Genomic DNA, 72089 nt, shown 5'->3' with positions numbered 1-72089 from the left:
TTTTATTCTCGTCTTTGCCAGAACTCAGCCACTCTGGGCACAGGCTCAGCTGCTCATCATAGCCATAGTAGGGGGCTTTAGAGTGGTCAAAGCTGCTGAAGGGGATGCCAAGGTTGCTCACTGCTGGCTTTTCCCGACTGGGCTGGGTGACCCGGTCCAAACCTTGGGAATGACCTTGGCCGGGCAGGTGGTGAATGCCTGTAATCCCAGCACTTTGGGAGGCTGAGGTGGAAGCACCACTTAATTCAGGGGTTTGAGACTAGTCTGGGCAACACTGCGAGACCCCATCTCTATTTAAAACAAAACAAAACAAAACAATGCCCGAAACTGGCCTGCAGACCTGTCACTATAGTGCAGGGCCCTAAAATATACTGCTTGGTGACGAGATAGTGCTGTGTTGATACTTAGTTCTTCTGCCTTCTCTGTTTGCAAATGCAATAAATTGGGCTACAAATATAGCTTCTGTTGGACTGCATTCAATATTATTTAGTAATTTGAACAATCTCTACCTACACTTTATTGACTCAAGTCTAGACAGGGAGATTCCATGAGGAGGGAGAGTTTTGCTGCGTTTCCCATTAAGGAAAGGAAAGAGACTAACCATTAACTAAGCATGCATCATGTATTCATCACAATCACCTTTAGAGGTTGGTGTTTCTCATCCAAACATCTTATAGTTATTGAGGATCAGGAGGCTCAGAAAAAGTAAGCAAGTATGTAAATTGCCCAAGGTTCCAGGGGTAGAGGTGGAGTGGCCCTAAAACCAAGTGCTCATCTCCAAGTCAGCAGCTTCTAAACATCCATTCACTCTATACCTGAATACCATACTAATAAGCATGTTACATTAAATCCATTCACTTTGCAAACTGAAATACTTTTTAAGGGAAATTTTACATTAGTACCATAAGTGGAAATCCAGTATCGATGGTCATAAATAGAAAGTGACTATAAAAACCTCCACGGGCAAAATACTTGTCCTCCAGCTCATCCTGAGGCTGTTTCTACTCCAGTGTGATTTTTAAAATTTTTTTTAGATAAAGGGTCTTGCCCTGTCCCCCAGGCTGGACTGCAGTGGCATGATCATAGCTCACTGCATCCTTGAACTTCAGGGCTCAAGCGATCTCACCTCAGCCTCCCAAAGTGCCAGGACTACAGGTATGAGCCACTGTGTCCAGCCCCCATGTGATATTTAAATGACTTTTCTTTCTGTCTCTGGTGGTCAACTCCCATTTCTGCCTCTGCCCTGATCCTTTTAAGAACTGAAGGCTGTTTGTCAAGTAAGTTTGTAGGACAGACTCTGCAATTTTAGACTGAGGCCCTCCCTGCCCCACTTCCAGGAATGTAATACTCATCCTCTTGCATACAGCTGATAAGCATGCATGCTTTGGGAAGCTCTGAAACAGGATGTTTCCTGTCCCTCCCTTCTTTTATTTTTATTTTTATTTTGTTGTTTTAGAGACAGTATGTTATTCGGTCCCGATCATAGCTCGTTGTAACCTTGAACTCCCAGGCTCAAGGGATTCCCCACAACCTTAGTCTCCCCAGTAGCTAGGATTACAGGTGTGCACCACACCTGGCTATTTTAAAAAATTTTTTGTGGAGACGGAGTCTCCTTATATTGCTCAGGTGGTCTTGAACTCCTGGACTCAAGTGATCCTCCAGTCTCAGCCTCCCAAAGTGTTGAGATTACAAGAGTGAGCCACCACCTCATACCCCTGTCCCTCGCTTCTAAGAAAAAATACTAAACCCAAATATCGCTGAGGTCTCAAAATACAAATAGTTCAGTTTTTAGATATATGAATTGCCCTAGTCACTCAGTAATGACTTTGGAAAAACACACAGGCTAATGTATCCTTTTCAGCAGATAACATTTCTAAGACTGTCCACAGGGACACATTTATTTTTAGAGTCCTGTGGCTAGCACACTAGCCTAGGGCATGATTGATCTCTTCATTTCTGCTCTCTTTAGGGTTGAAGGCAGTTACTGCAGTTGAATCAACTGTGTCATGAACCAGACTAGTAGCCACCAACACAAATGTTTTAGTAGTGCCTTGGGCTTTTATTTTGTAGGCACAGTCATCATTTCTCTTTGGTTCCATTCAGAATCTGAAGGGAAAACTCTTTGTAGCCATGATGAATTTTTTGGGGAACATAAATTGTTAAATGTTGATTCTCTGACTGAAAATCTTTTTAGGTGGTGATGTTTTCACTGCTGGATATAGCTGTTCCTATTTAGACATGCAATCTCTAATTCTTGGTCTAAGTGCTGGTGCCCTTATTAAAGAGTTGTTCGGGCCAGACGCAGTGGCTCATGCCTGTAATCCCAGTACTTTGGGAGGCTGAGGCGGGTGGATCACCTGAGGTCAGGAGTTGGAGACAAGCCTGGTCAACATGGTGAAACCCTGTCTCTACTAAAAATAAAAAAATTAGCCTGGCGTGGTGGCGGGTGCCCATAGACCCGGCTACTCGGGAGTCTGAGGCAGGAGAATCCCTTGAACCTGGGAGGCGGAGGTGGCAGTGAGCCAAGATTGTGCCACTGCACTCCAGCCTGGGTGACGGGGCAAGACTGTCTCAAAAAAAAAAAAAAAAGAAAAGAATTGTTCAATTGCATTTCATGGGAACCTGCAATTCATGGCAGCCAAGTTTCCAAATCGTTCGTTCTTTGCATAGCATCATTTCTTTTTTCTTTCTTATGTGGGATCTTGTTAGCATTAAATAAAATGATTTTTTTCAAGTGAAAGGACAGTCAAGAAGAGAGGAGAACAAGACCCTAATTCTGGCAGGAGCAGGACTTGAATTATTGGGCTAAGCATAAGGAAGGAATTCTTTCAGAGACAGAGAAGCATTAAACGCCAGTTGTAAGCAGTAAATTTTATCATTGAGGTGATGCCAATATCTTAATCACTGTAAACAGTCTATCATCCAAGTCTAAGGCTCCTTGGATGTTTTTTTGCCACAGTTGGTTGCTCTTCGCAGAATTTACACATTTTGAGGGCATTTTCTTTTAACCAGCTTGGGAGGTAGGGGCTGGGGGAGTTGCTGATGAGAAAAACAAAGACATGAGCCAAAAACAAATGTGCAAATAAGTGCAATGGGAATGATTGGATAGACTCACCTCTCAAGAAGAGAGAGGAGAAACTATTGAGAAGTGTTTCTGGTAGACATGCTCAAATGGCACAGGAGGTACTTGACTTTTTTTTTTTTTGAAACAAGTCTTGCTCTGTCACCCAGGCTAAAGTGCAGTGATGCGATCTCAGTTCATTGTAACCTCCACTTCTCAGGTTCGAATGATCCTCCTATCTCAACCTCCCAAGTAGCTGGGACTACAGGTGCATACCACCATGTCCAGCTGATTTTTGTAGAGATGGGATCTCCCTATGTTGCCCAGGCTAATCTCGAACTCCTGGGCTCAAGTGATCTGCCCACTTCAGCTTCCCAAAGTGCTGGGATTACAGGCGTGAGCCACTGTGCCTGGCATGCCCAGTGAGATTTTTAATTGTCCCTGGCTCTCTAGGTGTTGGTCATTTGTACCTCACGTACCACGCTCAACCTGTTCATTACCATAAGTCTTCATGACACCACCTGTTTTCTGCCTAGGTGGATCACAAAAAAGTGTTAGGGCCTTTTTATAGTTCGAAGTCAAGTCTTGTTGCTCAGATCATACTTTCCTATTCACCCCCTCTCTTCTCTGCTCCCTCAAAAGTAGTAACAATAAAACCTATAGGTACTTTTCATTTTCCTCCACTGAAACATTGAGCTCATTCAGGTCTCCAAGTCTGCTCCCAGATTCAGCTCCAGGACCCCAGTGAGGCCTCTAAAAGCCCATCTAATTCAGTTTTTATACAAGGGATATTTTTCTCCAGCGTGTCCAAGGTGAGGATGTCCAATTCTTTAACTTTCAATAGAAAATATTAAGTCAGATAAAATCACAAACTTTAACACAATTATCACTTGCAAGGGCTCACAAATCTTCCTTGTTCAATTCTGAAGAGCTAAATAAAAATGCCTTCAATACATAAGGAGCACTGAACCTATAAATAGGATCCATTCCCAAGTACACATTGGTTGTTTAGAATGCTAAACATGTTTTTGTTTAAACAAAGATTTACTGAGAGCCTAATGTGTGCTAGTCCCTTTTTCCATCAAAACAATAGAATGAGTATTATTTGGGTTCCGGGGCCAGCTCATTAAAGCGTTTTTACCTAATGTGAAATTAAACTATACCACAAATTGTGCAGGTCTTTTTTTTTTTTTTTTGAGGCAAGGTCTCGCTCTATTACCCAGTCTGTAATGCAGTGGTGCTAGCACAGTTAACTGCAGCATCAACCTCCAGGGCTCAAGTGGTCCTCCTACCTCAGCCTCCAGAGTAGCTGGGAATACAGGTGTGGGCTTCTATCACACTACCACCAACCCCCATGACAACACTGCCCCCCACCCCCCAGTGGTAAGTAATATCTTTGAGTCTTGGAAACAGCAGACCATGTGATAAGAAAGGAAGGAGAAGAAGGAGAAAGAATAGAACTTTCTCTCCCTGTTGTGGCAACTGACTAGCCCTAGCACCAATGATTAGTAAATACTTATTTGGGTCTAGGTGCTATTCTAAATGCCTTACATAAGCAGCTGTTTAAACATATTAAGCATATGTTTTGGTTTGTGTTGTCATTCATCTTCCTTCTGTACCCCTTCTCTACTCTTTGAGAGCCTCTCTCTAAGGTGCAGGTACAGCTGTGGACCTGGGCACTCCCTCTGCCTCTTGCCCTGGCCAGTTCTACCCACCAAAATGTTCCATGCTCTCAATGTCCTATTCTCCAACCTCTACTCATCAAAATCCCCATTTTCTCAGTGTAGCTAATCTCAGGTGCTAGGGAGAAACTTTCCAGAGATTGATTGATTGATTGACTGATTTGGAGATGGAGTCTCACTCTGTTGCCCAGGCTGGAGTGCAATGGTGCGTTCTCGGCTCACTGCAACCTCTGCCTCCTGGATTCAAGTGATTCTCTTTCCTCAGCCTCCAGAGTAGCTGGGATTACAGGCACCCGTCACCATGCCTGGCTAATTTTTTTGTATTTTTTTTAGTAGAGACGGGGTTTCATCATGTTGGTCAGGCTGGTCTTGAGCTCCTGACCTCAGGTGATCCATCTGCCTTGGCCTTCCAAAGTGCTGAGATTACAGGTGTGAGGCACTGTGCCCATTAGTTTTAAAGTGGATACCTCAGAAATCAAATGCATTTCTTTTTTTTCCTCTTTTTTTTTGAGACACGGTCTCACTCTGCATAGTACAGTGACACAATCACAGCTCACTATAGCCTTGAACTCCTAAGCTCAAGCAATACTCTTGCCTCAGCCTCCCAAGTAGCTGGGGCTACAAGCATGTGCCACGATGTCCAGCTAAATTTTATTTTTAAAATTTTTTGTAGAGACAGGATCTCACTATGTTGCCCATGTTGATATTGAACTCCTGACCTCAAGCAATCCTCCCACATCAGCCTCCCACAGTATTGGGATTATAGGCAAGAGCCACCGTGCCCAGCATCAAATGCATTTCTGGTGGCATTCAGGCAGATGGATCTGGCAGTGAAGGGCTGGCAAGGGGGTCCTGGTTACTGGGTAGAAGTGTTGGTCCTTCTTAAGAGTCAGTCCTGGTCAGGTGTGGTGATGTGCACCTGTAATTCCAGCTACTCAGGAGGCTGAGGCGGGAGGATTGCTTGAGCCTGGGAGGTCCAGGCTGCAGTGAGCTATGATTGCACGACTGCATTCCAGCCTGGGTGACAGAGCAAAACCTTGTCTGTAAAAAAAAAGTCAGTCCTTGGAGGCCACACCTCAGAGCCATTTCTATTTTTATAGCCTCTTCCCTTCGCCACTTCTGAACATAAAGGAAGCACAGGGGGAAAGTACCAGCAAAGGTAAATTAGCACTCTCACCTTCTCTTAAATTCTGTAGAACACAGCAAGGCAGGGGCAGTGAAGACAGTTGTGAAGGAGATGGAGTCATCTTTGTGACCAGTTTCCTATTCTTGTTGCTAATTGCTAACAACTGTATCTGCTGACTACTGACTGACCCATATGAAAATTAATTCGTACTTACCCAACTTCAGGTGACCTATCGTAAAGAAAGTCTTTTTTTTTTTTTTTTTTTTTTTTTTGACAGGGTCTCACTGTGTCACCCAGGCTGGAGTACAATGGTGTGATGTCGGCTCACTGCAACATCTGCCTCCCAGGTTCAAGTGATTCTCTTGCCTCAACCTCCTGTGTAGCTGGGACTATAGGCATGTGCTACCATGCCCAGCTAATTTTTGATTTTTAGTAGATATGGGGTTTCACCATGTTGGCTAGGCTGGTCTCAAACTCCTGGCCTCAAGTGATGCACCGGCCTCAGCCTCCCAAAGTGCTAGGATTACAGGCACGAGCCACCATGCCCAGCCAGAAAAGAAAGTCTTAAAATTAATTTCAACAAATCCTTAGCCCCTGATGGTATTTTTTTATATCAGCTTTTAATGACGACAATGGACTAAAGCTTTCAAAGGCAGGAACTGCTGGTTTATCTTCATCTTTTGAGGATAACTTTCTGATGTAAGAATTAATTATTTCACAAATCTTTGTTTGTCAGTCTTAACTTCTACACAGGTCAAGACTCTATTTGTCTTTTCCAAATTAATAATGCAGATGCCAAAAGAAATGACATCTTTTCAACTCAATTTTCATTTTTATTACAGCAAAACTGCTTTATATATTTAAGAGATGAATTTTTAAAATTATAGTTATACTGAAAGAAAAAAATGAGTGCAAGAATACTTATTAGGTGCTCCCTTACAAGTAAAAGGGATATTTATGCCTCTTATTTATTTTAATGTTTTTTCTAATGTACTTACTATGAAATTATATACAATGAGATATAAGTGTATAATAGAATTGCCATGTGAATCACAAAGTTTGCTTCCAGAGGTTCTTTTTATTAACCAGTTCATTAAACCAAGCCTATTGCCTGCACAGATCATGCTAACACTTATTTACCATTTGTGGCTCTTGTCACATTATGATCAATCATTTCTGTTGTTATTTATGTACTTTTTCTCTGTCCTGTTAGACTATGGGCTACCTGAGGAAATTTCTGTTATGTTCACCACATTCTATATCCCCAGAGTGTTTATACCCCTGGCATAAAATAGACCTCATAAATATAATAATCATATGTTGAGTAAACAAATGATACCGCTAAGCACCTGTGATAAGTTCATTGCGATAGCTGAACAATGAATTTGGCAAGGTTTCTAGGCAGTTAAGGATTAAGGAAAACCATATTGGTCTATGTAACTTTTCTTCTAACTAAAAAAGCATGCACGTAGAGACAGTTTTTCTTGAACTAAACTCAAAGACATTGAGTAACAAAAATGACCACATGTGTGGTTTTGCAGGACAACCAAATGGCTATTCAAATGAATTATTTTATAGACCCTCTGTAAAAGTTTATATTACATTTAACTAATAAGAATGTTGTCGTAGATAACAAATTATATGGCCCAGGTGCATTGATAGCAGTTAACCAAGACCATTTAGTGTTTAATTGCTTAAGCTTTGAGTCAGAAAGATCTAGGTTTGCATCCTGGCTGCACCATTTAGAAGCTGTGTGATCTTGGCAATTTACTCACTCCCCCTCTGAGCCTGTTTCCATGTCTGTCAACTGTGATACTAATCCCTAATCATAAATGTACGAATTAATGAGATAATTTGTGTTATCCTCCTAACAATAAGTAAATGCTCAAGTATTATTCACCAGCAATATTGAAGCAAAACTAGAGGGATTTGAAAGAATCAATAATAGCCATGATGATAAATCAGTTTTTTCCCAATCTCAAGACCTTAAGTAAGCATTATGCAAGTGGCATCTCTCAGTCAATTCTTAACTAAATGTTTCTGATCAGTATGGGAAATGGAGAAATGTTATGTTGATAGCTAAGGGGAGAGTATGTTTTAGATACCAGGTAGTAGGGAGCAAATTTGTTCTACTAGGAAAGAAAAACATCCAGACTTATCTTTTTATCCAAACAGTATTTTCATTCAATTAATCAGAAGTACAGACAGCAAGAGTGCTTGGGGATATAGTCAGACTCTTTTACCAAAACTTAAACAGGCCAGGAGTGGTGGCTCACGTTTGTAATCCCAGCACTTTGGGAGGCCAATGTGGGTGGTTCACAAGGTCAGGAGTTCGAGACCATCCTGGCTAACATGGTGAAACCTCGTCTCTACTAAAAATACAAAAAATTAGCCAGGCATGGTGGCGGGTGCCTGTAGTCCCAGCTACTTGGGGGGCTGAGGCAGGAGAATGGCGTGAACCCAGGAGGTGGAGCTTGCAGTGAGCTGAGATCAGGCCACTGTACTCCAGCCTGAGTGAGAGACTCCATCTCAACAACAACAACAAAAAAAGACTCCATCTCAGAAAAAAAAAAGCTTAAATAAGTACTTGATTGAGGTTCCAAGTGCCACCTAACAAGAAAGAGCAGCAGAAAACTACGTCATCTTGATAGACTGCCAGATGAGTCAAGTAAAAAAAATGCACCTCCCAAGGTGGTGAATAAATTGAGATACCTTTTAGATCTGCTTAAGGGCTCTGTTAAAATGTTGCAAACTTGGCTAGACACGGTGGCTCACGCCTGTAATCCCAGCACTTTGGGAGGCTGAGGTGGGTGAATCACCTGAAGTTAGGAGTTCGAGACCAGTCTGACCAACATGGTGAAACCTTGTCTCTACTAAAAACACAAAATTAGCTGGGCGTGGTGGTGCATGCCTGTAATCCCAGCTATTTGGGAGGCTGAGGCAGGAGAATCACTTGAACCCTGGAGGTGGAGGTTGCAGTGAGCTGAGATTGCTCCATTGCACTCCAGCCTGGGCAACAAGAGCAAAACTCCATCTCAAAAAAAAAAAAAAGGCCGGGTGTGCGTGGTGGCTCACGCCTATAATCTCAGCACTTTGGGAGGCTGAGGTGGGCAGATCACCTGAGGTCAGGAGTTCAAGACCAACCTGGCCAACATGGTGAAACCCCATCTCTACTAAAAATGCAAAATTATCCAGGCATGGTGGCGCGCACCTATAGACCTAGCTACTCAAGAGGCTGAGGCAGGAGAATCGCCTGAACCTGGGAGGCAGAGGTTACAGTGAGCTGAGTTCGTGCCACTGTACTCCAGCCTGGGCAACAGGAGCGAAACTGTCTCAGGAAAAAAAAAATGTTGCAAACTACCTACAGAGTACAACTCTTCAAGTTTGGGAGTAATGACCAGCAAGACATTTGTCAGCAACTCCTCAATAGGTCTGATTGTATCTTAGGACAACTTTTGATATAAGAAACCAGAGAGGCTTGGACAGTGGCTTACACCTGTAATCCTAGCACTGTGGGAGGAGACAGGAGGATCATTTGAACTCAGAAGTTTGAGACCAGCCTGTGTAGCATAGTGAAATCTCATCTCTACTAAGAGAAAAAAAAAATAACCAGATGTGGTGGTGCTTGCCGGTAGTCCCAGCTACTTGGGAGGCTGAGGTAGGAGGGTCACTTGAGCCTGGGAAGTCAAGGGCTGCAGTAAGCTGTGACAGTATCACTGCACAAGAAAAAAAAAAAAAAAGGCAGAGAATGATGGCTTACACCTATAATCCTGTAGTCCCAACACTCTGGGAGCCCGAGGTGGAGGCATCACTTGAGCCCAGGAATTCAAGACCAGCCTGGGCAACACAGCAAGAACTTGTTTCAATTAATCAATCAATAAATAGTGCTATGTTACCAGACTGTCTATGAAGTATTTTATAGATTGTCTTATTAAATCTATACAATAGTTTCATGAGGGAGTCATTATTATTTTCAAAATGCAGATGAGGAAAATAAAGTTCACAGTGATGAATTAACTTGTTTCAAACGATTTGGCTGGTTTGGGGATAATAGGTATTTAAATCCTGTTATATCTAATTCCAAAGCCCTGCATACTGTTCACCATATTCTACAGTCTTTCCACTAGAGAAAATAATAATAATAGTGCTTCCCACATATGAGCCACTTTTAGATATCTTGAACTAGTACTTAGTAGCTGTGCAACCTTGGGCAAACAGTTTAACCTCAGCTTCCTCATCTCTAAAGTGGGAATGATAACAATAGCAGCTACCTCAAGGGTTGTGAAACTTAAATGAGGCATATATGTAACATTTGGAACTGTGCCTGGCACATGGTAAGAGCTCAATAAATGTTTGCTATTTTGATCTAATTCAGTGTTTTAAAAATAGATTAACAAAATAGCTTTTGGTAGTCTCAATTGCTAATCGTAATTTGGTCTGGAAAATTCTTCTGAAATTGTATCTATTTGTTTTCAAAGATATGAAACAATAGTGGCTGACCAGGCCTGCCCTCATCTCCATTCCCAAAAGGTTGACAAGACTGGCATCAGCCATTCTACTGAAGTGTCATAGAGGGGGAAACTTCTCGATAAAGTCTGAGTATGATAGAAAATCCTCAGAGCTCAGGAGGTTTATCAGACGTTGAAGAGGGCGTCTTTCTTCATGGAATCTTTTTTTTTTTTTTTTTTGGACAATGCATAAGAAGGACAGAAGATTGGGCACTTTGGATGGAGAGAATGTTATCAGATAAGGGGCCAAGTGAAGGCTGCTGTCAAATGCATACCTTACTTATTGGTCACCAGTTTTGCAATTCTGACTCTCAGTAGTTGCTCAGAGATCCTTTCCCACTGGCCCCTGTGACATAGGGAATCCATAAATGTTGGGAACTTGTGTTTCTGGGGCAATATTTTTTATGAACTGGGGCAGAAAACAGATTATTAAAGCTGGGCACCCCTTTACCACTTGGGACCCTGCATTTTATCCCTAGAAAAAAATGTTAAAGCAAAGTATGCTAGTGCACCGTTCTAGCCGTGATGACCTCGTACACACACACACACACACACACACACACACACTCTCACTCCACATACACAGACAATAGCAATAGCCCAAGCCTCAGGGAATAGAGCTCTTAGCCATTTAACTAGAAATGGGAAGCATATCAAGTTCCAATAGCAGGAAGACAGCCACCAAAAAACCCCAAAAGACACCCAACAGAATAAATATCCAGGCCTTCTTCTTCCCTTCTCCTTAGATGTATTGTAGCAGAGACCTTCTGGAGTCAATTATATTGTCCCACTCTCAGAATAATTCTTTTTTTTTTTGAGACTGATCGCCCAGTCTGGAGGGCAGTGGCACGATCTATCATCCAGTCTGGAGGGCAGTGGCATGATCTTGGCTCACTGCAAACTCTGCCTCCTGGGTTCAAGTGATTCTTCTGCCTCAGCCTCCCAAGTAGCTGGGATTACAGATGCCTGCCACTATGCCTGGCTAATTTTTGTATTTTTAGTGGAGATGGGGTTTCACCATGTTGGCCAGGCTGGTCTCAAACTCCGGACCTCAAATGATCCTCCCTCCTCGGCCTCCCGAAGTGCTGGGATTACAGGCGTGAGGCACTGTGCCCGGCCTCTCAGAATAATTCGAATGAGGGTGGGATGAGGGGCAGGTCTCAGACCCATCAGAAAAGGAATAGCCTATCACAGTAGACCATTAGTGGAGGGGAGAATTTCAGAAAGTTGGAATCTTTTGGCAAATCTAAAGTAACATTTCATTTTCATGGAGGGCTAGTTCTCATTCCATTCCTTCTGCAGATCCAGACGTCACAGGCAGGAGGACAGGAAGACAGGATCAAAAACATCAGCCAATAGTAAAGGAACCATTTATTATTACACAACCTCATTGAATTTATTTTTACTTATTTTTTTCTTTTTTAAAAATTCTTTTTCTTTTTCTTGTTTTTAAAAATACACGGGGTCTCATCATGTTGCCCAGGCTGGTCTTGGACTCCTGAGCTCAGGCAATCCTCCTGCCTCGACCTCCCAAAGTGCTGGGATTACATCACTCCCTGGGGCATGTGCTCATCGGCACTTTTGAAGACTGTTAGCCACAAAGCCAGGCTATATAGTGGGAAAAGCAGTGAGGACATGGTGAAGGCATTATCAACTGTGTTAAAACCCAAGCTGAGGAGCACACACATCATTTCTACTAATGCTCTGTTGGCAAGAGCTTAGTAATACAGCCACAGCTCAATGTTCAGAAGACTGGGGACTGTATTGCAGGAAGGCAGCCATGTGCCCAGGAAGGAGAAGAGAATGAATTCTGGTGGGTAAATAATAGTCTCTGCCAAGGGATATTCTCCTTCCTGGACTGATCGGACTTTATCCCTAGGGCAGAAGGAATGACGTATCTGCCTGGGGAGTTTGGGGGGGGAAATGGGCAAGAAAGCCCAGTCCCTTCTTGGATTCCCCCCTGTTCCCTTTTCTTCAAACTTGCCTTGTCGAGGTCTGCATTCTGCTTTGCTGTAGGGGAGGGAGAGGCATGTGCCTGCCCAGGAGGGCTTTGTTAGTTAGAGGTGAAGTCCACTGCAGATACAAAGCCAAGTTCTCCAACCTTTCTTATCTGTAAGAAAGGTGATATTTTGATTTCCATATGTCTGTCCCCTGAATCTCTTCTCCAATTGGTTTCAAACTCAGGCAGGAAAAATAGGCTTTATTTACCAGTTCCCTGGAACCCAACAAGTAGATAGGATCCTTTATCTTCCTTGCTCATGAATGTATCCTACACTCATTGTAAAATTGTGTCTGAACCAGGTGAGGTGGCTCACGCCAACAATCCCAGCATTTTGAGAAGCTGACGTCTGAGGGTTGCTTGAGGCTGGGAGTCTGAGACTAGCCTGGGCAACATGGCAAAATCCATCTCTACAAAAAATTTAAGATATTAGCCAGGTTTGGTGGCTCAAGTCTGTATTCCCAGCTACTTGGGAGGCTGAGGTGGAAGGATCGCTTGATCCTAGGGGTCCAGGATGCAGTGAGCCCTGATCATGCCATTGCACTGAAGCCTAGGTGACAGAGTGAGACTCTGCTCAAAAAAAGAAAAACAAGGCTGGGTGCAGTGGCTCACACCTGTCATCCCAGCACTTTGGGAGGCTGAGGTGGGTGGATCACCTGAGGTCCAAGACCAGCCTGGCCAACATGGTGAAACCCCATCTCTACTAAAAATACAAAAATTAGCTGGGCATGGTGGCAGGTGCCTGTAATCCCAGCTACTCGGGAGGCTGAGACAGGAGAAATGTTCGAACCCGGGAGGTGGAGGTTGCAGTGAGCCGAGATTGTGCCACTGCACTCCAGCCTGGGTGACAGTGAGGCTTGGTATCAAAAAAAAAAGAAAAAAGAAAAACAAATTGTGTCCGAGCTAAGCTATAAATTATTATTATTATTTGAGATGGGGTCTGACTATGTTGCCGTGGCTGCTCTTTTAACTCTTGGGCTTAAGGGATCCTCATGCCTCAGCCTCCTGAGAAGCTGGCACTATAGGTACATGCCACCTAAATAATTTTTGATATGTGAACCAAGTTTTAACTTGTAGATATGAAGAATTCTGCTTTGTATATAATTATAAACCTAAATGGGTATTGCTTTCCCACAAAAATTATAGTTTCTGTTATTGGTGATTCTGAGGAAATTTGTTAACTATCTCAGAAGTTTCAAAATGTCCTAAGAGCAAACAATATCAAAAAAGAACACCTGAAGAGATAAAATAATAATTTTAATGATAATAAAATACCACTGAAGTTGGAAAAACTTCCTTCTGTTTGTCTGTTTTTGAAACAAAGTCTTGCTCTGTAGCCTAGGCTGGAGTGCAGTGGTGCGATCTCGGCTCACTGCAACCTCCACAAGCGATTCTCCTGCCTCAGCCTCCCGAATAGCTGGGATTACAGGGGCCCACCACCACACCTGGCTAATTTTTTGTATTTTTAGTAGAGACGAGGTTTCACCATGTTGGCCAGGCTGGTCTTGAGCTCCCAACCTCAGGTGATCCGTCTGTCTCGGCCTCCCAAAGTGCTGGGATTACAGGCGTGAGCCACCGCGCCCGACCCTCTTATTTTCTTCTTAATTTACACCTTTTCCATGAATAGCTCTCCTTTCTGCATGCACAGTAAAGATTTCTGAATCTGTGCTTGCCCCACAAGTAATTTTCCTGAACCATACAGTCAAATCTCTAACTGCTGGACAATCTACAGCTAGTGAAAATGTGGCATGTCCAGAACACAACTCATTTTATACACTCTTTCTCCCAAATTGGAAGATTTTATATATTCATAGATATTCATATGGAAGATTATATATTTATATAAAAATGTTTTTCCAGTATCTCTTGAAAAATTGGAAAATGTGAGAATACTGTCCCCATGTAACAACAACTGAGGTTGGTAGCTGCCCCTCCTTTATTTATTTATTTATTTATTATTGTTTAGAGCCATGGTCTTGCTCTCTCAGGCTAGAGTACAGTGGTGAGATCATACCTGGGATTACAGGTGTCCACCACTGTGCCCTGCCCAGCTTCCCCCTTTAAACAAAGCCTATGGTCTCTTGTTATTCATAATTCTTATTGCTCCCCACTGTCTTACGCTTGGCTGACTTCACACGATATGTTTCTGGAATGGCCCCTATAGGTATATGCATCTGTAATCACCGATATAGGCCATACTAGACCATCTGTTGAATTAATAAATTAATTAAAGTACAAATAGCATCACTCTTTTCTGTGAAATCTGGAATTTGGCTAGGCACGGTGGCTCATGCCTGTAATCCCAACACTTTGGGAGGCCAAGGCGGGCAGATCACCTGAGGTCAGGAGTTCGAGGACTAGCCTGGCCAATATGGTGAAACCCCATCTCTACTAAAAATACAAAATTAGCTAGACACGGTGGTGGGTGCTTGTTTTCCAGCTACTGGGGAGGCTGAGGCAGGAGAATCACTTGAACTCAAGAGGCAGAGGTTGCAGTGAGCTGAGATCTCGCCACTGCACTCCACCCTGGGCGACAGAGTGAGACTCTGTATCAAAGAAAACAAAGAAGAAAACTGGAATTACCTGATGTCATTGAACCCTGGATCCGACAGTTACTAAACTGATTGCAACTTTGTGTAAGTTACTCAACCTCTCTGTACCTCAGTTGCCTCATCTATAAAATAGTGAGAACAATACAGTAGTCTCCCTTTATCTGTGATTTCAGTTACTTGTGGTCGACCGCAGTCTGAAAATATTAAATAGAAAATTCCTGGCCGGGTGGGGTGGCTTATGCCTGTAATCCCAGCACTTTGGGAGGCTGAGGTGGGCAGATCACGAGGTCAGGAGCTTGAGACCAGCCTGACCAATGTGGTGAAACCCCGTCTCTACTAAAAATACAAAATTAGCCAGGTGTAGTTGGCGCGTGCCTGTAATCCCAGCTACTCAGGAGGCTGAGGCAGGAGAATCACTTGAACCCGGGAGGCTGAGGTTGCAGTGAGCCAAGATTGCACCTGGGCAACAGGGCAAGACTCAGTCTTAAAAAAAAGAAAAAAGAGAAAAGAAAATTCCAGAAAGAAACAACTCATAAATTTTAAACTGTGCATCATTCTGAATAGGATGATGAAATCTCATGCTTCCCCACCCTATCCCATCCAAGATGTAAATCATCCCTTTGTCCAGCATATCCACACAGTGGAGTCTGCCCTCCCCACTAGGCTGTAGCTTATCTGTAGTTGATTGTTGCGGTATTGCAGTGCTTTTTTTTTCTAGTATCACTATTTGACTTAAATTTGGCCCCAAAGTGCGAGAATAGTGATGCAATTCAGATATGCCAAAGGGAAGTTGTAACATGAAAAGGTAAAAGTTTTCAAATTAATGAGTAAAAGAATCGTAGGTTAAAAAAATGTTTGTTACGGTAAGAATGAATCTAAACGTGAAATTCCGAAGAAGGAAAAAAGAATTTGTGCTTGTTTTGCTGTCGCACCTCAAACTACAAAAGTTTATTACAGTGCGTAACTGCTTAGTTAAGATGGAGAAGGCATTAAATGTATGGGTTGAAGACATGAACAGAAAACATGTTGTGCCAGAAAGCTTTGAGGCTGTATAAAGACTTCAGCATGGGATCTCCTGAAACAGGTGACATTTAGCCATTTACTGTAAGTAATACATGGTGTTTTTTTTTTTTGTTTTAAGACAGTCTTGCTCTGTCGCCCAGGCTGGAGTGCAGTGGCACTATCTCGGCTTACTGCAACCTCCGCCTCCTGGGTTCAAGCAATTCTGCTGCCTTAGACTCCTGAGTAGCTGGGATTATAGGCACGCACCACCACACCTGGCTAATTTTAGTATTTTTAGTTGAGATGGGGTTTCATCGTGTTGGTCAGGCTCATCTCGAACTCCTGACCTTGTGATCCACCAGCCTTGGTCTCCCAAAGTGCTGGGATTACAGGTGTGAGCCACCGCACCTGGCCGTTAGTTATCGTTGTTAATCCCTTACTCTAACGTATAAATTAAACTTTATCACAGGTATGTACACATAGGAAAAAACATAGTATATATAGGGTTCGGTACTATTCATTGGTTTTAGGCATTCACTGAAGGTCTTGGAAGATTTCCTCCGCAGACAAGGGGGGACTACTGTAGTAGTTACTTCACAGGGTTGTTATGAGAGTTAAATGAGATAAAGCATACAGGCAATTTAGAACAATGCTCAACACATAGTTAATGGTAGCATTTGCTGCCTCAACTCCTACTGTTTCAGTTACTCTCTCCTGGATTTTTGTAACATATTTTTCAAAAATGTTGCTAAAATATTTTTTATTTATTTATTTTATTTTAAGTTTTTCTTTCTTTTTTTTTTTTTTGACAGGGTCTCATTCTGCTGCCCAGGCTGGAGTGCAATGGCTCACTCACAGCTCACTGCAGCCTCGACCTCCTAGGCTCAGGTGATCCTCCCACCTCAGCCTCCCGAGTAGCTAGGACCACAGGCATGCACTACCATGCCCAACTAGTTTTTGTGTTTTTAGTACAGATGAGGTTTCACGATATTGCCCAGGCAGGTCTTGAACTCCTAGGCTCAAGCGATCTGCCCACCTCAGTCTCCCAAAGCGCTGGGATTACAGGCATGAGCCACTGCTCCCAGCCCTAAAAAATTTTTTCATATGATTTTAGAATAGGTTTAATCTGGCTCATGACCTGTATACATATTACCACCCTGATTGTGGGAAACTATGTATCGTATTTTTTTTCATTACTAAAAAGTGGTATTTCTTTTTTTTTTTTTCCTTTTTGTGTGTGTGAGTTTTTTTTCTTTTTTTTTTTTTTTAAGACGGAGTCTTACTCTGCCTCCCAGGCTGGAGTGTAGCGGCACAATCTCCACTGACTGCAACCTCCGCCTCCCAGGTTCAACTGATTCTGCTGCCTCAGCCTCCCAAGTAGCTGGGACCACAGATGTGCACCACCACACCCGGCTAATTTTTGTATTTTTGGTAGAGGCAGGGTTTCACCATGTTGGCCAGGCTGGTCTCAAACTCCTGACCTCAGGTGATCCACCTGCCTCAGCCTCCCAAACTGCTGGGATTACAGGCGTGAGCCATCCCGTGTGGCCTAGAAGTGATATTTCTAATAGAGGTTCAGTTTTAACTCCTGAAGGTAGTGAGAATGAATAGGCCCAAATGAAACTGACAAACATTTGATACCAATACATGTAATGATGGCTTTGCTAGAGTTTTTCTGTATGTGAAATACATGCCCAGCCAAAGGTAGAAGTCATCATTTGACTAGTGTTGTATTCTGCAATGTATTTTCCACATAGCCTTGAACAATCAGTCCAAAACTTCTTTCATACAGCTATTCTCTTGCCAGAAATCCTATCCTGTCACAAAGCAAGTTCTTACTTCCCTGTCAAGATTTGTTTTCACTGTCACTTCTGTGAAGTTGGCTCTGCTGTCCTCTTCTCTATTGTTACACTTACATTGAGTGGTAACAGTTTGTTTACTTGTCTGTTTATATTGCAGTGATTTCCTTGAATTCTGGGACTCCCTCTTATGCTTTTAACTGGAGAGGATGGAGTCACAGGCTCAGGGTCTGATTTGATGCTAAGCTGCCTGTATTCTGATTCTAACTCTGCCACTAGTGGCTAATATGGTGTGGAGACAGGTGCTGGATCTCTTTGAGTCTCAACTACTTCATCTATGATACAAAGATAATAATAGTATATCATAGGTTGTTGTGAGGATTCTATGAGTTAGTATTTGAAAAACTCTCTAGAATAGTGTCTGGCACAGAGAAGTGGTGTCAGTGGTTATTACTGTTGCCATTGACTTGATTTTTCTTTATTTCCAGATTTTATTTCTAGTTTCCTCTAATTGCTCAAATTTACTTAGCATTACGATTAATGACAAAACTAATTTTACTGCTTTTTGCTCCTTCTAGCTTCAAGAACTAATCTCTTGAAATATAAGAGAATCACAATTTGATCCTGCAGAGATGGAATATTGAGAAATGAAGTATTGAACTTCTGTTATTGGCGAAAGGCGCATAGCTACCTTCCACTTTCTTTTAACTTATTCTATAATTCTTCCCATTCCCTGATAAGTCCCCCCTTGATCAATAAATTGATTCCCTTTTATTTCTGTACTTCACTCCCATTATCTTCTATTCCAATTATAATGTGTATAATATGTGTTTGTATTTAATTAGTAAAGATGTTCATCTCACCCCATTATATCATGATGTACTTGATGCCAACATGGCTTATAACTCATAATGTTAACCTTGATCATTTAGTTAAGGTAGTGTTTGCCAGGTTTCTTCACTATAAAGTTAATATTTTTCCATTTCCATACTATTTTCTTTGAAAGTGAGTCATTGTAATTCCATACCACAACCAAGAGGACAGGATTAATCTCCATCCCCTAGAGAGGAGTGTCTACATATATTCTTTAGAATCTTTTTTTTTTTTTTTTTTGAGATGGAGTCTTGCTCTGTCACCCAGGCTGGAGTGCAATGGCGCAATCTCAGCTCACTGCAACCTCCACCTCCCGGGTTCAAGCGATTCTCCATGCCTCAGCCTCCTGAGCAGCTAGGATTACAGGTGCCTGCCACAGTGCCCAGCTAATTTTTGTATTTTTAGTAGAGACGGGGTTTCATCATGTTGGCCAGGCTGGTTTCGAACTCCTGACCTCAGGTGATCCGCCTGCGTTGGCCTCCCAGGTTGCTGGGATTACAGGCGTGAACCACTGTGCCAAGCCTAGAATTCTTCTATAAGATAAATTTCTCCCTTTATCACTTAAGTATTTATTCAATAATACTTTTATCATTATGGACTCATGGATATTTATTTTACTCTCTGAATTATAATCCAATACTATCACTATTTTTTTTTGTTTGTTTTTTGTTTTTTGTTTTTTGCTGAAATTGTTCCAGCTTTGGCCATTGGGGAGCTCTTTCAAATTGCCTCTAGTGTCCTTTTGACCTCTCTCCTACTTTTATAATTTTCTTCTTCTTATTTTTCTTTTTTTTAGCACTATAAGATGTTCCAGACTCATCTTGCATTTTCCCTCCTTTAATTGGAAATGGTATTTAGAAACCAAGATTTGTGAACTGGTCATGCTTGTTGTTACTGTGGTGTCACTATGTGTTAGGCTGTTCTTGTATTGCTATAAAGAAACACCTGGCCAGGTGCCATGGCTCATGCCTGTAATCCCAGCACTTTGGGAGGCCGAGGCAGGTGGATCATGAGGTCAAGAGATTGAGATCATCCTGGCCAACATGGTGAAACCCTGTCTCTACTAAAAATACAAAAATACAAAAATTAGCCAGCCATGGTGGTGCGCGCCTGTAGTCCTAGCTACTCGGGAGGCTGAGGCAGGAGAATTGCTTGAATCCCAGAGGCGGAGGTTGCAGTGAGCTGAGGTCGTGCCACTGCACTACAGCCTGGTGACAGAGCAAGACTCCATCTCAAAAAAAAAAAAAAAAAAAGAAAGAAAGAAAAAGAAACACTTGGGGCTGGGTAATTTATAAAGAAAAGAGGTTTAATTGCCACATGGCTCTGCAGCCTGTACAGGAAGCATAACGTTGGCAGAGTGGAGTGGGGGAGGTACCACACTTTACAACAACCAGATCTCCTGAGAACTCATTCCTCACTCACTGTGGTGAGGACAGCCTCAAGCCATGAAGGGTTCTGTCCCATGATCCAAACATCTCCCGCCAGGCCCCGCCTCCAACATTGGGAATTATATTTCAACATGAGATTTGAGCAGGGACAGATATCCAAACTATATCACACTGCTTCTAGGCTTCCTCAGTGGGCAAAGCTAGGAAATATATTAGCCTATGTATATGTACATCTTTATTGTCCATCTATTTATCATCCATCTATCTATCCATAAGCATGAATTCATTCTTACTTCTATCTCTGGCCCTAATCCAGCACCCCATGGTTCATTCTAGCCTTCTCTCCTTGCTTATTTGTGACTTTTTCCCGGTAGCAAGAGACCTGGCTCCCATTATCTACAATTATTTAGTTATTTGCCAAATCCTAGTGTTAGGAGTTGAATTGTGTTATCCTAAAATTCGTATGTTGAAGTCCTAAACCCCAGTACCTCATAATGTGACCTTACTTGGAGATAGCATCTTTACAGAGATAATCAAGTTAAAATGAGGTCATTGGGGGGGGTTCTAATCTGACTGATGTCCTTATACAAAAGGGAAATTCAAACAGACACACACATAGAGGGAGGCACAGGGAGAGGACAGCTATTTACAAGCCAGCGAGAGAGATCTGGAACAGATCCTTCCCCCACAGCCCTCAGAAGGGACCAACTCTGCTAACAACTTGATTTGGGATTTCCATCCTCCAGGACTATGAGAAAATACATCGTATTGCTTAAGCCACCCAGTTTGTTATGGTAGCCCTAGCAAATGAATACAGATTTCCTAGTATACAGGGAAATTAGTTTCCAAATTGCTAATGCTTATTATCTATCTCTTTGATAAATTTATCAACAATAGTGCAATGTTTATGTGTAGCTCTTTTTGCCTTTGGCCTTATAGTGTCCAGTCAAACTACTGTTTTTGAAAGTCAACTCCTTTTTTACTCACCCCCTCAGTGAGATTATATGTTCATAATTCAGTTAGATTAATTTGTCACAGTCTGCATTTCATCCGAGGGTCCCCCAACATCTGGTTGATTTTCTGAAAAATTTAATATAGCAAATGGATTTTCCTCAATGTATATAGTCATATATCCACTACCTATAGAATATAGAACAATTCCATTATCTTTAAAAAATCCCCTCTACAACCCCTTTGGAGTCAACTCTGCACCTCTCCCCCAACCCCTGGCAATCACTGATGTTTTCTATTTTCATAGTTTTGCCTTTTACATATGCTGTAGAAATGGAATTGTAATATATAGAGTTTTGAATCTGACTTCTTTCACTTAGCAAAAATGCACATGAGTTTCATCCATGTTGTTGAGTGAATTGATGCAGGACAGGTGAGCCCCAGAATTGAGGCTTAGCCCTGGAGGGTTCTTGGCTTTGCCCAGGAAAGAATTCAAGGGTGAGTGGCAGTGTTAAATAGCAGCTTTTATTGAAGTGGCAGGGTACAGCAGCAGCAAAGGTACTCCTCCTGCCAGAGCAGAGTTACCCTATAGGCAGTGTGCCCAGAATAGCAGCTCAGAGGCACTTCTGCAGTCCTATTTATACCCACTTTAAATTATATGTAAATTAAGAGGTGGTTATGCAGAAGTTTCTAGAATGAGGGTAGTAACTTCCAGATCATTGCCATGGAAAGGAGTGGTAACTTTCAGGTGTTGCCATGGCAATGGTAAACTGACAAGCACACTGGTGAGCATGTCTTATGGAGAGGCACTTCCACCCTAGACCTGTTTTAGCTAGTCCTCAATTTGATCCTGATGTCCAAACCCCACCTCTGGAGCCAAGTCCTGCCTCCTACCTCAGAATCATTAGCTCCTTTCTTTTTATTTCCATCATGTAAATGTGCCAGTGTTTGTTTATCCACTCACCTGCAGAGAGAGAGATCTTGGCTGTTTCCTGGTTTTGCCAGTTAGAAATAAAGTTATATACGTGTGTGTGTTTGTGTGTGTATATAAGTTTTCAATTCACTTGGGTAACTACTCAGTAGAAAGATTACTGTGTCATATAGTAAAAGTATATTAAACTTTATTTCATTTATTATTAAAATTTTTTTGTTGTTCTTTTTTTTTTTTTTTTTTGAGATGGAGTCTCACTCTGTCACCCAGGCTGGAGTGCAATGGCATGATCTCAGCTCAGTGCAACTTCCACCTCCCAGGTTCAAGTGGTTCTCTTGCCTCTCAGCCTCCTGAGTAGCTGGGATTACAGGTGCGGGTCACCACGCCAGGCTAATTTTCTCTTTTTAGTAGAGATGGGGTTTTGTCATGTTGGCCAAGCTGGTCTGGAACTCCTGACCTCAGGTGATCCACCTGCCTCAGCCTCCCAAAGTGCTGGGATTACAGGCGTGAGCCACTGTGCCTGCCAGCCTATTTTTAAATTTTTTTGAGACAGGGTCACTCTCTGTCAGCCAGGCTGTAGAACAGCGGCACGAATGCTCACTGCAGCCTTGACCCCCCAACATACACCCCTCCACTCCCCCCCGGCTCAAGTGAACATCCCACCTCAGTCTCCTGAGTAGCTGGGACTACAGGCATGCACCACCATGCCTGGCTAATTTTTAAATTTTTTGTAGAGACAAGATGTTGCTGTGTTGCCCAGGCTGGTCTGAAACTTCTGAGCTCAAGCAAAACTCCCACCTCAGCCTCCCACAGTGCTAGGATTACAGGCATGAGCCACTGAAGAAACTGCCAAACAGTCTTCTGAAGTGATTGGACCATTTTGCATTCCCGCCAGCAGAGTTAAGAGTTCCTGTTGTTTTATGTCTTTGTCAGCATTTTGTACTATTATATTTTTTAAAATTTGAGCAAATCTAATAGATGTGTAAGGGTATCTTGTTGTGGCTTTATTTGGCAACCACTACATTTTAAAGATTCAATATTGTCATATTACATTCAATGTTCTGCTACATAATACTCCATGCTGTGCATATACGACATTTCACTCTCAATTGTCCCAGTAATGGGCACTCTGATCGTCTCCAAATTATACTGTGTAATTTGTTTTCTTTATTCATTATGATCTAAAATATATCAACATTTCTTTACTTTCTTTTTACCAGCAAGTTGTTTCATGGATGAGGGAAAATAATATCCAAACAAATACCCAAATAATATTCAAATGAAAACCCAAACAATGTCCAAACCATATCCAAAATCTTCTTGTGCAGATTAGATTGTCAAATTTGTCCAATATAGACTCTGTGATAAATGTAGAATTGATGTAATAGACTTCAAAAAAGGATTATTTACATAAAGTATTGTGACTTCCTGTTCGTTTTCAATAACCTCTTTATTTCCTTTCTCCATCCTTCCCTTCCTTTCTCCCTTGCATCCTTCCTTTCATTTCATTCTTTCAAGCAAATAAATATTTACTGAAAGCCGTTCACTGCCAGTCACTGTTTAAACCAAGGGTATGTAAAAAACAATAACACTGCCCTGCAGCAGTTAACAGTCTAGTGCGGTGTGTGTTGTGGGAGAAGGAAACGTGGGCCCATGAATGAATGAATGAATGAATGAATGAATGAATGAATGAATGAATGAATACATATCTACATAAATACCCACATACAAGTGTTGTCCACAAACAGAGAAGGGTTGCAGCCAGCTTTGTCTTGATGAGTCAGAGAACTTTCTCTGACTTGATTAGACTTATATTTTAGAGCAATAACTTTGGTAGATTGAAGTGGAATAAGAGATTAGTATTAGGGAGACCAACTGTGAGGCTATTGCAAATGGTTTAGGTAAGAACTATTGAAGGCCCGCACCAAACAATGGCATATTTTCTTTTTTTTTTTTTGAGATGGAGTTTCGCTGTTGTTGCCCAGGCTGGAGTGCAATGGCACGATCTTGGCTCACTGCAACCTCCGCCTCCCAGGTTCAAACGATTCTCCTGCCTCAGCTTCCCGAGTAGCTGGGATTACAGGCATGTACCACCACGCCCGGTTAATATTGTATTTTTAGTAGAGACAGGGTTTCTCCACGTTGGTCAAGCTGGTCTTGAATTCCCAACCACAGGTGATCCACGTGCCTCGGCCTCCCAAAGTGCTGGGATTACAGGCGTGAGCCACCGCGCCCAGCCTAACAATGGCATATTTTCTACCTAAGTGGTCTATGTGTGAGAAACAAAATAAAATAAAATCCAGGGCCGGGCGCGGTGGCTCACGCTTGTAATCCCAGCACTTTGGGAGGCCGAGGCGGGTGGATCATGAGGTCAGGAGATCGAGACCACGGTGAAACCCCGTCTCTACTAAAAATACAAAAAAATTTAGCCGGGCGTGGTGGCGGGCGCCTGTAGTCCCAGCTACTCGGAGAGGCTGAGGCAGGAGAATGGCGTGAACCCGGGAGGCGGAGCTTGCAGTGAGCCGAGATTGCGCCACTGCACTCCAGCTGGGCGACAGAGCGAGACTCCGTCTCAAAAAAAAAAAAAAAAAAAAAAAACCAGGAATGTAGAACATTATTTGGCATATAAAAAAACAAAAAAACCAAAAAACCCTGACCATAATAAAAGGTCAACATACACTGCAATAATCCTGTCCAGGAAAAAAAAGAATTAAAATTTAAAAATAATGAATAAAAGGGCAACATAAGGGATCCTTGGGCGATATAGCTGATCTGTGTCTTCTTGGTGACAGATACACAAACCCACAAATGGTAATATTGTATAGAACTAAATCCATAAACACACAAATGGATCCAAGTGAGACTGGGAAAATCTGAATAAGATCAGGGATTGTTACCATTATGGTAAACTGGGGAAAGTTTTCATGGATCTCTCTGTGTTATTTCTCAAAACTTCATGTGAATCTATAATCATTTCAATAAAAAATTCAGTTAAGTAATGACAGGAAAATAAAAATATTGTTAAACAAGGCAGGCATAGTGGCTCATGCCTGTAATCCCAGCATTTTGGGAGGCTGAGGTGGGAGGACTGCTTGAGCACAGGAGTTGGAGACCAGCCTGGGCAACATAGTGAGATCCCCAAAATAAAAAAATTAGCCAGGCACGGTGGTGTACATCTATAGTCCCAGCTATGTGGGAGGCTGAAGTGGGAGGATTACTTGAGCCAGGGAGGTCAAGCTGTAGTTGTACCACTGCACTCCAGCCTGGGTGACAGAGTGAGACCTTGTCTCAAAAAAAAAAAAAAAAAAAAAAGCCAGGCACAATGGCTCAATCCTGTAATCCTAGCACTTTGGGAGGCCAAGGAGGGCAGATCACCTGAGGCCGGGAGTTTGAGACTAGCCTGACCAACGTGGAGAAACCCCATCTCTACTAAAAATACAAAATTAGCCAGGCGTGGTGGTGCATGCCTGTAATCCCAGCTACTTGGGAGGCTGAGGCAGGAGAATCGCTTGAACCCGGGAGGTGGAGGTTGTGGTAAGCCGAGATCGCACCAGTGCACTCCAGCCTGGTCAGCAAGAGCAAAACTACATCTCAAAAAAAGAAAAAGATTTTTTTTTTGAACAAAAAAACTATTAATCCTTTTTTTTGAATGTAGAGAGAAAAATTTAAGGCATCTTGTCCATAATTTTCCGCTTGGAATTTGATTACATTGCAGCTATACATTAATTTGGGGAAAAGTAGAAAAAAAAATCCAGATCTGAAACTAAGGTAACTGTTATTTAAATGTATCTTGTGCAGTTTTTAGATGATAATTATTATTAGTTCCCTTGGATGTTTTACCTACAGATTAATTCAGAGGGAAGAAAATAAATACCGAGTGCTTAAAGGGCAAGTCATTGCTCTGGGAACTTACATACATTTCTCTATTTCATGCTAATAAAGACACAGGTTTTATTATAATTATTAATGCATTTTTCAGATAGAGAAGCTTGAAGATCAGAGTGGTTAAGCACTTTCGCAAGGTCACAAAGTGTTGGAAGGAGCCTATAGGTATAGGCTATGTCTGATGTTAAAGCCTATGCTTTTTTTCTGCTACATAGGGGCTGAAATACAGACAAAGCACAGGTAAAATACCATCTTTGTCATCAACTTTCTTGTTGATCTCTATAGTTCTTACCCAATATTGAGAAATGTTGACTATAATATTTTTGTGGTAATTGGTGTGCATTATTTCAGCTCAGGAAAATGTCTTTTAAAAGTTGTGACTAGATAGCTTTTAATAAAATATGTCACAAAAAGTGTCAGACACTATCAGAAGACTTCGGGGTAGTTCCTTAAACCTTTAAATAAAACAAAAATAAAAACAAAACTTCAGCAAGAGGTTAAAAATGGTTACCTTTTATTGAGCGTTCACTATATATGTCAGGCATTATGTTAAGCAATTTAAATGTGTTATTTAAAGTTTCACAGCTGAGCCAGGCACAGTGGCTCACACCTGTAATCCTAGCACTTTTGGAGGCCAAGGCGGGTGGATTTTCTGAGCTTAGGAGTTTGAGACCAGCCTGGGCATTGTGAAACCCCATCTCTACTAAAATACAAAAAATTAGTGGGATGTGGTGGCATGCACCTGCAGTCTCAGCTACTTTGGAGGCTGAGGCACAAGAATTGCTTGAACATGGGAGGCAGAGGTTGCAGTAAGCCAAGATTGCGCCACTGCACCTCAGCCTGGGTGACAGAGTGAGACTCTGTCTCCAAAGGTTTCACAGCTGGGCAAGGTGGCTCATGCCTGTAGTCCCAACACTTTGGGAGGCTGAAGTGGGAGGATCTCTTGAGTCCAGGAGTTCAAGACCAGCCTGGGTAATACACCAAGATCTCTCTTGATTAAAAAAAAAATTTTTTTTTTTTTTAAGTTTCACAACAGCCCTATGAGAAATGCATGCTTATTTTCCCCATTTTACAGATGTGGAAAATGAAACCTGGGATGGCTAAGTGATTTATCCAAAGTTACACAGCTATTAAGTGGTAGAAAAATGGGGACAAAATAGGCTGTTTGACTCCAAAGCCACACCTCTAAGCCTCCAGGCTACAATGCTATAAAAATCTACCAAATGAAAATCATGGGAGATAGAGAAAAAAGGACCTTTAATTTTAGTATATATGCTGCCAAAGAGAGCATGAGAAAAGGAACTGCAACAGAAAATTTGGCATGGCCCACGATCAGTGACCAGGGTCACCATTTATTGCAATTAAATTAGATGAGTTAACTACATTGTGTGATTTGGGGGTATAAGAGGGGCCAATGTAAAAAGCTCAAAGGTGGCCGAGTGCAGAGGCTCACACCTGTAATCCCAGCACTTTGGGAGGCTGAGGCAGGCAGATCATTTGAGGTCAGGAGCTCGAGACCAGCCTGACCAACATGGTGAAACCCCATCTCTACTAAAAATACAAAAAAATTAGCTGGGCGTGGTTGCGCGTGCCTGTAGTCACAGCTAATCGGGAGGCGGAGGCAGGACAATTGCTTGAAACCGGGAGGCAGAAGTTGCAGTGAGCCGAGATCGTGCCACTGCACTCCAGCCTGGGCAACAGAGTGAAACTCCGTCGAAAAGAAAAAAAAAAGCTCAAAGATATCTTCAGGTCAGTCACCTTCTACCCCTTTTCTCATTTTATTTTCTTTATAGCTTTCACTTATCAATTATTTATTATTGATAAGTGAAATTGTTTTATTACTATTTTATTAGTAAAATTATTTTATTGCTAATCATTTGCCTCACCTCACTAGACCATAACTTCAGTAAAATCAAGAACCTTGTCTTTCTTACTAAATGCTGTATTTCCAGAGTCCGAAGTCGTGCCTGACATAAATATTTGTTGAATGAATGCATAAATGTCTGCCCTTCCCTGAACTTTAATGGCAAAGACTTAGATTTACAAACTGGTTCAAAAGCCTGTATTACAAAGGCATGCATTTTTAGAAATTTTTTGTTTAGTTTCTTAGATTGGCTAGGATACACTGAAAAAAGAAGAGGAAGCTGGAGAAAAGGGAGAAAGAGCATATGTACTGGTAATGATAACACCTAAGTTATAGGGGTTGGCAGGGCGGCGGGGAGGTGGGTGAAACCTAAAAAATCAGAGCCTTCGTGTGTGAAGTGCCGAAAATTGATGAGGCTCTCTGGTGTAGGATAAAAACCATCACAGAAGCCAACTTCTCAATTTTGTCTCAGAAATTCTGCTACCATAAAGATTTATGGAAAGAAAGTGAAAGTTATTTAGTTCATTTTAATATGCTAATTACCTTGCATCGTGCACAGCTTTGATTAAAATGCAACATTCCTGAAGTTCTTATTGAAATTAATGTGTCAAATTTATGTTCAAACTGAGCACTGTTCTACCTTGTTTATGTATAGTGCGTTCTTCCTGAAGATCCATTATTGATGCTATTACGCTCCTTGTTAGCATTACATCAATGTTGAGAAGGGTGTATAGGAATAGGCTATGAGAACAACAAAGGAATCGTATATGAAAAACTAAAATGAATGAATAAACAGAGGCATCTGCAGTATAGAGTGGGAAAGGCAAATAATTTCAATGAGGTTCTGGAGGGCCAAGGAAAACACTGTATCCCCTAAAATGGAAGATATAGTTGCTAAATGTGTGGATTACAATAGGGGATTCTAGGCAGTTTGAAGTTTAATAAATGCAAGATTTAGAGAAGAGGTTCTCAAACTTTGTGGTCTTAGGATTCCTTTACGCTGCTTTAAAAGTTGAGGACCCCAAAGAACTTTCATGTGCATTATTAATACTGATATTTCTATCAGAAATTAAAAGTGAGATTTAAGAGTATTTCACTTAAAAACAATAAAGCAATCACATATTAACAAAAAATAATTTTTTATATGAAAAATAAATACTCCCCCTTGCCCCCAAATCGAGTTTTTGCAAATCTCTTTAACGTCTGGTTTAACAGCAGATGACTGGATTCTCCTATCTGCTTCTATTTTCAGTCTGTTTCCTTATCACATGTCACGTAGCCTCCGGAAAACCCCACTGTACACTTGTGAGAGAATGAGGATGCAAAAGGCAGTCTTCACATTAATATGGAAATAGTTTTGACCTTCCCCCTGAAAGGGTCTGGGGACCCTCAGACCATACTCTGAGAACAACTTTTTGAGTTAGTATTAGTCAATTCATCATCACTTGAAAATTAGCTATGAGGTTTTACAAGCCTGAGGATTTAATGGGATTTACTTTTTCAGAAATTGAAACAACGGACGTACTGAGGGTCCTCATTATAACGCATCCAGAGAATGCACAAATATGCCGTTTTCATCCGTCAAAAGAACTGAAGCCGAACTGACGGACTGTACATCAGGTACAAGGATGTGGCGGGGTGGGGGGTGGGGGGCAAAGGATGACGAGCACCCCCTAAAGGCGCGGAGACCCGCTGGCATAGGAGAAGCAAAACTGGCAGAAGGGGCCGCCGAAGTGGTCTAGAGGAAAAAACTGTTTTTCCTAGGCGGGGAGGGAAAATGGTTACCGGGGGCCGGCTAGTTGGAGGAATTAGGCCTTGACAGGGAGCACCCGCCGTCTAGGCTGCGGCGAGCGAAGGACCAGGCGACTGGCGCCCGCCCTCCGCTTTCCCAGCACAACGCCGAAGGGGGCGGGGCGGGCCGGGCGCCGGGCACGCGGGCCAGGCCTTCCCCACAACTGATGGGGTTGAAATTTCCTTTCTGGCTCAGCAGCGAGAAAAGAGATGGTGCGGTGCTTAACAGAGGAGGTTAGACACCGGCGGGAACCAGAGGAGCCCAAGAGGGATGCCTGGGCCTCGGGGCTGCAGGAGTCCCCGGTGGGGGTATGCAGGTTGCCGGGGAAGAAGGACGGTTCAGTTGCTAGGCAACCCGGCCTGGACCCGCCTCTCGCTCGCGTTGCTGGGAGACTACAAGGCCGGGGGGAGGGCAGCGAGAGGGCCCTACGTGCTGACGCTAATTGTATATGAGCGCGAGCGGCGGGCTCTTGGGTCTTTTTTAGCGCCATCTGCTCGCGGCGCCGCCTCCTGCTCCTCCCGCTGCCGCTGCCGCTGCCGCCCTGAGTCACTGCCTGCGCAGCTCCGGCCGCCTGGCTCCCCATACTAGCCGCCGGTAACGGATGGGGGCCTGGAAGGGAAGGGGGAACGTGGTATTGGCTGGGCGGCCTGCGCAGATGGGAGGGCCGGAGGGTTGGAGGGACTGGGAGCCGGGAGTCGGGGCCGCTGGCCGCCCGCGGCCTCCGGGGTCGTCCTGTGAGGTCGGACAGGACCACGGAGTCCGGATCCCGGAGCCTGAGAGGGGCCCCGGGGCCGACCAGCGCTTTTATCGGGGACGGCTGAGGCGACGTAGGGGTTGGCGCGGCCTGGCGGCCTAAGGTTCTCAGAGCTCCACCGTCTTCTCCGCGTGGACCGGAGCGAGGCCGCGGTGACGCCCGGGTGCCCTGAGAGTCGGCTGCGCCGCGAGGACCGGGAGGCCCCCGGCGTACGGGCCGGGCCGGGCCGAGTGCAGAGCCGGCCGCCTCTTCGACACCCCCCTGCTTTTCCCTCAAAAATAATACCAGGAGGGAGGCCGCTGGGAGATGAAAAGAACGGCGGAGGCTGCGAATTCCGACGAGAGGGAGGGGCTGTGGAAGGACGAGGCCCCGAGGCGGGGAGGGGGCGGGGGAGGCTGCGACGCTCCTGGGCTCTCCGCCCATTGGGGGCGGCCGCGCGGGGAGGGGAAACCCCCGGCGGCTTCGCTCCACACGTGGTAATGGGCTTCGTGGTAATGGGCTTCATGGCCCCTGGCTGGGCCTGGTTGGAGACCCCTGCCCTCAGGCTATCCTTACTTTGAAAGTTGTAGAGACGGTGGAATGTGAAAAGGAAGAGTAAGCGAGTAAGCCCTGTCCCTGGATTCCAAACTCTTCCCTGCTTCTCTTTGGTCTTAATCTTTTTATTGGTACCAGAGATTGTGGATGTTAGCTGATGATAAGGAAGGGCCTCCACTGCTAGTATTTTAAAAAGTTAACGCGTATCTAGTGCTTATGTTAACTGTTATTAGCAAAAGGTTGTTATTGTGTTTCCCAGGTACAGTTAGATGAGTGTCTTGATCAGGGTTTTTTATTTGGGGAGTATTGATCCTAATCGATCTAAACCCCTAAACCAAGCTTATCCAACCCGCGGCCCAGACGGCTTTAAATGTGGCCCAACACAAATTCATGAGGGTTTTTTTTTTTTTAAAAAAGAAAAAAAAGCAAAACTTCTCAGCTAGTTAATGTATTTTACGTGTGGTTCAAGACAGTTCTAGTGTGGCCCAGGGAAGCGAAAAGATCGGACCACCCCTGCAAACCGTTCTTAGATGAAAATAAAATGTTTGGCCCTTTACGACTTTAATTGTTCTTGGCTGTCTTATAAATTAGTTCCTTTATTGAAGTCACTAGAATAAGATACTTAACGATTTCCTTTTTAAGATGGGAGGTGGGATGGAATGAGGTGTTAGTATAAACTTAGCCAAGTTTGTAGCCTGCAACCTTGTCAATGAACCCCACTGCCCTTATAGATCTGGGGGATGGCAGTGTAGGGAGGCTGGGACTGAGATCCTATCTGGGAAGGCTAGACTTTGAGAGTACAAAAAGGATGAACCAGGCACAGGATGTCCTCAAGGAGCACTACATTTAAAAAATCTCACTGCTGCATTTTAAAATTTACACTGCTTGCCTGGTTTCACAAGAGCTGTAAAATGAAATTTGGCCTTTTGAAAATAGGTGGATTCAAAACATCTTTGGAAACGAATATCTGGGTCCTCTTTTTTTGGTCAGCTTAAATTAATACTCCTATACTTACTTTGGAAGTAATACACATTACCTTTGATTGAATAAGGGAAAAACCTTTTATGTATAGGGTACCATTTAAAAATCGAAGGGAAATAAATGACTTTTACAGTTATTTTCAAGGCACTCTTGTGTTTCAAGCTTGTTTGAAGTTGCCCAAGTTTAAATAAATGGCCTAAATCTATAGTTTAGTTCTAAGAATACTGTCCTTTGGAGAATATATGGAACTAAAACCCTGGTAGGTGGACTTGGACATCTTCTATCATAAAACCTGACTTTCATAGATTCTCCCTCCAAGTCAACATTATGTTAGTAAATAGAAATTTAAAAGTTTTCACTATACCAATTTGAATATCTTTCTAAATTTTATCTGCTACAAAGTGCCTATTTTTATATTAGGCCCATTGATTTGCAGAATTATAAAGCTAATACTGAATATGGTAAATTACTGCACTTGGCCTTTAATGAGATTTTTGAAACGAATACCTGTACCATAACTAATGGAATCCAAAATGCCATCTCATTTTATTCAGCTTGCTCCTGTTGGCTCCTGGTAAAACTGAGTTGATTCTAAATTTCTCAAAATATGTTCAAAACTAAGGGTCTTTTGTAGAAGGGGCTAAAGAAGCAGTATCTGTTGGACTTCAAAGGTCTGAAGATGTCAAAATACAATATTCACTTCTTGGTTGTAAATTTGAAACAAAGGATTAGAGAGAATGAATCCTCATCAGTATCAAAATATTAATGATCAGTGTATTCATTCAGATCTTCAAGTTTAATCAAACCTGTAATTACTTGTGTTCTCAGTTTATTCTTTGGGTAACTATCTAGCACCTGTATGGACATGTATCTTATGTCATGCGCAAAAGAGGCAAATTGGTTGCTTAGATGTAGAATGTTAAATTGTGATGAGAAGCTGTAAAGGAAGGAAAGGGTAAAGGGGGCATAGAGTAATACAACATTTACACAAAGGAACCTGTTATAATTGATGATTTTAAGTTCCATTTCAAACTAGTTTCATCTAAGTAAGTTTTTGGGCAGAATAGGGGTTAGAAGGAGAGAGTTGTTACTTTACACCTATCCATACGTAAGTCGTTTAGCCCAATGACTGCAGAACGTTAGAGTACATTACTGGGCTTGCTATAGAAATTGGCTTCTATACCCTTTGGTTACCAACTCTGCCTTTTACTTCCTGCATATTTGTGTACATTTTTACTTATTCAGAAGTTTTGTACATTTTGATTTTTATTGGGAAACAGGATTATATATATTTTTTCCTTGTGGCGACAGGCTCTTGCTGTGTTGCCCTGGCTGGTCTTAAATGTCTCACTCACCTAAAGCGATCTTGCCTTGGCCTCCCAAAGTGCTGATTTTATGGATGTGAGCCACCACACCTGTCTAGAGTTAGAATTTTGGTCTTGGAATTACTTTCTAAAGAGGGTACAGAAGAGCATAACAGGGATAAATAACGTAATAGGCAACACTGATTGATTATTCAGGCATTGTTTTAAATTCTGTGTGTATTGTTAGCTCATTTAATGTACTTAGAGATAGGTACCATCAACATTTTAACAAGGAAAAAAAATAGGTATGGAGTGGTTAGATAACCCGTCCATGGTTATGTACGTGAGCAGTGATAACTTATGATGAGATAATTTTTATCCTGGTTTTGAAAGAATGTTGACTTACACTGTTCTGCTATAAATCAGCATGAATATTAGTTCATTTTCTGTTGCTTAGAATACCTGAAACTGAGTAATTTATTTAAAAAAAAAAAGAATTTATTTCTTGCAGTTATAGAGGCTGAGAAATCCAAGATAGAGGGGGCCCTATGTGGTGAGAACCTTACTTGTGGGGACTCTGAAGGTTCCCAAGGCAGTGCAGGGTATCACATGGGGAGGGGGCTGAGTGTACTAACTGGGTAGCTTGGATCTCCAGTTTCCCTACTGGGAAACTGGGTAATTTATAAAGAAATACATTAATCCATGAATGGATTAATTCATTTGTGAGGGTGGAGCCCTCATGATCCAATCACTTCTTAAAGACCCCCACCTCTCAGTGCTGCCACATAGGGGATTGAATTTCAACATGAATTTTAGAGGGGACAAATACTGAAACCATAGCAGCGTGAAATTCAAAAGCACTCCACCTTCTATCCCACTGTGCTCTAGGGAAAAGCTGTATAGCAGTTATGGTCATGAAGTCTTCTTCCAACATAGAATTTGTTTACATACACAGTCATGCATGGTTAATGATGGGGATATGTTCTGGAGAAATGCATCATTAGGCCATTTCATCCTTTTGTAAATGTCATAGAATGTATTTACACAAACCTAGATGGTACGGCCTAGTACATACCTAGGTTATATGGTATAGCCTCTTTGTTGTTCCTAGGCTACAAACCTGTATAGCATGTTGCTGTGTTGAATAGGCAGTTTTAACTTTTTTAAAAATAAGTTGGAGTGTACTCTAACCACAAAAAGCATAGTATAGTAAATACATAAACCAATAAGTCATTTATTGTCTTTATCAAGTATTATGTACTGTACATAATTGTAAGTGCCATACTTTTATATGACTGTGCAGTAGGTTTGTTGATACCAGCATCACCACAAACATGAATAATGAATTGAGCTGTGACATTACTAGGCAATAGGAATGTTTCAGCTCCATTATAATCTTGTGGGATCACCATTGTATATGCAGTCCTGTGTTGACTGAAACGTTATGTGACTGCAGTTGGATAATGGTTTCTTAGCCTTATGTCAGCTCTGTGTATCCAGTTAGTTCCGTCAGTTGCCTCCCCTGGGACTTCAGTGGAAGATTTTTGTTTTTAGTTCAGTTTAGGAAGGAAGATTTGCTTTCAGGAGGCCAGGTGTGGTGGCTCACACCTGTAATCAATCACAGCACTTTGGGAGGCCAAGGCGGGAGCCCAGGATTTCCAGACCAGTCTAGGCAACACAGTGAGACACCCTGTCTTTACAAAAAAAATTAAAACAATTAGCTGAGTGTAGTGGAGCATGCATACCTGTACTCCCAGCTACTCAGGAGGCTGAGATGAGAGGATCACTTGAGCCTGTGAGGTCAAGGCTGCAGTGAGCTGTGATCACGCCACTGCACTATAGCCTGGGCAATAGAGCAAAGCCTTGTCTCCAAAAAAAAAAAAAAATGCCTTCAAGCATGTTTTTGGGGTCAGTTATGTCTTTTGAGATCTTATACACACCATATATGTATGAACCTTCTATTATAAAGTGACCTTTTTATCTCAGTGTTTTTCCTTGAATTCTATTTTTTCCTGACATTAATACGTGATACCAACTTTGGTTAGAGTTTTATTCTGAAACTGTCTTTTACATTACCGATTTTTTTTTTTTTTAATTAAGGAGATATGTTGAAGTGCAGTGGCACGATCATAGCTCACTGTAACCTCAAACTCCTGGGTTCAAGTGATCTTCCTGCCTCATTCTCCCGAGTAGCTAGGACTACAGCAGGCATGTTAATTTTTGGTAGAGATGATCTGTGTTGCCCAGGCTGGCCTTGAACTCCTGGCCTCAAGCGATCCTCCTGCCCCAGCCTTCCAAAGTGCTGAGACTAGATGTGAGCTACCACACATGGCCTCACCTTCATTCTTAAAAGATGCTTTGGCTGGGGATAGTATTTTAAGAGCCGTAGTTATTTTCAACATATTGAGGATTCGGTTGTCTTTTAGTGTCTTATTGAAGACAGCTGTCAGTCTTTTTGTGCCTTTGAAGTTAATCTACCTTTTCTGTGTATGCTTTTGAGATGAATTTGTTTTTGCTATCTTGCCTTTTTACTGATGTATCCCGAGCTGGATAAATAAACTATATATATATATATGGATTCTTTATTTTATGGTTTTGATTTGTAGGGCTACTTGAATCTGTGGATTGATGTCTTTCATCACTTAAGGAAATGGAAAATTATTGCATATTAACTTCTTCAAATATTCTGTCCTGCTCCTAGAATTTGTATGAAGCTTTATTAGGCTTTATTGGATCCCAACATGTCTTTTCATTTCAGTATTTTCAGTCCTTTAGATTCTGTGGCTCTGCCATATTTTGAAAGTTTTCTTCTGGGCTTCATTTCAGCTCACTTAATTCTCTCTTCAGCTGTGTATCTTACTCTTAAGCCAGCCCATTTAGTTTGATTCCAATTATTCTTATTTCTAGAAGTTCTAGTTTTCCAAATTTTGTTATATCACGTTTAATAGGTGACTTCCTTGCAGACAGTGTATTTTCAAACTTAGATCAAAGACAACCAGGCTTACTATGTCTGTAGGTATATATTTGTTTATAGTCTCACAATTTTTAAGTCTTTGTGTAGGATTGATTTCTGTTATATTTTCTGTTTCTCCTGTTGGCTGTGAAAATTACTTGTATGAATTTTTTAAGGTCTAGAAGGAAGCTTTCATTTAAATTTGGATATGCAGGTGTCTGAATATACTAGGGACAGATCATTTTAAGTACATAGCTTGGGGTTTGGAGGGCAATACAGATGAGGTAAATTTGGGCTGTTTGTCCAGGAGAATGAATTTATTCTTGAGGATATAGCATTTTGGGGTTCCTGCTTAATTTGGGAGGGTTGCCATAAAGATAGCCACCGTGGACAGGCCCAGAATTTTAACTTTGGTTAAAACCAAAGTTCACATTGCTGATAATTGGCAGTTGACCTCAGTGCAAAAGTGCCTTCCTTCTGCTTCCTGTTTTGCCGTCAGTTTTGGTCTGGTAATTCCTTACTATCTTGTTAGCATTTCAGTGCTTTTAAGATTTTTAACAAAATGTTTTTGTTATAAAATGTCTGTACTTTTAATTCTTTTTTTGTTTTTTTGAGACAGAGTCTTGCTGTCACCCAAGCTGGAGTGCAGTGGTGTGATCTCGGCTCACTGCAGCCTCCTCCTCTGGGTTCAAGCAATTCTGGCTAATTTTTTGTATTTTAGTAGAGTCTGGGTTTCACCATGTTGCCCAGGCTGGTCTCGAACTCCTAAGCTCAGGCAATTTCACCTGCCTTGGCCTTTCAAAGTGCTAGGATTACAGGTGTGAGCCACTGCGTCCGGCCATATTTTCCATTGGTAGAATTGATCTGCATAATCTAGTTTGTCACTTTCAGGAATGAAAGTTTTTACAGAGATCTTGGAATGCAATTTAATGTCTAACAAATAAGATTCTCACTGATTTTATTTAATGTCAACTGCAGTAAAAAATTAATACAGGTATTAACCTAAACTTGTGTTTCTCGTTGTGGTCTACCTGAGAACCACCTCTCAGAAGCTGTTTCTTGTTTTGAATGCAGATTTTTGGGTCCCACTTCCTCAGATGTTTTTCTACTTTATATAGATGATGAAATAGAGCCAGAAGTTGTTTGTCTTAGTTTGTAGATAGCTACAAAGTTGATGTCAGCCCAAATGATCTGACTACAACTGACTAGAAAATTAGGTTGATCTTACAACCAAGAAATACAATGTAGCCAGAATGGGCAGGTTAGAGCAGCCTTCTCTGGAGGAGTAAATGCCTCCTGTTAATGTTCTGTAAATGTTCTGTCTTGGATCCTCTTTACTAAAGATTATTTCATTTTAAGAATTTAAACTATAAATATAATGCTGCAAATGGACACTGAGGTTAGCAGTGTAGCCATTCTGTGAACACATTAAAATGTTATAAAAATTTAAATTTGGAAGTTTGGGGTTTTGTTTCTATTTTTGACAATTGCTGGGTTTAGTAAACACTATATATTAAACCTAGCAAATTTCAGAATAAATCTGTGTATTGGAAAACCAAATACAGTCATGCACCACATAAATACTTAGCCATTATATTAAAGTTGCCTATGGTATTCAGTACAGTCACATGCTGTATACGTGTGTAGCCTGGGAGCAATAGTCTATATCATAGCCTAGGTGCATAGTAGGCTATACCATCTAGGTTTGTGTAAGTATACACTGATGTTTGAACAACAATAAAATCACCCAAAGACACATTTCTCAGAACATATAATCCACACATGACTGTAATGGTGAATGGGAAATTAGTTCTCATTACCCCTAGTCCCTTCTTTCTCATTAGGTTACTCTGGTTAGGTTTTTGGTGTATGTTTTCAGAAAGGGTTTATTTGTATTAAAGTATGTGCATATATGAGTGGATATATATAGATATAGATATTTTTTCCATATCCAAAGGGGATTTTGGCATACATCGTATACCTTGCTTTGGTGTTCCTTCATATCAACTCAGGTCTGTTTCATTTGTGACTGCAAAGTATTCCATTTTTGCATATTCCATTATAGTACTAAGTTTATAATAAGCTTTGTGTGCTACCCCAAAGAAGGCAACGCTATGATTGGCATGATCAGATTTAATTCTTGTAATCATGAATCTTGTCAGTTGGGAGAGACAGACCATAGGTCACACTAATTTATAATTACAGACTGAGACATCTTATGGTGGAAAGAAAGAAAGCTTTATAGGAGTGTGTGTACAACCAAGAAATCTTACTTAACCAGAATGTGCAGGTTGGAGAAAGCATCTCTGGGGAGTGAAACTTTGAACTGAGAGCCAAAAGATGTACAGGACTTGTTCAGAGCTGTGGAAGAAACTTCCAGGTGAACATGGAAAGCAAAGGCATTAGATTCTTTATAATTTTTTCATGGTGGAGCTCATAAGTGAGTAAATCTGGAGATGGACATGTTTTTTTTAATTTTTATGTTTTTAAGAGACAGCGTCTCATTGTGTTGCCAAGGCATGTCTTGAACTCCTGGCCTCAAGCGGTCCTTCTGCGTCGGCCTCCCAAAGTGCTGGGATTGCAGGTGTGAGCCATGGTGCATGGCTGAGATGGACATGTTTAAGGCTTTTGATACTCCTGTTGTCAGGTTGCTCTCCAGAAAAGATACAGGAACACTAGCCAGAAATAAGGATGCATGTGCACCACAGGTTTCCCTGTATTAAAAGGAAATTATTGATGATGTGATAGACAAACTGGAATCCTACTTGGATTTCTTTGATGTCAGAGTTCAGTGTTTTTCTTATTTTTGATTAATATTCATAATTGCTAAACGCTTTGTAAATGCTGACTCATTACCCAGCATCACTAGAAAAATTCATCAGTGCTATTAGGAATTATTTATAACAAATAGAAAATATTTACAGAGTTAGATACATTAGGAAGAATAATTTTCTTTATAATTACTCTAAAGGATAGATACTAGGTCAGTAATAATGTTTCCCCCAAATATTAGCACTTAACTGCTAAAATCAGGATCTTTTCCATTTTTACCTCTTTGTTCATAGGCATAATACGTTGCTATGAAAGTAAACACGTGCAAGGTTTTGAGGATTAAATATGTATTAAGATTTTAATTTTTACCAGATAACTTGATTGTGTTTATTTATTATTTTTTTAGAGATAGGGTCTTGCTGTATTTCCCAGGCAGGCCTTGAACTCCTGTGCTCAAAAGATCTTCCTGTCTCTTGGTCAGCTGGGACTACAGGCTGTTGCCACTGTGCCTGGCTAAGATAAACTTGATTTTAACATGGATTCTATCTAAACTTGGTTTCGTTTTTTTGGTAATCTGTAGATTACCTGTGGCATTCTACCATTTTTTTTCTGCCTGAATATAACAATCTACTTTAAGATTTGTTTTTCTAAAAGCAGTATTCTCCAGGTTCATACTAATCTTTTAGTGAGAAGGAACTTAGGATATCCTCTGGTCAGTCTTAACAGTAAACTTACTCAGGTCTGGTAACTACAAGTCTTGACAATGTCCCCAGCATATCTAGGGGAAGCTGGAGGTTGGTGGTTGTCATTTATCTAACATGAGGTACATGTACATTTGGAGAGACAGGGAAGGCTTACCTGACATTAAGATTGGGACCTAGAGCTTTTGAAATAGTCTAAATGGCTATTTGATCCAGGGATTAAGTCTTTTAAGAAGATATCCAGAGGACATAGTGAGTACAGTAGGCATCAGATTTTGGTTTTCTTAAACATGAATTACATGAAAGTGAATATTGCTAAATACGAAATGGATTTAAGATGCTAAGTAGTCTAAAAATTTAAGCAAAAATTGACCTGTCTTGATTGTTGAAAGAATTTGAATGAAGATCCTTTTGTACTGTTCCTTTCCTATGATTCTAGCAATTGTTAGTTTTGTTTTTAACCAATGGTGCTATTATCATAGTCTTTATACAACAGATTCTAAAAGCTTAGTGGTAACTTTTTTGTTTTAAGTAATATCCTCTGAAAAATTATTTTTGGTACTAGTAAGAATTTGCATGTTCCATGAGTTTTTCTTCTTAACACTGATAGTAATTTTAAAGGAAATAGACATTTCTTGGGATAGTTTTCAGCATGGTATTGATTTAAAGGGTTTTGGTTTCATATATTTTTTTTTAATAAATCATATACTTTTTTTAACATTGATGTTTCTCTCCGTAGATATTTGGAGTTCTTACAACATGGCAGACATTGACAAGTAAGTGGCAGAGAGTTGGTTCTTTTTCAGAGATTTGGCATCACTTTGTACTCTGTTCTTAACAGCAAGTAGTATGAATTACGTATTATGAAAATGTAGTTACTAATGCTTAGTACCTACTTCTACAAAAGTCTAGTGCAGTGTATTCAAGATAAAATATAGAATGTTATGATCATTAGTATATTTATGATCATGTATTTGAAACCATCATATATACTAAACCATTTGTCACTATTTTTAAGAAAGTGCTGAGCATAATGGATTATAAATACTTGCAGAATTCATTTTTATTGTATATATTTCCCAAAGATTTACTGCTTGCATTGTAATGTACCAAACACCCAAAATGTGTATAAAATGTATTTATATATAGAGCCTAAGGAATAGTCAGACAAGTTAAAAATAGAACATTACTATCAGAAGCCTTGTGTGCCCCTTCTCAATTGCACCTTTCCCTTGCAGACATATAAGTGCTATCCTGGCTTTTGCTAATTCCTTTCTTTGCTTTCCTTTAGAGCTTTACCACCTATAAATAATCAGTGTTTAATTTTGAAAATTTGAATAGTGATCACAAAATTAGCTGTGTAAAGCAACTTTGCCACTGTTAATTGAAGGCTGTAAGATAGGATAACAAGGAAGAAAGACTATCTGGGTCATAGTCTGGCCTCAAGGTTCCTGAGTCTTTATAAAGACTTACTGTGGAGAAGTATTGGGCAAGGTCATGTGTCCTGGGAAGTATAGGTTTAATCAAGTTGGCATGTGGCAGGATTCTAATGTGGATGGATGTTTTATAGAAACAGGGTCAGGAAGAATGGGATGAGGTACACAGTGTTTGTTGTGTGTAATTTTACAGTAGCCCGTGTTAAAATAGAGCACTTGGGAGTGAGGGGATTCTAAATTATTTTCCATAGCTGTTGTAGGCATCAGCGAATGATAGTGGGAGGGCTGGAAACTTCAGTACAAGATCAACACATAGAAGTACAAATAAAAATTTGGGCTATTCTTACGCATTCTGTCTTCAGCATTAAAAAAAAAAACAGAAGAGTGGAAACGGCATTTTTAGTAATAATGGTTCTCAAAGTGATTGTCTCCTGTGTCACACCTGTAATTTGGATTGCTTAACCTTGGTGACATGGCTGTCATTGGATCTATTTTACTATCTTCCTGAGGTTTCACCTTGTTTCTCCTCTTGGGTTTGTTTGCCATATCTCACATTGCTTTCTCGGTTTGTTAGTACCTTCTTGGAAGAGTACAAGGGAGCTAAATTATTTTAAGACACGTTATGACTGAAAACGGCTATTCTACCTTTATGCCGGATAGTTTGTTTGGGCGTAGGATAGTAAGATGGGATTCGTTTTTCTTCAGAATTTTGAAGGCATTGCTCCATTGTCACCTTGCTTCCGGTGTTGCTGTGTTGAAGTTCAGAGTCGTAATTAACCATTTGTGTGTGATAATTAAGAAATATATACATTTACACTATATATACATTTCTGGAACCTACTCTGGCTTCAGAGTTCTGAAATTTTGACATTATTATTTTTTTCTCTTGATGTTACATATTCAGTGGTGGACCCTTTCAGTGCAGCAATTCAGTGGCTTTTAGTTCAGGGATATTCTTGATTGAACTTTGTGATTGCCTTGTTTGTTTTCTCTTTCTGGAGCTACTATTAGATGTTGTGTGTTGCATTGTTCTCATGATCTTTTGCCCTATTTTCCGTCTTTCTCTCTTTGCTCTTCTTTCTGGGCAGAACTGAAGACTTTCAGCTTGTGTTGAGTTTTAAAATTTCTGTTGTTTTAGTTTCCAAGACCTGCTTTGGTCTTCCTGTTTTGTTTTGTTTTTTTTTTTTTTTTAATAACATCCTGTTCTTGTTTCATTGATGATAATGTCTTTTCTCTGGATGTTTCTTCCATCTTTATAGTCCATTTGCTCTTACATTTTCTTTCCCTCATTTGTTTTGGTCTCAATCTAAGATGCTTTCCTCAAATATAAATCAATACTTGGTTGGCTGCTCATTAAGATTGGATTGGGTGGGGTGTAGAGACAATTCAGACATGTTTAAAAAAGAAAATTGATTGGAAAATTTGAGCGTTGGAGTGGGGAGTCTTGTCAATTTGGGATTTCAGTGTAGGGTCACCAGAGTGGGCATTTGTTAGAAACCCGTGTTAGAATGGTTATTTTTTTTTCTGGGCTAGTCAGATTCATCGTTGAACAGTGTCTGGGTAAAGATCTGGCTTCTGGTGTTCCTCTAAATGTAGAGGAGGCTCTACATTTAGCATTCTAATGTGTACATAGTCTTATATCTTTGATACTGTTGACTGTGTCTGTTGTCTTCCAGTCCAAGTTCTGAATTTTACGCTTTCCTGAGAAGAAACTGAATATTTCTGCTAGTGTAGAGAAGATCTAATGATTTAACTGCTTATCAGTTTTTACTTTCTTGTTTTAGCGACCTTCTCTCCTGTCCCACCCCTTGCCCTAGTTCTAGAAATGTACCTGGTACCACCAGTTCTTATCCTTTTGAAGACTGTGATTGGGCTGCTTCTCAGCTTTCCCCACTGCTAATCTTAGATTTCAGTTCTCTCAGTGAAATTATCACATGTCTGGTTTCCAGCTTCCAAAATGTTGCTGCCCTTGTTTTCTTTGATTTCAGTGTTAGCCTGCTAACAAAACAAAACAAAAAAACCCTTTATCATAATTTTAGTGGAGATTTTAGAAGGATTAAGATCAAATGAGTTTGTGGCATCTGCCATCTTAACTTTGCAACTCTCATTTTAAACTTTAAAAAGAGTAAATTGGTTGTGACAGCTTGATTTCCCCCTTCCTTATTATTTAATTTTGGATGCCTGTTAGCCCTGGGAGGGTGGAAGTCACAGGGGATTCTTGTGCTTGAAAACCAGAGTCAGTAAACCTTTCTCTGTAAAAGGCTTGGTGGTAAACATTTTCAGCATTTTGGGCCACATACGATTCTCTAACTGCAGTTGGCCCTCTGTGTCTGTGGGTTCAGCATCCATGAGTTTGCATCTATGAATTCAACCAACTGCAGATGGAAAATACTAGGGTAAAAAACAATAAAATATAACAGCACAATAATAAATACAAATAAGCAGTAGAACATAACAACTATTGTTTGTTTTCTTTTTAATAGAGAATTCTTACTGTGTTGCTCAGGCTGGTCTTGAATCCTGGCCTCCAGTGATCCACTTGCCTTGGCTCCCAGAATGTTGGGATTGTAGGCATGAGCCACTTTGGCCCAGCATAATACAACTATTTACATAACGTTTACATGGTATATAGTATTATTATAAGTAATCTAGAGGTGATTTAAAGTATGCAGGAGGATGTGCATAGGTTAGTTGCAATTACTATGCCATTTTATGTAAGGGACTTGAACATCCCAGGATTTTGGTAGGGAGGTTTCCTGGAACCAGTCCACCATAGAGTCTGAGGGATGACTGTACTCAATTCTGCTGATGTAGTGTGAAAGCAGACAATACATAAATGTAGTGCATCTGTGTTCCAATAAAATTTTATTTACAATAATAGGGTGGGCTGGATTTGGCCACATGGGCATAGTGTGTGGACAGCTGTTTTAAAGCCTTTGGATATAGATGTTCAATAAATGATTAAAGACACTAAAGGAGGAGTTGCTCCAGTTATCTGTAACCAGTGACCCCTAAGTGTGTACACTTATCAAACACTTAAAGTTTATACAAAATGAAAGTTCTTCCAGAAATAGGCTGGGCGTGGTGGCTCATGCCTGTAATCCCAGGATTTTGGAAGGCGTACGTGGGAGGATCACCTGAGGCCAGGAGTTTGAGACCAGCCCAGCCAACATGGTGTAACCCTGTCTCTACTAAAAATACAAAACTTAGCCGGGTGCAGTGGCGCACTCCTGTAGTCCCAGCTATTCAGGAGGCTGAGGCACGAGAATTGCTTGAGCTTGGGGGGCAGAGGGTGCGGTGAGCCGAGATTGTGCCATTGCACTCCAGGCAGCCTGGGTGACAGAGCAAGACTCCGTCTCCAGAAAAAAAAAAAAAAAAAAAGCTTTCAGAAATAATATGTATCATTTCTGAAGACTGAATTATGCTGGCGGAGTACAGTTGATTTTTTTCTGTACTTGTATGAAAATTAAGTCATTATTTGTCCCTATGGAAAATTAATTTTTCAAATGCTGTTTAGACACAAAAGCAACTACATATCTAACCAAATGTTAAAATAAAAAATTTACATAGGAATTGTACAATGACGTTTTATATTGACTTAGGAATCCTTATTTTCCTTTCTAATGCTAGATGTAATCTCATGTTCAAAAATTAGATTTTTTGGTGATTTTTTTTTTTTTAAGATGAAATGGGAAGGATGCTATCTTATTACTTTTTAACCTTCTCTTTGAATGGTGCTATCATCTTGGCTTTGTTCTAAACAAGAGCTAGACTCAGAAGTCTTCACCTTATTCTTTCTCACCTCCACTGTGAAGTAAAGAAAAGGAAACTCCAAAGATAGTATAGGCTGGTATAGTTGCTCCACAGCCATAAGGGATCCAGGACTCTTCTGTTTTCCTAACTCCTTTTTCTTTAGCTGGTGGCTTTCATTCTCTAGGATGCCTCCTAGTCCAGTGTGGCTGCTGGAGCTTGAGCCATCACATTCATATTCTAAGTGGAAGGGGGAGAGGGATTAAGATAAAGGCTTCCCAGCTCTCTACCATCCTGTTAAGGATACTTCCTCAAAGAAATACAGCACTTCTGCTTTTTTATCTTGCTGTCAAAATAGTCTAGCTAAAGGTAGGCTAGGAAATGTAGACTTTTAGGTTGGTGTGTTGCCATCTCATATAAAATGAGAATGTTGTTACTAAGAAGGAAAAGTAAAATCAGTAGATATTTGGTTGAATGCACATACTTGTTGACATCACATTCCCCAAAAACCTGCAAAACCAATTTTATAAAGCTTCAAAAGTGTAAACTTTACGTTTGACCAGATGCTTTTAATGAAAGTTTAAGCACTTCCAGTTTGTACTTGTTTACGTATGAAGTTAGAAAACGGAATTACCTTTTGAATTTCCTATTTCATGTCTTTGAAAGAGATACTAATTTTGAAAATGAATTTTAAGTTTTTCTGTAATTTTTTTTGGTAATTGGTACATTTGAACCTCGGTGTGATACTATGATATTATAGCAAAGAACAGTCTGAACTTGATCAAGATTTGGATGATGTTGAAGAAGTAGAAGAAGAGGAAACTGGTGAAGAAACAAAAATCAAAGGTATTACTTCAAATTACTTCAGGAGCCAGTGATTGCTGGCGCATGTCTACTAGAGGGTAGTTATAAGTACCAGTCTATTTTTTTGGACCCTTGCTCATTGTCCCATTTATCTACTGGTCCATACCTCTAGTAACTGTGTGTGCGTGTGTGTGTGTGTGTGGGGGGGGGGGGTAGGTATGGATACAGCAACTCAATTAGAAGTCATTGTTTGCATCCTGCACTGTTGGAGTGACTTGGTGTACTTGTGTCAAACAGCTGCCCATGATTCTGTCTGAATTTAGAAATGTTACAGGTTGTGATGTGGTGCTTATAACACTATGTTTAGTGTTTAATATATAGAGAACATGTAGTGTGTGTCTTTTTAAAAATCACTCCTTCAAGCAGAAGAGCCATTTATTAAATGTAGGTAATATTCACAATTTATTTTAGCAGATACTTTTTAAAAGGAGTGGTGGTGGGGGATTGTACTGCTTAGGGTATGTCTTATAGATCTGGGCCAAGAATATTAAGGTACCAGATGACTCAGCTTTTCATTTTTAAGCCAGATGGAAATTAATTGTGAAAAGACTTCAGAACTTGTATTAATAGCTTCAGCTTTTGTTTCGTAACATTTTCTTAACAGATACAGAACTGTATCCTCAGTGACCAATATTGATATTTAAAAATCTATACTGGTTATCCTGACTGTGTGTACATCATCCAATAATTGAATTATTATCAGAAGTAAATTGACCTCAAAAAAAATAATTGGGAAAATTAAGTTTATGGCACTTTGTGTAATAACTGTATTGATGATGAAGAGAAGATTAGTAACGTAATTTGTTTTGTATAAGTCTAGTGCATATTTGGATTGAGTATGTTTTTAAAAAGCCATTGATAACCACATTTTGTTTGGCTTCAATTAGAACCTTTGACTGTCCCAACTAGTAACTTTATTCATACACATAGAAATACATTACACAAGCATCAAACATAAACATTCAGATCACTCACTTCACCTTTCTCCTGGGCCTAAAACTGTCAGTATATTTGCAGTTTTCTGATATGTCTTGTCTGCATTCAGAGGACTGTCAAGAGTCATAGATAGGCATGTGAATGAAGCTTTGAGCTTCCTAAAATGCAAGGTGGGTGAAACACAAGATACCAGGAAGAGAAAGGATATTGTTCATATAGTTGTGGCAATGGCCTTGAGAAATATCTTGACTAGAGATAGATTAGGAATCTGAATTATTCCTGAACATTGGGTCTTCCTAGTGTATTCTCTTTAGCTTGCCCTGCCCGTCTCTACTCATTAGATATACCAGCAATTTATGGGCCAGTTAGGAAAACTTCATGAGATTGGATTGTCCTATTAAAAAAGCATAATACATTTTCATAAAATCCTTCTTTCGATGCCCTTTTTTTTTTTTTTTTAAGCACGTCAGCTAACTGTTCAGATGATGCAAAATCCTCAGATTCTTGCAGCCCTTCAAGAAAGACTTGATGGTCTGGTAGAAACACCAACAGGATACATTGAAAGGTACAACTTTTCCATAGTCCTTATTTATCTTTCTATAATCAACGTTGCAGGCGTAACTATTTTTAAGACCATCTAGGATTTAGATATGCAGTAGTGGAAACCTATTGTCTGTTAGTATCCAGTATAGGATTATTGGAAGTTTAAAATTGTGCTTAGTACCACCTGTTTACGTTGGTCTTTTAAAGTTTATTTATTTTGGTTCAAGTTTATAGGAAGTACTGATCTTAAGCATTTCAGAGATTTGTTTAGAGGTATGTTAGAAATGCACAGAATTAGAAATACAGATTTCTTATTTCACTGATGACATAAATCATTATTAACAGCATGAATATTTTACTTAGCTTACACATTTAAAAAACTTTTTTTTGATTTTAAGATCCATTCAGTTACTGCCTATATGTTAATTATAGTTAGTAGCTTCTAAATGTTGCCTAGTTCTCTGTGGTGTGTGTTCGCTGTGTTTTATTATCTGCTTTTCCCATGATGGACTCCTTTATCAACACAAATTCTATTGTGATAGACATCTTTGTACATGTCCTGTAAAGGAACTGTGTGAAAATTTCTTTGAGATGTGTGCTCAGCAGTGGGATTGCCACTTACATAGAGTATGCAAGCCTTTAAGTATTAAACTTCTAGCATGATTTCCAGAAATACTGTACTCAATGCAAGAAGATGGATTCATCTTCATGTCTGCCAACAATTGGCACCATCCAGCTTCATAGTGTTTTTGTTTTTATTTTTAAATCAGTCTAAGAGGTGTGGACTCATTTTGTCTTATTTGTATTTTATGATTTCTAATGAGTTTTTAGCTTTTCTTCATAATTCTTGAACCTTTTTCGTTGCCCATTGGTACCCTTTTTCCATTTTCTTGTTGGGATTGCAATTTTTTTTTAATGCTTTGCAAAAGTCTTTGTATTCCAAATGTTATTCCCTTGTCAGTTTTTAGACATTCTAAATAATGTGTTATTTCTACTAATTTATCCATGGAGTCCTCTGGTAAACAGTTAAGTTTTATTTTAGTAAAATATTTTGCCCTAGGTCTTGTGCTTTTGAAACTTTTTAAGAAGTCTTTCCTGGTTTCTGCTACATTTCGTATTGAATAGTTTTACCTTTTACATTTAGGTCTTAAATCCCTTTAGAGTCTACCTTTGTATTTGTTGCACGTAGGCTTCCAGTTCCTTTTTTTTCTGCCTCATTTTTTAATGAGCTAGGTTTATTTATTTATTTATTTATTTATTTATTTATTTATTTATTTATTTTGGGTCCTCCTCCAGTGACATGAGCTAGTTTTTTTTTTTTTTTTTTTTTTTTTTTTTTTAACACTATTCACTAATCAATCCATTCTTCCCCCATTTAGGTGTACCGCCTACCTTCATTGCATATCAAGTTGTAAACACGTGTGTTTGTCTTTGAGCAGCACTTTTCTGTTTTATTGGTCTTTGTCTCTTGTCATTGTCACACTTAATTACTATGACTTTATAGTTGTCTTAATATTTGGCAGGGCAGGTTGCATCCTTTCGTACTTCTCCCCTAAACACAATCATCCACATTTTTGACAGTTAAGTTTATCAGGGTTGTCAACAAGCAAAAAAAACCTTAAAACATTGATAGGAATTATATTGCATTTGTAGATTTACAGAATTATATCCTTTAATATTGTCTCATCCACATACTTCTAATTATTCAGGTCACATTCTGTGTCTTTAGTTTCAAAGTTATCCTCATGGAGTCTGTTGGTTAAGTTAATTTCTGTATATTTTGTGTGGCTGTTGTGAATAGCATCTTTTTTGTATTTTCTGTTTGGCTGTTCTTGATTTACAGAGGGTTGCTGTTTTTTTTTTTTTTTAAGTTGCTCTTGTATCCAGTAACTTTGCTAAATTTATTGTAGTAATGTGTTCTGTTTTGCCCCCCAGTCACAAGATTTTATCTGCAAATAATGGCAGTTTTAGCTCTGTTCTTCCACATTACATTATACCACATACTTTTCTTTACAACATTACCAGGACTTTCACTACTGTGTTAAACATTAGTATTCTTTGTCTTATTTCTATTCATACTGGGAATGAATATATAATCTCCATTAAATTCAGGCCTATTTACTGTTTTTAAATCTGACCTTTGTTTTTTTTTTTTTTTTTTTTTACTGTATCAATTAAGATGCTCTATTGAAGTTTTCCCTTCAATATATTAAGTAAATAGTAAATACATGTTTTGGAAATACTTATTTTGGTTATCAAACTAGCCTTGCATTCCTGTAGTAAATTGAATCATGATGTGTTATTGTTACATTGTTGAGTAATTGAATTTTACAGTTCTTACTTGTTAGTGAAATGAGCTTGTGTTGTGTGCATGCATGTATGTATGTGTATAAAGAAAGTTTCAGGAAGTGGTATATTTAACTGGTTTTTGGAGTCAAGATTTCAATTGCCTGAGGAATGGAGCTGCTTTTTAAATTTTTCCTGTTTCCTGAAACAACTTGTATAAGATAGGAATTAGCTGTTCTTGGGGTAGAACTCTTCTAAAAATTTACTTTGGGCCTTTGGAGTTTGGAAAGTAGAGGTCCAGGGGAGTTTTGGAGAATTTTTTTTTTTTTTTTTAACATACTAATTTATTCAAGTTCTCTCATCAGTTTTGGAGTTTCATATTTTAAACATGTACACATTTAGGTTTAAAATTGATTAGTACATAGTTTACAATAGTTTTAAAAATCTGGTTTTCATATTCTGTATTTTGCATCTTAATTCTGCTAGTTGTCTTGATCTTATTAAGTTTTTAGAATATTAATTTTGCTTTTGGTTTTCCGTTTCCATACTCTCTTTTGTTATTGCTGCTGTCTGATTTCTGGCATTAATGTTATTTCTTTTTTAGGTTTGCTCTATGTTACTCTTTCCAGTTTTTTAAATTGAATGCTTAATTCATTTGATTTTTGTTTTTTAATTTGTGTTTTTTATGGCCTTAATACTCTTACTTTTGTAAATATTGAGTGTGAAGATCTGTATGCTGAAATTAATAGCTCAAGCTTATTGTATTGTTCAGCTTCTCTTTGTTTCTGCTTATTGGTTGTCTGTTTGACCTGACAGTTTTTTTCTGTCATTTGTAGACTGAAATATTTTGAAGCCATATTAGGTGTATGATATTTGTGATGAACATTTCTTGTTCTCGTTTCATTTTACTGATATGTGTCTTCCATTGTGTTTTATAATGTTTTTGGGGGGTCATAATTTTTATTTGTCTGATACTACAATAACGACCCCCCGCTTTTATGACAAGGCCTCACTCTGTGATCCACATTAGAGTACAGTGGCACACTCATGGCCCACTGTGATCCTCCCACCTCAGCCTCGCAAGTAGCTGGGACCCACAGGTACATATCATCATGCCTGGCTATTATTTTTGTAGATACGGGGTCTCCCTATGTTGCCCAGACTGGTCTCGAACTCGGGCCCACCTTGGTCTTCCAAAGTGCTGGGAACACAGACTTAAGCCATCACCCCCAGCCTCTTTTTTTTTTTTTTTTTTTTTTTAAACTTTTAACCTAGTATGTCTTTTTTCATCTTTGTGTCTTCCTCTAGTATCAGTGTTTGCTGCTTTTATTTTTTGGATACAGTGTCTCGCTTTGTCATCCAGGCTGGACTGCCATGGCACAATGACGGCTCACTGCAGCCTCATCCTTGGGCTCAAGCGATTCTCCTGCCTCAGCCTCCCAAGTAGCTGGAACTATAGGCACGCACAACCATGCCTGGCTAATTTTTGTATTTTTGTAGAGATGGGGTTTCGCCATGTTGCCCGGGCTGGTCTTGAACTCCTGAGTTAAAGCGATTCACCTGCCTTGGCTTCCCAAGTGCTGGGATTACAGGCATGAGCCACCACACTCGGCCTCAATGTTTGCTTCTTTATTATTAGTAAGTCTAAATTTGCATTTCTTAAAAGTTGTATTGTTTTTGGATTTATTGCTGCCATCTTTCTCTGTTTTTTAATTTATTTTACTTTGGGTCTTTCTTCCTTCTTTTCTGCTTCCCATTGGATAGATCAAGTCGTCTTCTGGTTCCAAAGTTAATGTATTGATTTTTGTTACTGTGGTAGTGGCTTATAACCTAATATCTAAGTTTGTTTACCCCTGTTGATTTCTTAAATTTACCAATATTTATATTGTTTATAAATGTGCTTTCTCTGGCCCTCTATTTTTCCCTTCAAGGCAAGAAATTTACCAAGATATTTGACCACACCCATACCTTAAATAGAATCTGCTGGATTTTTAAAAAAATTTCCTCAAAAGTTGCTTTTAGTAATATGTAGTGAGTATCTGTGGCAAACCTGAAGCCTGGTATACCTGATATAATTTTTGTCTTGCTTTTATATCTGAATAATAGTTTGGCTATGAAATAATAAATTCAGAGTTCTTAAAAACTACAATTTATTTTTTTCTTTATTTTGGTGTTTCTTTTAATGCCTGTTGTCAGTCTGATTCCTTTTTCTTTGTAGGTTATTCTTTCTCACTGGACACCTTTAGAATTTTCTTTTGTCTTTGATATTCATAAATCTCATTAACATGTCTAGGAAGCAGAGTAAGGATTTTTATATTGCTTTAATGCTGAGAAATGTATCATTCTCATATGTTAAGAGATCGTACCCCTTCTCTGTCAGCTGTTGCTACTTTTGTCATCCATATCTCAGAGCTTTTCTATTTTCCATCTGTCTTCCATGCTGCCTTCTGGTAGAACTTTTCAACATCATGGACTTTATCTTCAGTTGAATCTATCCTGTTTCTCTTATTTGTTGCCTATTTTAGTTATTGTATTTTTCATACTTAACATTCCCACTCTTGTAGATTTCTTGGTCTTGTTGCATGTTGTTAATCTTCCTCATCTCTAAGTATATTTATATTCTTGTTTAAATTCTCTAATTATGCTGCTTCAGATGATAATCATTTCACTCTAATTGTCCCCTTGAAGTGTCTAGTTATTCTTTGAGCTCCAGCACATTAGGCAATACCAGTTACCCTAATAATGAATATTTGGGGAGAAATGAAGGTCTGTGACAAGGAGAAGAGTGCAGGGTGAGCCTAAGTAGTAGAGCACTAGTTGCCTTAGACTGAAAGTTTTCTGCCAGTCCAGGCAATTTTTATGGTGTGCTTTGTAGGGTGGGGGACTAGTCTCCTTTGGTTGTCAATTCATTATTCCTAGATTGCATCAAATACATGTTTGAAGGCTTTGAACCAGTGCAGCTTTCATCAGCCCTGGCATTGGGCTCTTGGAAGGGTGAAGATGACAGACAATGATGGTTGCAAGGCAGGAGCAGAACTTAAAAAGCTTTCTTGCGAAATTGCTATCTTCCAGCCTGTCCGCACTGCTACCTACTGTGGCCGTTCCCTCCCTAAGTTGTTGGTTACCCTGTACAGTTAAACACAACCTCCAGTCTTACCTGAAATTGCTTATGGTGTGTGTGTGCCTCAGCAGTTGCTTCATTCTTGTTCTAAAGTTTCTGGGATTAGCTTTTTGGGGGAGCAAGAAAAGCCAGAAGCCCATGCTAGTTCACCACCTTGGCAGAATAGTGCTTTTTACTTAAAATTAACAGAAATAGAAAGTTGGTATCTTCAAGTGTTTGTTTTTTATTTCTAATAATCTTAAGTAAACTGGTGGCTAAGTAAGTGAATTATTTGATTTACAAAAGTTTGTGGCAGGAAAGTTTAACCTGGATTTTGTATCTGTTGCACAGATTCCCTGAAGTTATTTAAATTTTAAGTGTGAACATTTATTGTTAGAGAGGTTTAATCATTCTTTAGGAGACTCATAACCTAGTGTGTATAACCTTTTAAAAATCAGTGCCCCCTGTTCACATTAGCAGACATGGAATCAACCTAAATGCCCATCAATGACAGATCTGGTACAGAAAATGTATACACCACGTAATACTGTGCAGCCATATAAAGAACGAGATCATGTCTTTTGTGGGAACGTGGATGGAGCTAGAGGCTATTATCCTTAGCAAAGTAACACATGAACAGAGAACCAAATATCGCACGTTCCCACTTACAAGTAGGAGCTAAATGATGAGAACTCATGAACACAAAGAAGGAAACAACAGACACTGGGGTTACTTGAGGGTGGAGTGTGAGAGGAGGGAGAGGAGCAGAAAATTAACTATTGGGTACTGGGCTTAATACTTGGGTGATAAAATAATCTGTATAGCAAACCTTCACATATACCCCTAAACCTAAAATAAAATTTTAACAAAACAGTGCTTCACAGTTCATTGTATGGTGTATGAATTTTATCTCATCAAAGCTGTTATTTATTTTTGAGACAGGGTCTCATTCTGTCAGCCAGGCTGGAGTGCAGTGGTGGTGCAATCTTGCTGAATTCAGCCTCGACATCCCAGGCTCAGGTGGTGCTCTCATCTTAGCCTTCCAAGTGACTGGGACCACAGGCATGCACCACCACACCCAGCTAATTTTTGTATTTTTTGTAAAAACAGGGTTTTGCCATGTTGCCCAGGCTGGTCTTGAGCTTTTGGGCTAAAGCAATCCACCCGCCTCGGCTTCCCAAGGTGCTGGGACTACAGTTGTGAGCCATAGCACCTGGCCTAACACTGTTATTTTAAAAATCCATGTCTCCTCTTTATAGTATGTTACACTCGTATTTAATAATGTAATTACTAATTCCTAATTAAATATGGAGACTAAAATAAAATAATGGTGTGTGGAATCTTGTCCTTTTTCCTGATATGCATATGCTCCCCTCCTTTTTCCTAATAACTTGTATAGGTGAGATATATGTAAAAGAAAAATCCAAGTAATCATTGTTCTCAGAATTAAGATGGTCTGTCCTGACTTCAGCAATGACAAGTCCAACACTTAACTTGGGTAAAGATTTAGGGTTGACAATATGATTTACATTTTGTTTATCAATTTACCTTGTTACATTTCTACTTTTGAAATATAGCCAGTGGGTCAATATATTTATATCTATTTGATTTTTATTTACTTTGAATCTACCTTTTGCTTCAGATAAAAAACCTGTCATTCACTAACTCCAATGCTTCAGTTTCAGTATGACAAAAGAAGTGTGACTTCCATTTTACTATGATGCCATATAACTGATTTCTAACCTTTCAGCCTGCCTAGGGTAGTTAAAAGACGAGTGAATGCTCTCAAAAACCTGCAAGTTAAATGTGCACAGATAGAAGCCAAATTCTATGAGGAAGTTCACGATCTTGAAAGGAAGTATGCTGTTCTCTATCAGCCTCTGTTTGATAAGGTAATGCTTTCTCCTACTTTGTTTAATTTATCTAACATTCTAGAAGACGAATTCTGGAAATATAAGCAGACTTGGAAGAGGTTAGTCTTTAGAACTCTCACTGAAATTGTTATTAGAGGCAGCACTTGGAGGAACTATCAGTAATAGCAGTTAAAGTTGTGGTATGCATTTGTTAAATTTCTAAGACTTCTTAGTGAGAAACTAGTGGTTTTAGCTTGGATGCCAGTGTTTTTATACAGCCTTTTTTTTTTTTAATCATTTTAGCGATTTGAGATTATTAATGCAATTTATGAACCCACGGAAGAAGAATGTGAATGGAAACCAGATGAAGAAGATGAGATTTCGGTTAGTACCAACTTTATTTTAGTATGTTTTTTAGATGATAAAATCTTAGGACTTGTCAGAAATGTTAGCATTTAGTGATGGAGTACAATATTATGTAACCAGTTGTATTTTTTTCATTTTTTAATTTTACATCTTTATTACATGTTTTTCTAATACTTTATTTTTAAAAAACAGTCATTCAAGATTGTAATTTGCATGGCAATAAGCAGTGGTTTCATGGGTTCTAAGTTTCTTAAGTGTCCACAGCAGTTTAAAACACCACAAGTCTTATTTTCAATTTGTAGCACCTGACTTAAAGTTTAAATTCATCTAATGCATCATTAAAACTGTCATTTTCTTTTGTGAAAAGACATACTTCAATTGCTATTTCCAGGACTATATATTGAACATGGGTGTACATTATTTTTAATTGGTTAGCAGAATTTTACTCATGTAATTTATATCCAGAATAAGAACCTCTAGCATCTCTGAATGGCCTTCTACTCAGAACGATGATGATAAATGTCTAAAATGTATCTGGGGTGCCCCCACTTGACATTACCAAACATGTTTCCAAATAATCTTAGAAAATATGATTCTTTAAACATATGCATACCGCACAGTGCACCATCACTTCCTTAACCATTTTCCAATTGTTCCATTTATAACATTTGCAATTTTTTATTATAAATCATATTGTGATGAATACTTTCATCCATAAGTTTTATTGCAAGGCTTATTGTTTCTTCTAATGTCTTCTAATTTCAAAGAAGTGGCTTACTGGTTCAAACAGTGCACATACATGGTTTTAAGGCTTTTAGTATACTTTACCAAATAATCTCCAGAATATCTCGAACAACTCCTACCAGCAGTATGTTATTGTGCCCATAGGGTGGACTTCATAACAACCACGCAAATTAAACTACAGATCTATTAGATTCTCACCCATCTCAAAACTATCACATCAAAGAAGCAAGGAGACATATTATTGGTGAGGAAGCGAAATTCAAATTCTTTTAAAAAGGTCACTCAGCATTAGATCAGTAAAATAATCAACAAAAATGCTCACCACAAAAACTCTACTGGGTTTTTCAAAAAATAAAAAGAGAGAAAGAGAAAGGCCAGGTGCGGTGGCTCATGCCTGTAATCCCAGCACTTTGGGAGGCCGAGGTGGGCCAATCACGAAGTCAGGAGTTTGAGACCAGCCTGGCCAACATGGTGAAATCCCGTCTCTACTAAAAATTCAAAATATTAGCTGGGCGTGGAGGCGGGTGCCTCTAATCCCACCTACTCGGGAGGCTGAGGCAGGAGAATCACTTGAATCCGGGAGGCTGAGGTTGCAGTGAGCCGAGATCGCGCCACTGCACTCCAGCCCAGGCGACAGTGTGAGACTCCGTCTCAAAAAAAAAAAAAAAAGTACCAAATGACCAAAATTTTTTATTTGACTAAATTCTATTCATGTATGAGCATGACAGTCTCTCCTGTTTATTTGACTTTGGCAATAAAAAAAATAAGCAGCCTTGTACAGAACAGTGAAAATGCCAAGAACGAGGGCAGTCTACAGTTCTACTGTAGAATATATGTATATATGTAAAGGCCTCTCTCCCTTTGGCCATATCAACTGTCAGTTCAGGCCATTAACTACAGACAAATTTTCAGATTCACTTCTTCTCCAAGATCTTCGAAGCTGTCATCATCTACTTCTGGCTATTTTTCCTGAATGACCTCAATTATGTCATCTGTAAAGTCTCCTTGAATGATAATTTCATCCTCGTCTGTTACTGAGGCACCACAGGAGAATTTTTGAGCAAAAAATCTTTGTGTGATTTAAGATCAATTTCAAAAGTTACAAGGCTACAAGTCTTGTCACATATTTCTTCTTTGCTCTGGGAATTTTGGCTATAGTAACCTTTTGTGGTACCGTCTTTGTTTTTTGTTTTATTTGACCCCTTCCACCTCTCTTCTGTTTTTTCTTTTCCTCCTCTTCCCCTGCTGTTCCTTGACCCTGACAAATTCCAGCTTCTTGTTTGGGTGAATTTTCCACAGTAAGTTTTGCAAATTCATTTGGAAAATTCTTCTCTAATCATTGTCTACATTTAGCAACATCAGGCATATATATTCACAGTACTCTGTTGGTAATGAACAGACTCCACAATAAAGGACTCAAAGTGGGTAATCAGCATCTAACTTGGCACTGTTCCTTGGGTCTCCTTTGCAGTCAGCCCCGCTGGATTCAGAAATGTCAGCAGCCATTTCACAAACCCAGGCGGTTGCACAGGCCCCGCCAGCTCCGCTCCTGCCACTATTGCCAGCTGAACTGACAAATGCAACTCGTTTCCTCGGCCAGGGCCTCCCTAGAGCATCAGTTGTATTTTTATACCTAGGAAATATTTTTCCTTTTTGTAAGAATGATAATGCAGATGAGCTGTTATTCAACCTGGCATCACCATCTGTACTCAAAAAATCATTATTTCCTTACATTTTATAGTTTTTTTGTTTAAAAGACAGGGACTTGCTCTGTTGCCCAGGCTGGAGTGCACTGGCATGATCTTGGCTTACTGCAGCTCATTCCTGGGCCCAAGCTATTCTCCCACCTCAGCCTCCCAAGTTGCTAGGACTATCTGAAGCTACCATGCCCAGCTTAATCTACATTTTTTTGTAGAGGCAGTCTTCTTGCCTAGGCTGGTCTTGGACTCCTGGCTTCAAGCAATCTTTGCACCTCAGCCTCCCAAACTGTTGGGATTATGGGCTTGAACCATTGAGCCACTGTGCCCAGCCTATTTTTATAGTTTTTTTGAGTCTTTGTTGCCCAGGCTGGAGTACAGTCTCGGCTCATTGCAACCTCCACCTCCTGGGTTCAAGCAATTCTTCTGCCTCCTCCTCCCAGTAACTGGATGACAGGCGTGCGCCACCATGCCTGACTGATTTTTTGTACTTTTAATAGAGATGGAGTTTCATCATGTTGGCCAGGCTGGTCTCCAACTCCTGACCTTAAGTGATCCGCCCACCCTCAGCTTCCCAAAGTGCTGGGATTACAAGCGTGAGCCACTGCACCTGGCTTACAGTTTTTAGTTTGTAGATTCATTATAACTTTTTTTTTTTTGAACTTCATGATAGGCTGAGGATTGTTGCCATTTTCAAGTGAAGACATGGAGGCTTCTAAGTGACTTGCCCACAATGAATAATGGCAGAGCTGTGACACACATTCAGTGCTGTGTTAAGTGATCCACCTCTCTAGCATTGCTATTTTATGTTGTTTGGTAAAGAGAATATAATGTTTTGAATTAAGAACACCATGGGGTGAGGCATTGGACCAAGTTAGTATTTCTGTTGCTTTTCTTGTTTATTATGCTTAAGTCTTCATTTTTAATTAGTGAAGTTTTTTTTTTTTTTTTTTTTTTTTTTTTTTACTAAAATGGTTTTTCCTACACATCTTGGTCACCTTAGTGGTTCTCTTTGGAGGGCTGTGGTAGCAGTAATTTTGATGGGATTAAGGTTTGTTATGGGCAATGGCGGTGTTTACGCAGACTAGAACTTTGAAGGTAGTATCTGGTGACTGTGCTTTTTGGTTTTTACACCTTTGCTACTTTATCATGAGGTCTAATCTATGTATTAAATAATGTTTGCTGTCACTTATCAAGGAGGAATTGAAAGAAAAGGCCAAGATTGAAGATGAGAAAAAGGATGAAGAAAAAGAAGATCCCAAAGGAATTCCTGAATTTTGGTTAACTGTTTTTAAGAATGTTGACTTGCTCAGTGATATGGTTCAGGTAATTTTATTCATAAACATACCATTTACTTAGAAGGGTAAACCTTTGAAGTTTAAATGGCTGTGATCACTGTTCTCTTCAGTGTTGATCTTTTTAGAATGATTGCTTACTTTTGAAATAACTAATATCTGTAGAAGGGAAATTACAGCTTTGATTAATGTAATCAAATAAATTACAGTTTATTTTAAAAAATGAGATAATGGTCCCATTGATAATTGCTCATTACCGACTGGTGTTTTCTCATAACCCTGTGCCTTTTGTCTTTACATACTTAGTATGGAAGTATGATGGGAAAGTTAATCTTATAGCTGCAATTATGCAATTCCCTTAACTCTTCCAGGATAAATTTGCATTTTAAAAGAATACCATAAAGATGTTAAACTCATTCACAATGGTTACATTCTCTAGCAAACGATAACAGTTGTCACCTTTGGGAAACTGCCTCAAGCATTTCTTGAGTGAGCCCCTACCGTCTACATTGTATTAGTACATGTTGCCCTGTCTTGTCATTGTTGGAAGTTACATGTGAAAAAGAAATGATCTCCACACAATTACTGCTTATTACAATTCTACTTTAGCAAAGTGGAAAAGGAACGACCAGGAGGAAGGGGACAAGCAGCTAGCTGGAAAAGGCAGCGATTACAATCAGGAAACATTTTTAAAGTAGATATGCCTTATTTAGACTTGATTTTGAATTTTTCAACCTATATAATGATTTAGTTGTCTATTTGGACACTTTTTCTCTACCGGTGGCAGTAGAACTACAGTATAAATTAGCTTTAGTATAAGCCATAACCTGGAGAATAAGTCTTAAGGTTCATAACTGCTATACAAAACTACTTTAAAATATATCTCAGTCAGCTGGTGTCTGTGTAGTAACAGAACACAGTCCTCGAATGCCATGTTATTCATTATTATTTTTTTAATTTGAAGGAACACGATGAACCTATTCTGAAGCACTTGAAAGATATTAAAGTGAAGTTCTCAGATGCTGGCCAGCCTATGGTAAAAGAACTTTGAAATATTTATAATTTTGTAACATGCTTACAGGTAGATAAATAGAAGCTTTTAAAAAGATAACATTCAAGGGTAAGGTTGGTACTCTTTGTTATAGTGAATAAATATTTGGATGCTGCTAATTGTGAGGCAGTATTTATTCCTTTTCCTCCTTCTGAACATGTACTGTGTTTGAAACACAGATAATCCTTGTTCCTGGATAAGTGGATAAAAATAATGCTAAGGGAACATGAATAAGTACTTTTTCTGCATTAAAAGGCATGAGCTTGGGAATTACACAAAACTGATGTTAGAGGATGCCCGCTCCCTAATAAGGAAAGATCAGCCAACAAGCTGTCCACCAAACCACCAGTATTAATGTCAACTAAGAGCAAAACTACTAAGAATATAGGCTGTAGATGCTTAAGGTTGGGCTTTTTCTGTGTCAAGTTCACGTTTAGTCTACTATTTAAAAGTCTGATTCCTCTGGTAGTTGGAGAGTAAGGGAGACAACATGGTCACTTTATTCAGGTATGCCTTGCCTGTCGTGTAAACATATTAATTATTTAATAGTTGTAAATTGAAACTAAGTTTTATTCAGTTCAATTTGTACCTCATTCTGATTTTAACGTAATTTTTTTGATTTTAACATAATTTGGGGCTCATCTGACAGTCTGTCCCATTCTTAAATATTTCATGGCTAGGTGCGGTGGCTCACGCCTGTAATCCCAGCACTTTGGGAGGCCGAGGTGGGTGGATCACTTGGTCTGGAGTTCAAGACCAGCCTGTCCAACATGGTGAAACCCTGTCTGTACTAAAAATACAAAAATTAACTGGGTGTGGTGGCACACACCTATAATCCCAGATAATTGGCAGGCTGGGGCACCAGAATCACTTGAATCTGGGAGGCAAAGGTTGCAGTGAGCTGATATTGTGCCCCTGCACTCCGGCCTGGGCAACAATGCAAGACTCAGTCTCAAAAAGAAGAAGATTGTATTTCAGAGTAGAAAAAATGTATGAGGTGTAGGTATTTAACTGATTTTTATGCTTCCTCTCCCCAGAGTTTTGTCTTAGAATTTCACTTTGAACCCAATGAATATTTTACAAATGAAGTGCTGACAAAGACATACAGGATGAGGTCAGAACCAGATGATTCTGATCCCTTTTCTTTTGATGGACCAGAAATTATGGGTTGTACAGGGTGAGTTTAATTTTACTACCTTAACAAAATGTTTTTTCTGTTTTTGTTATACTTGATTTGTATACTTGGTTATTTTCAGTTTCATATGTACATAGTCTGTCTCTGAACATTTTGGTAATATGTTTTCTGAAAAGTGCTTATCAATTTTCCTGTAATTCTCCTTGGACCCATGAGTGTCTCACATATATTTCTGCAAATGAATGCTTCTTTAAATTATACTATGTGTTTGTGCTAATTGTAAATATGTTTATTTTAAATATTTGCTTAGAAATAAAATTTTTCCCTTTATACTGCTATAAAAAACATTTGAAGCAATTCACTCTTCTAAAATTTGAAATCTAAATAGAACATTTACTTCTAAAAGTTTAGCAGTTGAAAGATTGTCAACTGTAATATATTTTTTTTCTTTGTTTTGCAAGGTGTCAGATAGATTGGAAAAAAGGAAAGAATGTCACTTTGAAAACTATTAAGAAGAAGCAGAAACACAAGGGACGTGGGACAGTTCGTACTGTGACTAAAACAGTTTCCAATGACTCTTTCTTTAACTTTTTTGCCCCTCCTGAAGGTAAATAATGTTTTAGCTTGAGTATTAATGGTTGTTTTATAAAAAGCATTGTTTAGCTTCTTATTCATTGTAATTTCTTTTCTCAATTTTGCAGTTCCTGAGAGTGGAGATCTGGTAAGTTGAATTTTTACATATTTATTGAATTGTTAAGTATATTTGAAATTAAAGCACTGAATTTCAAAAGTGGAGAGTGGGATGGTTGTTACATTGAGTTCTGAGGCCTACAATGCATGGGGCAGACTTTTTGGATATGAAAAATAATTCCATTCAAAATGGTATCAGTGCCTCTACTGAGAAACGCTGAGATAAAAAGCTTAAGGTTTTCTTTTCTTTTGAAACTTACACATATTGCTATGAGGGATTTACCTTTTCAAAACTATTGTCTTCCTTAGTAAAACCAGAATATATTAAGTCATATACTGTTATATTCCTAACTACGTTATGGTTCGAATTCATTCCTGAATTTGTTACTCCAATGTAAATATGGTTTCATATTGTGACTAAGTATGTTCACATATATGGCATATGGCAAAGAACATGAAATGTTCCTGCCATATAGACTGAACTGAGGAACAACCTTAAAGTCTATACATGCAAGGTAGGGCAGGTATGTTTTGAATTTGGTTTTCTTTTGGGCATGTTTTTGAATTTAAATTAACTGAGATAGTTTAAATAGTTTGTACATGTATGGAATTAGAAATTAACCTAAACTGAATACTTTTGAATTGGAATACTCTTGGCTAAGACTTAGAACAAATCTGTAAAAGGCAAAAGTAAGTATTTCTGGCTTGGCTTATAGGACAAAAAAAGAGAACATAAAGCAGTGTGAATTTCAGGTGAGAAAAACTACTTTAAGTATTAAGATAGAGCATCACACTATTTTCATATCAGTGGATGGGTTGGAGTTTGTGTTCAAGTTCTGGGTTTTTTTTTTTTTGTTACTAAATATTGATGATGACAAAACAGTCTAGTTAAGGATAGAAAACCTCCACCTGTGGTTTGAATTCCTCCCCACCCCCCTTTTGGACTTTTTTATTTATTAGATTATGTTGTTGACTCAAACATTCATGGAATTCACAGAGGGTGTGCTCATTGTTTAGTATCGTAGAACTTAAAGTGGGATTCTTTTATTTTATTATTATTTTTTTTGAGATGAAGTATTGCTCTGTGGTCCAGGCTGGAGTGCAGTGGCGCGATCTCCGCTCACCGCAACCTCTGCCTCCCGGGTTCAAGCAATTCTCCTGCCTCAGCCTCCCGAGTAGGTGGGATTACAGGCACGTGCCACTGAACCTGCTAATTTTTGTATTTTTAGTAGAGACGGGGTTTCACCATGTTGGCCAGGCTGGTCTTGAACTCCTGACCTCAGGTAATCTGCCTGCCTTGGCCTCCCAAAGTGCTAGGATTACAGGCGTGAGCCACTGCACCTGGCCAAAGTGGGATTATTTTAATTGTGAATAATGTCAGACCCACTTTTGCCATGTGTTTTGCCATTAAATAGAAATCCTAAGCCAGGTACAGCTTCAGGCACCTGTAGTCCCAGCTGCTCTGGTGGCGGAGGTGGAAGGATCACTTGAGGCCAACCTGGGCAACATAGCGAGACCCTGTCTCTAAAAAAGAAAAGTGTTAGGGGCACCTGATTTAGTTAGTATATTGTCTTTCTGAACTGGGACTGTCTCATTTGGGATTAGTAGACTTAAAACTGTACAACTGTTTGGGTACTGTCTTTTAGGAACTATAAAGTGATCCTCTGTGGTTGTTTATTATGTCCTGCTATTTGCTATATACTTAACAATATTAACAATAACTGTATATTAACAGTAACCCAAGGGTTTTTTTTTTTTTTTCTATTTGGTGTTTTCAATAATATTTTAAAAGGAAAGTTGCGGACATGTAACAGTTGCTTTTATGTATTTATGTTTAAACCAGCAAAAACTAAGCAGTTCTAATTTTTATTCTTCACAATTTATCTTAGTATGCATACTGGCCTGCTAGCTTATTTTCTTTTTGTTAAAAACTTGGAAAAGTTATTAAGGAAATTTAAAAATGACAAATCATTTGTTAACATGGTGTGAGAAAAATCATGGAAAGTAAAAAGTAAAGTTAAGCATTTCTCCCTTCATCATATAATTTAAACTGAAGAGTCTATCTTTTTTTTTTTTTTTCGGTTGCCCAGGCTAGAGTACACTGGTGTGATCACAGCTCATTTCAGCCTCAAGCTGCTGGGCTCCAGCAGTCCTCCCACCTCAGCCTCTCAAGTAGCTGAGACTACAGGCGTGTGCCACCCTGCCCAGCTAATTGTTGATTTTTTGTACAAACGCGGGGGTCTGACTATGTTACCTAGGTTGCTCTCGAACTTCTGGGCTCAAGTGATCCTCCTACTTTGGCCTCCTGAAGTGTTGGGACTACAGGTGTGAGCCATCACACTCAGCCTCTAAGAGTCTTACATGTGCCAAATTAAGTAACACAGTTATTCCTAAATTTTTTGCTTTTGTTTTCCTTTAAAAATAGGATGATGATGCTGAAGCTATCCTTGCTGCAGACTTCGAAATTGGTCACTTTTTACGTGAGCGTATAATCCCAAGATCAGTGTTATATTTTACCGGAGAAGCTATTGAAGATGATGATGATGATGTAAGTGAATTTGAATCCTGCAAAGAAATAATTGGGTGAGGGTATAGTGGTCAGAATTGGTAATAGATTAGTTTAGTTTTTAAGAAGCAGGATATAATATAATTCAAAATTAGGCTAATTACTGATGTTCTGTATATAGCTTTTCTGGGTTTTAAATATGTCTCCTTAGGATTTTTGGATTCATTTATCTTAGCTTTTAATTTTCTGCTAGTAAGATTCTTCTGAGTTATGAAACTTTTTTATGTTTGGTTAGTGCTATAGATCTATTATGCCCTTGCCTTGACTTCACAGAACTAGGACATTTTTTAGTGCACAAGAAAACATTTACTGGGAGGCATAGAATTTCTATTCAAGGTAGTATTGAATGATGATTAGGTTAAGATTAGGTTGCATATAGATGTTTTGAATATGTTTATTGCTCAACGGCAATGTTTAGAGTAGGCTTTAGGTCCTTTTCGTACAGTGCATTCCACATTTAAGTGTAGGGGGGAGTAATATTTACAGTAATACTTGTCTGATCATCCACTTTATCCACATGATTGTACTCTGTTCTTTAATTTTATAAATTGGCAGTGAGCTGAGTGATTCTTGCAGCTACTATGTGTTTTAATTTATAATCAGCCCCTTGATAGGAAAGTAGGTTTTCTCTTTTTAGACACTAGTTTATACAGTGATAAATGTTACTGATGCTACTCTGAAATGTGTGTTACATTCACTCAACACTTAACGCTGTTTTTCCTTTTCAGTATGATGAAGAAGGTGAAGAAGCGGATGAGGTAATGTTTACCAAATGAGCAAATAATTCTCTGTGGTTAACACATTGAGAAGCAAATTGAATGACTTATGTATTCCTTTGCTATAATCATTCTGTGATTTGGGATAAAAACATTTTGGAAAACATGATTTTAGAATTCTACAGCCAAACAATGTATGTATAAGGTTTCAATAAATAAATTGCAAAACTCAGCAACATTTTTTTATTTCAAATAATTTTGTTCTGCTGCAGGGTTATCAGCTCTTTGAAGAAGTCAAAAGCTGCAGTAAACTTTTCCAACGTTGGCTGCAGTAACTATTTTCAATAAAAGCTGTCTGGATGTCTCAAGTTGTGTTGGGAAATTTTTCATATTAGAAGCTTTCAAATTAAATTGTATTATCATCAAACTCTGTAATCATGAAAATCTGTTGATCCGTAGAGTAACTTGTATTAAATTTTCCCTACATTATGAGCCAATTTACCTACTATGTACATACTTCATGGATGCATTTTGAACTTTAATATAGGAAGGGGAAGAAGAAGGAGATGAGGAAAATGATCCAGACTATGACCCAAAGGTGAGCAAAATTAGTGCTGCTTTCTATGAAATTTAAGATAGCTAAAGTAAGAGTTGGTGTTTCTGAGTATCAAGTTTCTCTCTGTTAGTCTTTAATAAATAAAGCCTATTGACTGGATAACTTTCTTTTTTCAGTCCCACTGGCATTTTGAACAGTACACATAATTTCAGTGGACCTTTTTCTAAAAAACATTGTTTTTTGTTGGGACTTTGTACTTTTTACAGTTTCAGGTACAGTGAACCCTAGGATTCTATTTTAATGGGACAAATTTATAAGTTTTTAAGCATTAGAAAATAAACAGAGGTTTTTAAAAGATCTGGTTGTAGGAGTGTTTGGGAACTGGGGAGCAGTGCAGTTTGTTAGATCCTTCCAACTACTCTTACTCAGTCCCTGACAGTCCTAGTCTATTATTCCTGAGAATTTGTTATATTAGGATTAGCAAAAGCAAAGCTGATTGGTAATATAACTAACATAAATTGCTTGGTAACTTTATTTTTTTAAGATCATGGTTTAGCATGTGTCACATTTTATGGAGTTAATTCTACAGTGTAAAGTTTGAGCTTGATTTTAGCATTTCAGTGACTTGCTAATAAAATAAATAATTTACCACCATTGTCCTATACCATTTCTTTTGACAACAGTGAGCTACTGTTATAATTAAGGCAGTAATTACTATTGAGAAATTCACTGAAGCAGGTAGAAGAAGATAGATTGACTTGTTGTTTTCCTTTAACAGAAGGATCAAAACCCAGCAGAGTGCAAGCAGCAGTGAAGCAGGATGTATGTGGCCTTGAGGATAACCTGCACTGTAATAGCCTAAACACAACTCTTATTTACTTACAGCCTTATTGTTTTTGTATTTTCTTGGTAGACTAGGTAATTTTTTTTTAAAGGACAGGAAACTGATATTTTAAAGACCAATTTGTTCTACCTAGCATTTTAACTAGTTTTTCTGCCAGATACGTTGAATGCACAAATTCTGTCATGCATGTTCATTCATTGCTACATAATTTGGTTCTTCTGGAATATTTTTATGTAGCTCTTGGAGTACAGCTATGAAAATTAACAACTGTTAAAGGAAATACCTTTTTTTTTTTTCGTAATTTTTTCCTTGAAGAACCAAAGTATTTTTTCAGCTGGTTGTTGAATAGGGTTAAGTCCGCTTGGATTAGCTGTGCCTTTCATTACTTTGTTACAGAAATGCAGTAACTTATACTAAGACAATTTATTGTTTAAAAAAAAAATTGGCAAGACAACTATATGGTTAAGAATTTCCAGTATGACCACACCCAATAACTGTATTAGTGTGTTTAATGGATTACTGTGTTTTAGGTGACATAGTTAACTGTAAAGTAACCTGACTCAGTATAGTTACTGGTACCACAGTGAGGTGAATAAAACAGGATTTTCAGAAGTTAGCCTGAATTTAACTGTACTTTTAAATTTAACCTCCATTAACTAAGCATCTTTTCTTTGTGGTAGGGTCTACCTTCTGCTTCCCTGGAAAGGATGAATTTACATCATTTGACAAGCCTATTTTGAAGTTATTTGTTGTTTGTTTGCTTGTTTTTGTTTTTGCAGCCTAAAATAAAAATTTCAAATACAATTTTAGTTCTTACAAGATAATGTCTTAATTTTGTACCAATTCAGGTAGAAGCAGAGGCCTACCTTGAATTAAGGGTTATACTCAGTTTTTACCACATTGTTGAAGAAAAGGGTACCAGCTTTGGAACAAGATACTATACTAATAAGCAAGTGTAAAAAAAAAAAAAAAAAGGAAGAAAATCTTAAGTGATTGATGCTGTTTTCTTTTTTAAAAAAAATTCAAGTTTATTTTCTTTGGATTAGAGCTAGAGAGAAAGCCCCAGGCTTCTATGGTTTCTTCTAATTCTTATTGCTTAAAGTATGAGTATGTCACTTACCCATGCTTCTGTTTACTGTGTATTAAAATGGGTAGTACTGTTTACCTAACTACCTCATGGATGTGTTAAGGCATATTGAGTTAAATCTCATATAATCTTTCTCAGTCTTGTTAAAAGCTCAAAATTTTGGGCCTATTTGTAATGCCAGTGTGACACTCAGCATTTTGTTCACACCATGCTTTGATAACTAAACTGGAAAACAAAGGTTAAGTACCTCTCTTCTGGATCTGGGCAGTCAGCACTCTTTTTAGATCTTTGTGTGGCTCCTATTTTTATAGAAGTGGATGGATGCACTATTTCACAAGGTCCAAGATTTGTTTTCAGATATTTTTGATGACTGTATTGTAAATACTACAGGGATAGCACTATAGTATTGTAGTCATGAGACTTAAAGTGGAAATAAGACTATTTTTGACAAAAGATGCCATTAGATTTCAGACTGTAGAGCCACATTTACAATACCTCAGGCTAATTACTGTTAATTTTGGGGTTGAACTTTTTTTTTTTTTTTTTGACGACAATGAGGGTGGATTATTGGATTGTCATTAGAGGAAGGTCTAGATTTCCTGCTCTTAATAAAATTGCATTGAATTCATTTTTAGAAGTAATGAAAACTTCCTTTTTGAGAAGTTAGTGTTAAGGTCTTGGAATGTGAACACATTGTTTGTAGTGCTATCCATTCCTCTCCTGAGATTTTAACTTACTACTGGAAATCCTTAACCAATTATAATAGCTTTTTTCTCTTTATTTTCAAAATGATTTCCTTTGCTTTGATTAGACACTGTGCTTTTTTTTTAACCATAGTTCATCAAAATGCAGCTTTTTCTGAACTTTAAAGATAGAATCCCATTTTTAATGAACTGAAGTAGCAAAATCATCTTTTTCATTCTTTAGGAAATAGCTATTGCCAAAGTGAAGGTGTAGATAATACCTAGTCTTGTTACATAATGGGGATGTGGTTTGCAGAAGAATTTTCTTTATAAAATTGAAGTATTAAGGGATGTCAGTGTTTATGCCATTTTTCCAGTTCCAAAGTGATTCCATTCCATTCTAGAAATTTGAAGTATGTAACCTGAAATCCTTAATAAAATTTGGATTTAATTTTATAAAATGTACTGGTGATATTTTGGGTGTTTTTTTTTTTTAAATGAATGTATATACTTTTTTTTGAAGAGTGGAGAGTAGTGATGTCTAGAGTGAGCTATTTTGTGCTGAGGCCACTATGTTCTGTAAATATATAATTTTAAGAGCAACCTCACAATCCCTGCTAAGTGGAGTTTATTATTTGGAGACTAAAATGGAATTCCATAGTTCCCAATAGATTATATTCTGAGTTATTATTCTGAGTTATCTACAAACATTTTTGAGACATTTTAAGATTTGCCTTTACACTCTGATTGTAGTTTCCAGCAGCCCATGCAGACTGCCAAGTAAGTCTCATTTTTTCCTGTTAGAAATGGTGAAATATCATATAATCACTTATGAAGAAAACTGATTAGAAAAAATTTTAGTGTTGTTTGCTTTATGGTCACTCAAGTATGGTAAGTGTTCCACAAATTCCACAAATTGATTAGTTGGTAGTTTAACATGGATGTCTGAAAGCCACGTATATAATTTCTTAGGATTCTTAAATTAGTAAATCTAGCTTACTGAAGCAGTATTAGCATCACTATTTTACATTGCAAAAATACCTTAATTGTGTGGAATTGGCTTATAGAGTGGTACTTAAGAAAAATGGGATTCTACCTCTATTTCTGTTTTAGCACACTTAAACAGGAAAGGATATATTAACTTTCATAAAAATATTCTGGTTGTGTGAATAGGTTAATGATATGGTAAGGCCCCTAAGATAACTGAATTAATTGTTTATTGTAATTGTAGGCCATTCCCATTATTAAAAATAAAGACAAAACTTTGAGTAACTGAAAATCTTATCGTGCTATGTAGAAATATTGAACTAATATTCAAATATTTGAACGCTTTGGTTTCAGGGATTGGTTTAAAATTGGAGTCCTTTTTTATGGGTTAGTCTTAACAAAAATTTAAGTGTTTATATTTTTGACTTTAAATCAAAACAAATGTTATTTTAAATGTACAGAATAGATTGATAGTGCAGAAGCACATAAGTTCTTCATAGCTTTAGAAAAGAGAAATATATGCTAATACAGTTTTTTTTAATCTGCACTGTACATATATACTTGGTAATTATGGGCTTGATTTTGTTTTGGGAAATATGTGTTCATAATTTAGGTAATTTGCTACTTAAAGCACTAAGTCTCTGATACCTGAAAAGTACATGTAAATGGTGATGGTGAAATAATACTGCAGTTAACTTAATAGATGTATACTGGTGATTTTTGTATGCTGGATTAAAACTCCAGATATTAAAATATAACCTGGATAAAAAGCCAAGTTCTTGGACTGATTGAGGATCACTTACATGACTTTACGGAAATGGAAACATCTTTGTTGGTATATGAAATTATTTTACTCAAGGATAAGTATTCATAAGAAATTTTGATTGATGTATTATATTTTCAAAAATACAGTATGCTTTGCATCTTGTGTTTCTTCCTTTTGACATCATATTGTCAGGTTTTCCAGTTTACAAAAATTAAGTTATTCACTAAAATCTTAGTACAGAAAGTCCCTGACTTATAATGGTTTGACTTAAGACTTCAACTTTATGAGTTTATTGGGGTATTAAACGCATCTTCTACTTATGTTTTTGACTTACAGTGGGCTTATTGAGGCCCGACCGTGTCATCCTCAAGCCAAGAGTCTGAATAAAAGAAGAAATGGGGTATTTAGAAATAGTAGATTGCTGGCGGGAAATAAGTCAGTCTGGTTGTTTAATTTTCCTATGGGAAATTGGGCATTTTAAGTTTTGTGGATCCTAGAACAAATTGAGTTTTATTATTTTGAAACCCAGGATAAAATATTACATAAAAGCATTGCTTTTTAGTTTCTTGCATGTTTTATTCATTTATTTTTATTTTTGAGATAGAGTCTCGCTCTGTTGCCCAGGCTGGAGTACAGTGGCATGATCTCAGCTCACGGCAGCTCCCGGGTTCAAGCGATTCTCATGCCTCAGCATTCCAAGTGGTTGGGATTACAGGCATGCGCCACTGAGCCCAGCTGATTTTTGTACTTTTAGTAGAGATGGGTTTTCACCATGTTGGCCAGGCTGGTCTCGACCTCCTGACCTCCAGTGATCCTCCCACCTCGGCCTCTCAAAGTGCTGGCCTCTCAAAAGTGCTGGGATTACAAGCGTGAGCCACCACGCCCAGCCACTTTCTTACATGTTTTAAACTTAAAACCAAAAAGAAGGAACTAGGAATGTGTGATTAAACACGTGAGTGCCAGAAGTCGACAGATCTCATATCCAGAGTTGAAGGTCTTATTCATAATTTTATCATTCACAATGTATTAGGCAATTGCGGCTCTGGTAAATTTCATGAGGTTGTAAAATAGTTTCTACCAGAATGCTCAAAATTTGTATGAGAGCTTTTAGCTGAGATTCTGAGAATCTGTAGGAATTTGTGAAGTGAGAGGAAGAGCCTCTAAGCAGTGAGCAGTGCAGGTGGAGGAACGGGAGGAAATACAGGCGAAGGTCCCAGAACAGAACAATTCAGGCCACATTCAAGGAATTGAAATAACTGGAAATACAGGTAGAAATACAAGTGGCCAGTCCATAGAAAGTTTAGCTGTGGAAGTCCTTTTAATGGGTTTAAAACACTGGAACCACCTATTACAAGAGTATTTCATTTCATGGTAGAATTTTTTTTTTTTTTTTTGAGACAAGGTCTTATTCCATTTGCCCAGGTTGGAGTGCACTGCTGCAATCAGCCTCTCGAGTAGCTGGGATCAGAGGCACATGCCACCACACCCAGCTAATTTTTACATTTGTTGAGGAGAGGTGTTTCACCATGTTGGCCAGACTGGTCTCGAACTCCTGGACTCAGGTGATCCACCCATCTTGGTCTCCCAAAGTGCTGGGATTACAGACATTAGCCACTGCACCTGGCTGAAAGATAATTTTTAAAGGAAGACATGATTGATAGACCAAGTCAGCCATTTGAAGGTCAGAACATTTGAGGTAGATGGGCCCCAGGGGCCAGTAAAGGCCTCAGGGTCATATATGCAACTGAAAAAGTAGGTTAAATGACAGCGGCAGTGAACAAGATGCTGTTAGAGAGCTGTTAAGATAATTTACTTAGCCAAGAACAAAAGCTTTAAAAAAATCGCTGAATAAAGTTTTATCTGCAGTGAATCCCCTTAGTCAAACTCCAGATTGGTGTTTTGGGGTAACATCACTATTACGGCTTTCCTTCAACTCTGAAAATAGTTGAAAGAATTCCAGTATATTCTTTATCAGCGTACTTTTTGGCTCAAAAAGTTTTCTAGTCTTATAGGCGTTTTCTGTTTCAGCCCTGGAATGGGCCATTTCTCCAAGGATTGCTGGCTTCTTAGAATAGGGAGTATTACGTAGAAACTTAAGTCCAGTTGCTGGATGTGCTCTTTACAGGGTATTTCTAGGGCCTTTCAGGTGAAAGAAAATTTGTACATGTATCATAAAAACTGAACGCACAGTGGATACTTTGAAGTTGAATCAGACAATGTTATTTTTCCTACTGCTACTACCCTCCATATTTGTAATTATCTTCAAATAAGTGGAATCAGTTGATCCAACTAGGAAAGTAGATGAGGTTGCTCTATAGGAATAAGAATCCATGAATAAAAATGGAGATCTAGTTTTAGACTAAAACTTTTCAGCCCCTAAACAAATGTCTCTGCCATCAAATTTTAATGGATATGTATGAGAATACAAGTCGTGTCTTTGGGTAGTAATGTCTGTAAACACAGGCTTTAGAGTCTGTCTACGACCTGTTGGTTCAGCATCAGTGTTTTCATCTGTATTGCAAAAGATTGTGGTGAACATTAATAAGGAAACAAAAGTACTTAGAGCCTATGAGCACTTCCTAAACATAAGAAAACCTAAAATTTGTGATTGGGATTACTTTTTAAATTGGTTTTAGAACTTCATTTCTGAACTAGTTGGGGTTTTCTTGGTTCAAAGGCAAAATTCCTCCTAGATAAGGGATGCATTACTCAGTGTACATAAGAAC

General features: G+C 39.1%; 1 protein-coding gene and 1 pseudogene across 6 annotated transcripts; one reads left to right on the top strand and one right to left on the bottom strand.

The window, feature by feature from the left end:
* Positions 1-29216: 29216 nt before the first annotated feature.
* On the top strand, positions 29217-66644 carry NAP1L1 (nucleosome assembly protein 1 like 1). Of its 6 annotated transcripts, none has more exons than XM_032170784.2 (16): positions 29217-29241; positions 40152-40188; positions 45359-45444; positions 46861-46963; positions 54078-54219; positions 54484-54564; positions 58185-58313; positions 59247-59318; positions 60371-60510; positions 60930-61075; positions 61170-61189; positions 63584-63706; positions 64453-64482; positions 64988-65038; positions 65775-65818; positions 66521-66644. In XM_032170784.2, the coding sequence occupies exons 2-15, from the start codon at positions 40172-40174 to the stop codon at positions 65808-65810; spliced, it is 1176 nt and encodes a 391-aa protein (XP_032026675.2). In that variant the 5' UTR covers positions 29217-29241; positions 40152-40171; the 3' UTR covers positions 65811-65818; positions 66521-66644. The 6 variants fall into 6 exon arrangements, 5 of the variants coding, with proteins under 5 accessions (XP_032026675.2, XP_032026674.2, XP_032026676.1 ...); XM_032170783.2 differs by having other exon boundaries at positions 65775-65846; XM_032170785.2 differs by lacking the exon at positions 29217-29241 and adding an exon at positions 29870-30007 and having other exon boundaries at positions 65775-65846.
* On the bottom strand, positions 56185-57011 carry LOC116479033 (density-regulated protein-like; annotated as a pseudogene).
* Positions 66645-72089: the final 5445 nt, after the last annotated feature.

Source organism: Hylobates moloch, unplaced genomic scaffold, assembly GCF_009828535.3.
Source record: "Hylobates moloch isolate HMO894 unplaced genomic scaffold, HMol_V3 SCAFFOLD_12, whole genome shotgun sequence".
Taxonomy (NCBI): domain Eukaryota; kingdom Metazoa; phylum Chordata; class Mammalia; order Primates; family Hylobatidae; genus Hylobates; species Hylobates moloch.
Note: the sequence above shows the minus strand (reverse complement) of the source record. Positions and strands in the feature narration are given on the sequence as shown.

Bases quoted from the DNA above. Each gene is read 5' to 3' on its own strand.
- NAP1L1 (XM_032170784.2), top strand. The intron at 54,220-54,483 runs GTAATGCTTTCT...TAATCATTTTAG, and splicing joins ATCAGCCTCTGTTTGATAAG to CGATTTGAGATTATTAATGC. The intron at 58,314-59,246 runs GTAATTTTATTC...TTTAATTTGAAG, and splicing joins TGCTCAGTGATATGGTTCAG to GAACACGATGAACCTATTCT.